Genomic DNA, 72,089 nt, shown 5'->3' with positions numbered 1-72,089 from the left:
CCCGGTTTGTTCTGGCAGACTTCCAGGCACTGCCCACCTCCAGCCACCCTGCCCCGGAGCTCCCCGCCTTTCCTCTCCAGCTGGGCCTCCCTTCCTCACGAAGTGCAACCACCTTACTGAGGTGCTTGGGGGGAGGCCTGTGCCACAAATGTGACCCTGGAGCCCCTGGCTAGAGGTCAGGGTGACTCCAAGGACTGCTGTCACGGAGAGGAGAAGCTTCTGGGGCCAGCTCACATGACTGGGGCTGCTGACAGGCCCACCCTGGGGCACCGGGGACAAGAAAGAGCCTGCTGCCGGGATGGAGGAGAGAATACTGGAGCAGAAAAGCCCCTCTCGTTCAACCTGCCTGCACAGGGGTGAGATACAGCATCTGGTTTGCTGCTGGGGAGACACCATCACTGAAGGTCCACAATTACAATTGCAACTGTTCGTGTTCCTTTAAAAAATTAAATTAAAAAAAGCCCACTAGAAATCTCATGCTTGTCAGAGCCTTCCTCCCCCGCCGTCGGCTCCCATTATGAATCCATGGCATCTTCTGCTGAGAGTTAATTACATGTTGTGTGAAAGATACAGGGCTTCCTTTTACATTTTTTTTTTCCTCCTTGATGGGTCCTAACCCTTTCGGCTGTCTGCCTCTGCTTCTTCCCTGTGCTGCAGGAAAGAGGGGCACGCGGTGAGGAGGAGCAAGCCTGACTGTGCTCCTCAGAGCCTGGCTCTCAGATGCTGACAGCTCAGGGCCTCCCTGCACCAGTGAGCTGGCGACAGCCCTACCCATCCAGGTCCCCCTGCGCCACTGCAGGGAGATCCCAAGTGCCAGGGATTATGACAAAGCGCAAATGGAAGGTGTTGTTTAGGTGCCCGGCACTTCGCCCCTCTGGAACCTACCTCCTTTTGCCCTCCTCCCCCACAAGCAGGGGCGTCAGGTGGAGGGCAGCGTGAGGATGGCATCCTGAAGCCATCTGCGTGAAGGCACAGAAAGGGAATAGGACCCCTTCCAGGAGGCTTGATTCAGAGTTTCACAGTTGCTGTTCTTCTTGGTTCTTTTCTCTGATTGCTCCCACACATAGCCAGATATTTCATTCTTGAGATGGCTCACCTTTTCTCTTAAGAGGCTATGACCAACTCCGGAAGCAACAAGTGAGGACTGATACCTTGAATTATTGCCTCTTTGAGGTGTTGAATTTCACCTACAGATGACATGGCTAATTGCACAGCTGTTGGGCCCTCTCCGAGCATGCTACAACTCCCCTTGGCCTTGACAAGTCGAAGCACTGCAGGGCTGAAGGGCGCTCTTGGCCAAACCCCGCCCCAAGGCAAGACACACCTTAAAGTGGAGAACTTTCTACCATCCTCCAATATCATTCCAGTAAAACAGGCAATAAAGGAAACCTCAAGGTTGTGAGTTAAAAGCAATCAGGTCTATAATTATGATTCTCAACTAACTGCGCACAGATTAACCACTTTTTAATGGGGCAAACCTTTCATTGCGGGCTGATGTCCTCCTGCAACTACTTTTCCTAATTCCAAATTAGGGCCCAGTCTGGGAATGTTAATTCATTTTAATTATTAGCCTTGCCTAGTTTAAGAAGCGCAATCTGCTGCTACTGGATTCCAAAATAAAATACAAACGTGAATTTTCTATTCTTCTGAATATGGTGTTTTGCAGCTTCCCGACTTAGGTACAACCAAGAGTAGACTTCGTAAAAAAAACAAAAAAAAAAAAAAACAAAACCTCCTCTGTTTGGCTTGATTCTTCAAAGCCCAGTGTAGGCTGAGAGGGCATACATGGCTGGTGTGACAAACCACACTGGATTACTGATGAGTGGGGTGTCCCCAGCCTCTAAGGCAGGGGGAACTCAGCCCAAATGTGCAGAGCCTGTGAGAATGCCAATTCCCGGGCCCTGCGCCCAGAGATCCTGATTTGGTGGGTCTGGGGTGCGGCCTAGAATTCTGTATTTTAAAATAAAAATAAAATAAAATAAAATAAAATAAAATAAAATAAAATAAAATAAAATAAAATAAAATAAAATAAAATAAAATAAAATAAAAATAAAAAAGCACCGTGGGTAATTCTGATGCAAGTAGCCACAGGTTAAAAAACTCCAGAGGGCTATGGCTGTGGCTTATAAGCGTAGAAATCAGCTGGGCACCCAGCATGCTCCTCTACTCCCAGCCAGAACCTTCCTGGAGTGTATATTCCAGGAAACTATTTATATATCTATTTTTTCAATGACATAATTTTTTCCCCTTGGTTATAAAGCGATTGCAGAGAACTTATATAATGCCATAATAAAAAAAAAAATAACAGCCACTCATAATCTCTCCAAAAGGGGTGGGACTATCAGCATCACGTTGTGGTTTTTTCTTCTTTGTGTATTTTTTATAAAGTTGACAACATACTGAACAGATCGTGTTATTTCATCTTCCCTCGTGTCACTATTTTTTCCTGAATATACCATCTCTGAGGCTACATAATATCCCCCTCGTGTGGATGTGACTTATTTTAATAACCACCCTTACCTGTTAGATGTTGAACAGTAATTAATGATTGTGATATTGAGTCGGATATCTCTACGCATAAAGTTTTATCAACATTTTTGCTGACTTCCGATAGCTAGGTTCCTAGAATTGGATCACTGGATTAAAGGATGTGAATGTTTTTGAGGCTTCTGATAAAGAGATTGCCAACATGCTGTTCCAATTGGCCCCCTCGCTGGCATATAGTGGAATGCCCCCGTGTTGACTAGCCCTCAGCCTGTACCACAGCCTGTTACCAAAGATATTACTCTTACTGTATGTTATGAGTTGAATTATTTTCCCTAAAAAAAAAAAAAAAAAAAAAATTGTGGAGTCCTAACCTTATTTGGAAACAGGGTCTTTGCAGAGGCAATCAAGTTAAGAAGAGGTAATTAGGGTGGGCCTCTGTCCAATATGACAGGTGTCCTTACTAAGAGGAGAATGCCACGTGAAGTCACAGATACACAGGGAGGGCATCGCGTGCTAAAGGAGGCAGAGACTGGAGTGATGTTTCTGTGTGCCACGGAATGTGGCCTGAAGCTAGGAAGCGACAAGGAAGGCTTCCACCCAGAGTCTCAGTGGGAGCATAGCCCTGGTGACACCTTGATTTCAGACTTCTAACCTCCAGAATTCTGAGCAAATCAATTTCTGTTGTTTAAAGCAAGTAAATTTCTGTAGCACTTGGTTATGCATTCCTGGGAAATGAATATACGTGTATTTCCTGGATTGGTGTCACCTCGACCAGAAACGGCTGAGGTGCAAAGGACAGAAGAGTGTCCAGTGCAGCCAGTTAATCCGTCCTTCCTGGGAGCATTTCCTGCTCCTGTGCACAGGAGTAAGAGTCCAGGGCCCAGCATGGGACTCTGGGGCCCATAATCCATTAGAGCATCTATTTCCCTCAGTCACATCTCATGGTAGACGGGCACACAAAACATGAACTTTGCATTTTTCTTTCAAACTCTTGGATTTGACTCAATGGAATAAGGATTTATTGGGCTCTTTCAACACCTCCTGGATTAAAGCCTTGTTCAGCGGTTCAGACATGCCTAAGTGTCTGCGCAAAGGTCATCTTTGTCACTGATAAGGCCTCAGACTGATTCAGGATCAGGTTTCTCCCAGGCCCCAAACCCACGATTGGTCAGTAGATTATGCTGCAATTAAATTCCTTACTTCTAGAAATGTTGGTCTTTACTCCACTGGCTTCTGAAAAAGAGCCTGTTTCTCTCTCAAGTTGACCTTCTTGACCCTGGACATAACCTGGACCTAAAGAACCCCAAGTGGAAAAAAATTATACACGCTAAGGAAGTTTTTACACCCACAGTTTGAAAATCTAAAACACATTAAACTACTCTTTACTGAGCATCCCTGACTTCTGGTCCTCACAAGAGCCCTGTGGGTGGGTATAATGATCTCTATTTTACAGGAAAAGAACACAAGGCCCCAGCAGATCAGCCGGCAGATGGCCCAAGGTAGCAAAGCTCAGACATGGCAGAGCCAGACGTGGAGCCAAGATTTTCTAAAACAATGTCCTGGGCCCTCTCGTCTATTATGTGGCCAAGGATGGTTTAGGGAAGGTTAGCTCCTCAGTGGAGCGATAAATGCTACCAGAGGAAGCCAGATGTTTTGAGGAGTTATGCCCAACTTTCGGAGGCAGATATTCCTAATTTAGCTCAGTCTCATGCCCAAATTTTCTGGTATCTGCAGTAATACAGAATTTTGTTTCATGACCCCTGAAAAGAGTCTAATCTCTGCTAGTTCATCTTTTGATCTTATATCTCACTTTCAATATATCTGCTCCACAAGAGTTGCAAAAAAAAAAAAAAAAAAAAAAAAGTAAGCCCTCTAAATGCAGATGAGGACTCATACATTTAATGGAATGCTTTGGAAAAAAGTTTTGTGATGAGACAGAGCCCCTCAGGGGGGAAAAGAGAGAGAGACAGCCCCTAAAATTTTTTTGTATTAACGAACGTATTTACACATGACATGTTAGCTTTAACGGAGTCCATCGGTATTCTTGAGTATGGACTTACACACGATGGGCTAGCTCTAGTGAGGTGCCCTTATATTCCACTGGCCCTCTGCCCTAGTTCCAACTGCTAAGGGAAGGAGCAAAGGCTCTTCCTGCTGAATGGCCGCTAGGAATCAATGAGGATGATGAGCCAGGGGGCGCAGAGGCTGAGCTCAAGCCAAGAGCAGACTGGGTCAAAACCCAAGCTGAGGCTCTCATGGAAGCAGACACGGCAAGCAGGAAGCCCCGTCAGACACAAAGGAAGAGTATCAGGCCAAGCGTGGGGCAGAGGAGGGCAGAGATGACAGCTAATTCGTTTCCTCAGGGGTTCCACCAAGGGGGAGCTGCAAAGATGAAACCCTGGGCCTCCCCATGGGCCTCCGGGTAGAGAAAGAAGTTGAATTCAGCAAAACTGCTCAGGCCAAGCAAAGCAAAGTAAGAGTTACGTGGATGCGTTTAGAGCCAAGTGCACTCAGGCAGGCAGGAGAGAAGAGTTTTGCAGAGAAAGTGGCAACTGAACTGGGCCCAAACCAGAAACATGAAAAATCGGAATGTGAAACAGTGGAGGAGGCAAATCCTACCCAAGGGAGTTCTCAGCCTGAAAAAAAAGATGTGGAAGTTGGGGGTGGCAGTGTCTGTGGCTTAGGTATCCGGCCACAGCTCCCCTCCTGCACCTGGCCTTAGCTCCCAGGATAACCCCCACTGGTCCAGCCCACCAGCTTCCCCGAAGGGCCACCACACAGGGCCCAGGACCTTCCACCACTAACACTTTCCATACCAATCCCTGGCCACTATTTCTGCCCTCTGATGTCACAGGGCTCCGCATCCTGACCCATCTCGGCAAATTAGACCTCTCGACTTCCCAAGAGCTGTCATTCTTAACTCTTTTCTGCAGAGGCCTATAGCGCAGAGCTTCCCAGAAGTCTGGTTCAGTGCTATTTTGAGCGGGACTGGATTGGCAGAAATGAGCCACCCACCCGCACACTTGGGAAAAGGCTGCCCAAGGAGAAGGGGGCCAGGAGCTCCCACTCTGCACGAGTTTGAGTGAGGGTCATATGGGGCAAGCAGCAGCTCACGTGGCCCCTGTCAAGGCTGTACCCACAAACAGCTCTGGACAGATCCGGGCGGGTTCTGTTCACCCAGCTGTTGCGCTACTTCTCCTGCAAGATGAGACACGGACACCCCCCTCCCCGGGGTTGGCATCACTTGTTGAGCCGTGGCTTTGGAAAGAACAGCAAGTTAAATCCCGGAAAGAGACTGAGAATGAAATCCAGCTGGAGGCCCACCAACGACAGTTGTGTCTTGCTCATCCTGGCGGCCACAGCCCCCCTCCTGCACCTGGCCTTAGCTCCCAGGATAACTCCCACTGGTCCAGCCCACCAGCTTCCCCGGAAGGGCCACCACCCAGGGCCCAGGGTGGTGGGGGCGGGGTGGGATGGACAGGGAGTGGAGGAAGCCCAAGCACCTGTGGGGCTCCTCTGCCTTCCTTCCTGTCTGACACGGGCAGGGAAACCTATCAGGGTTAAAGCAGCTTCCGGGTGCCTCTTAGGCCACTGCAAGTGGGTGCTTTTTAAAGGGTCTTTTGCCCTCCGTGAGCACCCTAGAACCGCAGGATGCAGCCTCCCCGAGTGGTTACTGAACACCGACTCGGGCAGACCATAGCGCCCAGAGCCGCTACAGCCTTGTTATCCAGACCAAGGCCAGACTCCTTCGCCTGTCTCATTCCTGCCTACAGCTAACCCGTCTTCTGTCCTCAAGGGGCTTTGACCTAACATCTCAGGTAGGAAGCAGCTCACTTTCCCAGGAGCCCAGTCATGTTCTTCACACGTTCTTAATATTCTTCCTTCCTCTTTTCATACAGCGGCTTCCTTCCATCTTCCTATCACCACCCCCTTCACTAAACCACCACCCACCTTCTATTTCCTGAGGTTCTGGAAAGCCTTTCGGCTAGGATACACGTCCTCTTTGAAGGGTGTGAGGTGGGGGGAGTCACCAGCCTCAACCCCATCCCACCACGGGGCAGGGGAGGGAGGGAGGCTAGGCCAGTGCACCTCTTCAGGCTCGCCTAGAGCCGCTCCCACCGAAGGGAGCTGGACCACCTCCTCCAGACTCAGGAGCTCCCCGGTGCCCCGGGGCCAGGGTGTTCACCCGGGCTCCCCTTCCTCCCCCGGAAACTCGGCCTGCGGCCTTTCCCAGCATGGCCCCCTTCCCCAAGCCACTGTGGAGCGGGTCCAGCCACCCACCCAGAGCCGGCTTCAGCACGTGGCTGTGGGGCGGCAGGTTTCCTCTCCGCCCGGCTGCACCGCGGGGCGGTTCTCACCCTCTTTCGCCCCTACCCCCCGTGACTTCTTGTAAAATGCTGCGCCCGTCCCCACCCACCTCCGCCCTCCCGCGGCTGCCAGACCGGGGCCAGCCCCCCACCGCCTCCCCCGGAGGCAGCGCTTTCTCCGCCCCTGGCAGCGGGATCCGCTTCGGAAACTGTTGACTCAGAGGGTGGCCGGGCGGCCAGCGTCTGATGTCAGCTTGGAGTGGGGCCAGGGGAGAGGGGGCGGGAACGCTGGGGGCTGGAGGCGCGGGGCGCGGGGCAGGGCCCACGGGCGCCGGGCCGCGGCGGGGGGCTGTGCGGCTCGCTCGGCGGCTGCGGCGGCCCGGGCGCCCGTGAGTCACTGTGCGTCACCGGAGCAGATGCCCGGGGCGGCCGGAGGCTCCCGGGCTCCCGCTGACTCATCAGAAAGCCCTGCTGCACAGCCCGGGGGGCGGGACGGCGCGGCGGGGGACGGGGGGGGGGGAGTGAGACGAAAGGGGGGACGGAGGGAGTGAGGCAGGGGACAGAGGGAAGCAGGGGGAGGCAGGAGGAGGGGGAGGCGGGGGTGTGTGTGTGGCGGAGAGGCTCGGGCGGGCGGCGGCCGAGGTCGTCTGAGGCGCGCGGGGCCGGAAAACCCCAAGAAGGCGGCCGCGGCGAGGGCGCTGGGGCCGGCTGGCAGCTGCAGGGGTCACCTGCAGCGCGGGTGGGCGGCGGGCGACCGGAGAGGGAACAAGTCCCCGCCTCCCCGCAGCCGGCGCGCCGCGTCAGGGGCCTACCCAGCCCCCCGTGCGCAGGCTGTCCCGGCGAGCGGGCCCCCGCAGGGTGCGGTGGGGGCGAGGGCTGCGGGAGGCCCCTCGCCCCATGTCGCACACGCCCAGCTATCGGGAGAAGGCGGTCCCGAGACACCAGAGCTGGCCTCTGTGGCGCCCGAGGTCGCGGGGTTCTTCCCTCCGCCCCCTAAGAAAGCCTTTCTGTGTGTCTGGGAAGAGACAGCACCAGCATGCAGGTCCTCGACCGTGCATTCCTGGCCTCACTCTTTATACCCCTTCCCTCTCCTGGGGCGTCTACCCTGGTGCTGTAGCCACCACGTGCTGGGTCAAGGCCCGGTTCCAGGGCTTTCCTGTCACTGTTGGCTACCTACAAGACCCCGTGGCTCTCAGAAAATTGAACAGAGGCACCAGAGAACGTCAGGAAGGCTCATGAGCCAGGAGAATTTCTCTGGGTGACTGTCCACCCTATCCTGCAACAGGGATAAATTCTGTAGCATTCAAGAAATAGGAGACTCTTCTATGCAAGGCGCTCCCCATCCCCTGTGACAAGTGGGGGAAGAAGAGGCACAGAAGAGTCTAATGGTTCTCACTCTGCACATACAACCTAACCAGGGAGGCACCCAGGGCACACGTTGAGCAGAATGGGGGTCAGGGGTAACAAGAGCACACAGAAACCCTGGTGGAGGCTCCCTGGTGGGGCTGGCATTAGGGTAGGGACCTTGAAGAGGAATGATTTGAACAGATGGGGAAAGGACATTCCAGACAGAAACAAATGCCTGGAACCAAAACCTAGAGGCGGGAAGGAGCAGGGTGAGTTCTGGGAATGGCAAGCAATCTAGTTGGACCGGAAGAACGGAGGCTCACAGGAGCATCAGCGGCTTGGCCCAGCAGACAGATGTGGATCTCAGAAGCAGGCACAGTGGCCCAGAGGGACCTGGAGCCACAGGGTTCCGCCCTCTGCCCCAGGGCACCGAGTCATGCCAGTTCCCAGACAGATGGATTCCTTCCAAGAATTCCATAGTCCTGCTCAGTCACAGCTGCTGGAACCTCCCTGCTTTGGATGGCTTTTATTACTTGGTGTCTAATGCAAATCCTCTTTTGTTCAGATTTCAAACTTTCCTATTCTGTCCCTTGATCGCTATCTATATGTATTGATCTCCCTCAGGGTTTCTCGATCCCAGCACATTAGAATCACCTGGGGGTGCTTCCGAAAACAAAAATTTAGATGCATGGGCCCCCCTCCCTGAAATTCTACTTCCTTTTTCTGGGGTGGAGCCCAGGCATCAGCTTTCTTTCAATGGGCAGCCAGGGATAAAAAGTACGGATGCAGATGTCACCACTGAGTGCGTCCAGGTCAGGCCCACCCTCAGAGTGGGGCCTCCTGGCCTTCAGACTTCCCAACTCCGACAAACCCGGAGAACGGCCTTGGCAGGTCTCCAGGAGCAGTCGGACTCCCTGAAGCTGGAGTTGAAATGTGTTTCCCAGGCATCCACTCTGTAGCTGAGCCCAAAGTTTCCAACAGGAAGGGAGGGTGAGGCTTCTGTTTGCTTCCCAAGAGCAAACTGGCCTTTTAAGAGCCAGTGATAGCTAGCCACCATGAGCCCCACCAGCAGAACTGGGCGTCAGTGGGACCTGCCTGCAGGTCCCATTGACTCCACATGCCTGGTAGGGGGCTTAGATGTGGCACCATCTCCTGCCACACCGGCCCTCGGAAGTAGAAGAGGACCACTGGGGATAGACTGGGGATCCAGCCTATAGGTCCTCTCTTTCTTACAGGCAAAATGGTAGGGATGGTTCCTGCCCCTGTGAGGATCTTGAGCTAAGTCACCTCAGCATAGGGAAGGTTTTCAGTAAACATTCTCTTCTTACTGTTTTGCTAGTAACTCTTTTCACAAATGTAGGAAAACTCTCCAAATCTGGGCCTCACAACTCCCTCGGTATTTGTCCACCCCCACCTCCCCAGTCCACAGCTTTGGGGAGGAACCTGAAGTCATATCTAAGGCCCTGTGGTAGGAAGGTCAGGCTTAGGAACTTGGCAGTGGCCTCCCTGCTGCAAGGGAAATGGCATCGACTAACAAGAGGGTAACCAGCCAACCTCTCCCAGGACTAAGAAGCAGAATTATGGCCTTGAGTCCAGGGAGGATTTAGACCTAAAGGGAGAATTTCCTGACAAATGACAATGTTGCCTATAGGACTCATGGAGTCCCTAACAGTTTGAGATCCATCCCGAGCACCTGACCCTGTCCCCACCAAGCAGTGTTGTTCCCATTTGACAGCTGAGAAAACTGAGGGTGAGAGACATTCAGTAATTTGGTGAAGCAGCCACGTCCAGCGGCAAGTGGCAGGAAGGAGTCTGGAATCTGGAAGAGCTGCAGTTGAAAGTAGTGTGGCCATCTCTCCCCGCCTTTTGACTCTTCTAATATCCAAGGATTTTGCGTTTTTCATCTCAAGCCTTGCACCCAGAGTCCTAGAGAGGCCATACTTAATCCTACGGTGGGGGCATTAAACCCAAGGGGAGTCATTGACATGCTGGACACTCTTCTCCCTTTGAATCCCCATCACGCTAGAGGAAATGCTATAAAGGTAACCAGTGGTTATTGGAAGGTCTTTCCCGGCCAAACTGAAGGCAAGCTAGAGACTGTCCAAGGTCTCGAGAAATGCAGCAGTGGCGCCACGAGACGGCCTTTTGTCGGATTTCCGCATGGACAATTCTGTTCTCCCTCTGGATTCTACTGGGCACCTCTATTTACAGCGTCGCAAGCTTCCCGGTGTGGAAGCTCCAATTTTACAGATTAGAAACTTGAGGCTGGGCAGAGGTACCACTGGGAAACAACTGTGTCTGGAGGGGACGCCACCGGTTCCCTCCCCCGTCGCGTCCCGAAGCCAGGCCCGACCACCTACTGCGGACGGGACCGGTAATCCGGGCGCCCTCCCAGGTCTGGCCCTCCGGGCTGCACGGCGGCCCAGGGCGCGGCGGGGCAAACAGGACGCACCTTCTCGCCGCGCGCGCACAAGCCCAAGCCTAGGGCCGGGGCCCCGAGCGCCGGGGAGGAGCCCATTTCCCTTCCCCTTCCCCTGGGAACCGGCCGCTGGCGGTGGGGGTGGCCGCTGCCCTCCCCACCCGGCCCGGCCGCCAGGTGCCCAGAAACTCGGCCTCCCTCTCCCGCCCCCGCGGCTGCTCTCCGCGCCGCCCGCGTCTCGGCGGTCACGTCTCCCCATTCGGCTCCAAAGTACTAGTCAGCCGCTGCCCCGCCGACCCGGCCGAGAGGCGGGGGCCGGGGGAGGGGAAGGGCGGGGCGGGGGCGGAGGGGGCAGGGGAAGGAGAGGCGGCCCGGACGGGCGGGTCAGTGCGCTCGGCCCCTTTCCCTCCCGCTCGGCGCGGGCGCGGCCGGGCCCCGCCCACTGTGCCCCAGTCGGCCCGAGCCCCCGGGGCGAGGCGTGGGCAGGGCCGCAGCAGCGTGGCCACCGCCCCTGCCGGGCGCTCCGCGGGCGGGGGGCGGGGCGAGGGGAGGCCCCGCCGGGGAAGCCGCGAGGCCGCGCTTCTGGAGCGGCGCGCGGGCCGGTGTTGCTGGGGAGAAAAGCGCCGCCGCGGCCCCGCCCCGAGCCCAGGGGGCGCTGCGCCCTCTGCTGGTACAGCCTCAGAACTGCACGCGGGCCCCACCTGCACCTACAGCGACGACCGGCCTTTGGACACTGAGGGGGCTGCTCGGGTCTGGTCAGTAGAAACTACTGGTTAATTAAAGATCATAATCCCCCCCCCCCAAAAAAAATCCGATTTCAAAAGCGAGTCCTCGGCATTTCAGGAAAATTTGGAAATTTGGAGAAGAATAAAATCACTCATAGTTCCTGTATCTAGAAAGGAACACTGTTAGTTGTTTTCATGTCTACCCTTACGGTGCTTCACATCGGCAAATCTGTGTGTGTGCACTCTTTATAGAATAAAAAATACAATATTGCCAGCTCTGTGAACGCAGAGGCCTTATTTTATTCATTGCTCCGTCCTCAGTGTTTAGAACACTGGCAGCATTCTAGATGCTGAGAAACCATTTGTCTCTATCTACAGGGGATCGGGCTTCATACGCTATCAGGATCGTCGTTGTTATCATGCTTAAATTTTCTTTTATGATCTCCTGACCCCACAGATGTGAGTATGAAAGGGATTGATGGTAAAACGGTCCACTAGCCCTCGTAGCAGATGTGCTTGGGGTTCACAGGTATTCACAGTACACATATAAGGTACCCCTCTCCCCCCCCCAACACACACCTGGAATCTGGACAACACCCTGTAATCAAACACACGATTCCTGCAGCAAAATGCATGGCTATTCACACCAAGTAGGATACACAAACACCATAAACAGCTGCATGTCAGTTCAGTCAAGTTTTGAGGCCAAATGGGTTTTCGCCAAACCAAACTAAAAACTTTGGGTTTCCCGAGCAATTTGAATTTTGAATTTGTAGACACTGTGGACCCTGCACTAACCTCTGGCCACACCCGAGGGTAGACGACACAAGTCTCTGCTATGAGCTCATGCTTTCCCGTGCGCCTGTCTCTTGCACCCTGGGTGTGCCTCGTAACTCCAGACAATTGAGGTGCCAACTGATGAGATGTGATTGAATCTGGGATGTGGGATGTGAAGGAGTGGGATTTAGTGGGGTTGGGCTTTTGGACGTGGTCACACCTCCTTCCCTACTCGCAGCTGCCTTCGAACCAATGGACCTCAGCACGTGTGCGGTCACGTCTTCTTCCTGGACTCGCTTCCAGGGCAAAGCTGGCCCCAGTGGACCTTCCCTGGGGATTTTGAAAGAGAGGAGCCCAGCTTCCCCCGAACACCCCCACCCTCCCAGAGCACTACCGGGACAAAAAGGACACTGCTGTAACTTCTCAAGAAAGGTATGGGAACCAAGGCATTCATCTCTGTGGCCTTTGTGTCTGGCATCTCTCCAAGCTCCAGACTGAAGATCCAACCTCCTACCGACATTGCCACTTGATTCCCACCCCCAAATTTACCTTAAATGTGATATGCCCAAGACCACACTCACAAACCTCCCCTCAAACCCTGGTCCTCTTCTGTTGGGACCCGTGTCAGTGATGAAGCCTGTCATCCATGCAGTTACACCAGCTAGAAACTCGGGCATCTTCTGCTTCCTTTTCCTCCAGCCTCTTTTGGGACTCATCTCACGTCTTTGCCCATTTACCTCTGAAACAGCCCTCCCACCCTTCCCTGCTCTCCACCTCCACCTCCGCCAATGCAAGGGCCTAACCAGTCTCCACTTCCAACTCTCGATTTACTCAGGTCCTTTCTCCACAATGCAACGTGACGAATGCCTTTGAAATACAAACTCAGTTATGTCACACATAGACACATTCCAGGGCCACCAGGAGCAGCTGCCCAGGAATACGAGCTCACCTCGGATTCTGCGGCACGTGACCTGCAAAACGCACATCGTTTGACAGCTCTGAGGCGCACCCCACCCATAGCTATAAAAACGGTAACGTCTTTCCCATTTCTCCTGGAATAAAAATGCATGGTGACTGCATTATGAGCCTCTATAAGGCTTCTATAATTGGCCGCCTTCCTCAGTCCCTCGAGTTTCCACCCCAGGACCTTTGCACAAGCTGTGCCCCTTACATGGACCATTCTCCCTCCATCTCTTCACCTGTTTAACTCCCACTCTTCCTTCACATCTCAGTGCAACTATTCTCTAACCAGGAAATCTTTCTGATCAAGCCAAATGCCCCATCGAATGCTCTTCAACACCAGGTGCTACTCCTCCATAACCGTGACTCTCGTAGTCTTCCATGTATTGGCTCGACACTCATCTCCCTCAGGATACTGTCACTTCTGGTTTGCCCATAATGGTGTTGCCAGCACCTGGCCCAGAGCCATAAATATGTGTTCGATAAACATGTGAATGAACAGATGATGGCTACCCACCCTGTTTGCTCACCTCTGGGGTAGCGTGTGGCGTTTTGCTCACCCATCTCAGGACAAGCCCAGGAAGAGAAGCAGAAGCAGAGAAAGGAGGGGGAGTTTGTGAGTTCCGACAAAGAGCATCTGTTATGTGCCGGGCTCTGGGGATACGTAAAAGATGTAGCCGTGTCCTCAGGAGATGGCACACTGAGAAACCAATTCACTGAATGCCTTCAAGATCTTAACTCCTAAATCACAAAAAACAAACCCATGGATCTCGCAAAGCCACAACCACACAGGGAACTTTCCCCCACAGATAAAAGGTCCTTTCTTCGAGCCCGAACCAATCAACAAAAAATCTCCTTTCTCCCAACCAACCAACCAGTCCTAAGGGTTCCCTGCTTTATGAGTGCCTCAACCACCTCCGAAAAGCCCATCCTAACCCTATCAGGTTGAGAGGCTCTGAAGGCTTGCCTGGTGTAGGAGTTCCTTGCATGTGTCAAGCTAAGTAAACTTGGCTTGTGGGGCCACACGCCTGTCCTTGGCGGGCCTGGCATTCTAGCTTGAAGGAGTTCAAAACCCACCTGGAAAAAGCCACGCAAAAGTTTACCAACCACATCCCTTGAGCATCCAGGTCTTCTAGCCTTTCATTACATTTTCTCACACCCAGGAACACCAGCTCACATTGGGCTCAGGGGTCCAGAAGTTGTCACAGTACCTGGAAACCTGCACTTAGTTTGGGATTTACAGTGGCAAAGGCTGTTGCTTCTAGTAGTGGGGATATGGCGGAGGGTGGGGAAAGTGAGGCAGGAATGCCCCCTTCCTCCTAGCTCCTCCCCACTACAAACCCCACTGTAGCAATGCAAAGGGTGGAAAGGCGGGAGCACTCTTGAAGTTCAGAAACATGAAAGAACATTAGAACTTAATATTAAGTGAAATCAGCTTAAGCACATTGGGGGGAAAAATGGGGTAACGTCATAGGCACTAAGCAAAAGGTAATCCACGAGCGCCATCTAGTGGGAATATCTGTCACTGCCGTCCTCCCCGTAAACTTTAAGCTGTGGTGCACCGCGTGAGATACCAGAATTTTTCCCATCATAGACCCGTCTGGGTCCTCATCGGAGAAAACTTGTTGAGCTTCATTACCCTTATCGCTGCGCTCTGCGTTGTAAAAAGGAAGCCAAGAAAGCCTCACTCATCACCTATAGGTGCTTTAAATTTTGTTAAACTTCTTTAAAAATTTGACTTAGATGTGATTTTCCTCTATGGCTGCTAGGAATCCCTGAGCCAAAACGGGGCCAATCTTTATCAGGACCTTATAATGATCACTTTTGTATTAACCCCACCTTCGTTTTATCTCATTTTTAAGGTCCCCCCCCCAACGCCCCACTTCATTGCCGTTTTCCTTATCTAGTTTCTAGCTTACATGAAAAATATTTTTTTCAAATCTTTGGGAAAAGTTGGAGTCATCCGTATTTCACACAGACTCCCCGTCACCTTCCTAAACTTCTTATCCAGGAGTCATCAGGAATGAGAGGGTTCAGAACCCCAGGATACATCAAGCTAAAATTCAGTGAGCAGAAACAAGGGAGACGTAATGGCTACCACATATCGAAACTTTACTATACACTGGGCACTTTTTTAAGCACTAAATGCAAAATTCATTGAATTCTTACAATTTTTGTAGGTGGGGAAATGAAGCTCAGAGAGTTTGGGGGCAATTTTCTATGCAGCATTAAATAATATGCCCTTTTTATGGAAGAGGTAACTGAGGCTCAGAGAGGTTACATAACTCATCCAAGGGCACACAGCTAGTAAGTGTTAGAAATAAAGTTGGAATGCAATGCCCCAAATCCACATTCTCAAGCTCCACTGCTTTATGAGCTCTGTGTCAGACATCAGCCAAAGCCAGAGTGGGGGGAAGCGGGGCTCTGTTTTAGGGTCACAGGCTGGAAGAGGAACTTGCCAGCAGAGAGGGGTGGGGGCTGTGATACAGAGTCACCTGCAGTTTGCTTGGTACGTGATTGGGGTTGTGTGGATATTAGTGTCGTTTCCTCCTGCCCAGCCTGGCATCCTGGACGAGAGATATGGGGCACCTACAGGGTCAGACCATTTGCTCCGCCAGGTCCAAAGATCCAGCAGAAGCTGGTTTGTCTGTCAGACATTATCTAGAAGTCAGTTGAAAGAAATCAGTTGGCTCCCTGGAAGGGAAGTGCCACGTGGGCAGGGATTTAGGGGCTATTTTGTTTATTGTCGTCCGAGTGTTAAGAATGTCTGGCCTCTAAATATCAAAAATAAATGGAGAATAAAAGATCACCCGAGTGAATGAATCAGTGATGAAGTTGGACCCTCCCTCAAGCTTTGCCCTGCAGGAATCAAGCTATTTGACAGGTGATGAGGGATCTCATGGGATGGGTAACAAGAGGGTTCCTAAGGCCGACTGAGGCCTGCCTGGAGAGCACAGATCCCAAACAGAATCTTCCCAAACAGAAGATTGTAAAGTGGCCCAGTCATCCCATCAGACCCGTGACAGAAGCCCACTTTGCAGCCCTAAGGATGGTGGGCTGAGGGGGAGTTCTAGGGGCAAGGAGACCAGGTAGGAACTATTGCAATAGTCCAGTGAAGAGACAGGAGGGAGTCAAACTGGCAAGTCTCTAGAACCAGGCGTGGTTTCTGGTGTGCCTGTTGCCCTCACCTGGGTGTCTGGGTAAGTCTGGTGCTGCGTATCCTCTGGGTCACGCAGTACGTGGAGGTGGTCAGCACGCTGGAGCTGGGAATGGTGAGTGAGGTACAAGGAAATGGGTGAGGGCCTTCTGAGCTGCTGGTCTGGGGGCTGGGTTACGGCGGGGGTGGGGGGGGGAGACGTTAAAATGCTGGGAGTGAAAAGTGGCCACTCAGACTGAAGAAACTAGTTCTTGGACAGAGTCTCATGCCCTCAGCTACAGGTGCCCTCTGGGCTAGGCCATGGAGGTCTGCACCCTGGGCTTCCCATTCCCCTGGAGAACCATCTGGAGAGTTGCAAAGTAGCCACACCCCTTTGGTACAATTCGAAACCACCATTTCCAGGTGTACCCGAGGGCTTACCTGAGGGGTGGTCTCACCTCAGAGCGTCTCTCTGGATTTTCTTCTCTGGAGTCACAGACCCCTGTAACACTCAAAGCCAGTTCACTGCACTATTGGAGGAAAAAAACGATTGGAAATGGCAGAAGTAAAATGCTGGGCCCTCAAGTGTTAATGAAGCCATACTTTTCCCAGGAGGAAACAGAGGGCTGGAATGTTGAGGTGGAAACGGAGGTGTCTGGAAGCCAGCACCACACGGCATTAAAAGCATTTGTCAGGAGTTTTCAGGTGATTTTTAAAAACGGTCTTCTTTATACCTTTCTGTATTATTGGAATTTTTATAACAAAATCACTTCATAATGGGAAAAAAACAAAGATCTCTGTAGGAAAAAAGGAAGACAGACAAGAGAAAGAAGGAAAGCTGGAGAACGTAACAGGCAACGGAAAGGGAGGGGACAGAAGAAAGGAGCAGCCGCTGAGAGGAAAGGAGTGGACAGGCAGGCACACTGAGGCAGTGAGGCCAGGGTCCCAGGGTCAAGGTGTTGCCCCATTCGGATTGGCAGCATACCTGTTGTTAGTTTTGTACCCCTAAAATTCATGTTGAAGTCTTAATGCTCAGTACCTCAGAATACGACCTTACTTGGAAATAGGGTAATTGCAGATGTAATTGAAGTTAACATGAGGTCACTAGGGTGGACCCTAATCCAATGTAACTGGTGTCCTTACAAAAGGGGACATTTGGGCACAGACGCACATACAGGGAGAATGCTAGGTGTACGTGAAAATGGCCATCTACAAGGCAAGGAAAGAGGGAACAGATCCTTCCCTCACAGCCCTCAAAGCAACCAACACTTACCCTGACCTTGGAATGCTAGCCTCTAGGACCGAGACAATGAATGAATCTCTGTTGTTGAAGGCCCCCAATTTGTGGTACTTTGTTACGGCAGCCCTAGCAGCTGCTAGCCTTCTTAGCAGAAACTGCTTTTGACCTTAAACAGACATTAAATACGATCTAGCCTTTTTCTTTTAAGGACCGGATACTGTGGTGCTCCTCCAAGGTTTCTACCAGGAGTATCAGGTGCGTCTTAAGACTCACAACTAACGGCTTAAGACTCGCAGCTAATGGCTTCGTTCTCCACTTGGAATTGGCTCACAACATTGTCCAGAGAATTGTCCTTTGCCACAGGGAACTGCTCACCCAAACTTACGTCTTGCAAAGTGCAGCCCGTAGCCAGCCAGTGACTGGCTGATACTGTGATACAAAGTCCCAGCCCCCGCTTTTCAATTTGCTTTAACTCTGAAGAGCCATCCTAGCTCCAGGACTGCCTGTAGCATCAGCTGAGGCCTCCTCTGGAACTGCATTGTGACAACTTCCTCCTCTGTCCATTCCTGCCTCCCATCTCCCAAGAGCACTTCTGACCAACATTCTGCATGTGGCTGTGCATCCGGGAAGCCCAATTGAAGACAATGACACAGGTTTATCAAGTATTAGGCTCAAATCTCTGCTCTGACATGTTTTAGCCTAAAAATCTCAGGCTAATTCCTTAACCTATTTGGGTATCCCAGATTTCTTCAAATGCGAAATCAAGGAAGTTAGAGAGAAACCCTTAGGACACTTGGAGCTTCTCATTTGTGTCATACAATAGTGTCCCGAGGCTGTTGAGATGTTGGTCCTTACACAGCTTAAGCCTAGGCTTTTAGCTCCAATGTCTGTCTTTTTAATCTTCTCGATTGCCGCAAACCTGCCGTCACTCAAGAGTAGGGTTGCTGATAGCTAAGGCTTGAGCCTAATCCTTTATTATTGGTACTTTTCAACCCTACTCCCTCCTGGGAGGTATTTTTTTTTTTTTTTTTAAATTTTTTTTTTTCAACGTTTATTTATTTTTGGGACAGAGAGAGAGACAGAGCATGAACGGGGGAGGGCCAGAGAGAGAGGGAGACACAGAATGGGAAACAGGCTCCAGGCTCTGAGCCATCAGCCCAGAGCCCGACGCGGGGCTCAAACTCACGGACCGCGAGATCGTGACCTGGCTGAAGTCGGACGCTTAACCGACTGCGCCACCCAGGCGCCCCTCCTGGGAGGTATTTTGAAACCGCTTTGTCCCAAGGTGATCGGTTTTATTAGGGATCAATGTTAAGATAATATTGCATGGACAAAGTGTTGTGCTCTGAACCCCACATTTTTCCCAAGGGCCCATGGTACAATTTCAGTGCAATCATTTTTTTTTTTTTTTTTTTTTTTTGAGAGAAAGAGAGCACAAGCAGGGGAGGGGCTGACAGAGACGGAGACACAGAATCCAAAGCAGGCTCCAGACTGAGCGGTCAGCACAAAGCCCAACGCAGGGCACCAACTTTGGACTGGTGAGATCAAGATCTGAGCCAAAGGGGGACGCTTAACCGACTTCACCCAGGTGCCCCTCAGTGTAAACATGTTTAAGTAAGAATGTCAAGTTAGAGCAAAAATGTACCTAAAAGGGAGGGGGCAATCGTGTCATGCTATTTGGGAATATTTTCCTCCTCAATATGAATTTATGTCCAGCTCTACACCCTAATGCCCCCCCCCTTCAGTCTAATTCTCAACCCAGTTCTTACTGGGGCAACATGAGATATAACACATTCATAAACATTTTTAAATGCTTTTCTTTTGGGAACCACTAAAGTTCTCCCTCTCCCAGCAAACTCTTGAAGTGTATTACATCTTTTTTTGAGAGAGAAAATCCAAGCAGGGTCCACAGACAGCACAGACCACAGCACGGGGCTCAATGTCACCATCCGGAGATCATGACCTGAGCCAAAATCAAGAGTCGGAAGCTCAACTGACTGAGCCACCCAGTCGCCCCAAGTGTGCTGCATCCTTGTAGAATTAGAGGAAACTGAACTTGGAAAATGCTCTTGCTTCATTGCTGTTGATTACTTAAAAGGAAAAATATGAGTAGGTTTAAGTCATGAAGAATTCAGGGACAGTCTCCTGGATAAAAGATACTGCACCCTTAGCTTGGAAATTAAAAAGTTGCCAAAGTGAAAAATAGACTTGGAATATGGAGCGGAGAAGACCTCCTAGAAAGCAATTTGAGACACCAAGTGGATGGGAGGAAATCAATAAAATCCAGAGAATTAAAATTCCTAACCTTTAGTCATTCTTCTGCATACTACTGCTAAAAATCGAGGTGGTGTCAAAGTTGTAGATATAGGCATATACCAGTCTGGCACCATTATTTAGGAAAAGCTTTTAAGTTGTCTGGCCCTAAATTGAATCTGAATAATATCCTACTAGTTTACTACAAGATTTTCTTTTGCACTCCTACAAAATCTTTCGGGGGGAGGGGACGCCAATGCACAATCAGGTCATCGGTCAACTGCAGATTCTTTTTAACTTCCCATAGTTAATACAGTAGTAATCTTCTCACTAGGCCATCAACTGCCCAGGTTTTAACAGGCATAAGCAGTGTTATGGTACAATCAGGATTAGAAAGGCCATTTACCAATGAATATGCATTTGAAATTAAAGTCAAGATAGGTCAAGGGATTCAGAAGTTAAGAGATGGTTCTTACCTGCTCCAAGACAACACACAAAATGAGCGTGTTGGGTAGATTAAACCTTCTACTCATTGCCATTAAAAAAAAGAGTTTGCCATTTTCAACAGATAAAACATAAATCCTTCCACTGTGCAACACTGGACAGAGTGCCTGTAGCAGTTCTGTCTTCCCCTATCTACACTGCATTCTGGGTGAAGATAAAAAACTGTGATTAAGATACATGTAACACCCACAATCTGTAGTAAGCAAAGGAAAAACAAAGTCCTTCAGTAAAGAGTAGGCACTGCTACTTTTCAAGTTAATTTGCCCAAATTGATGATCATACGTTACCAGAATTTCTTCAAACTTAAAATGCTTTCCTATTTCTATACTTTTGAAACCCCATCCTGAATTAGCAACAGACCTAGGGGAAAAAAATCTACTCCAAACCATCCTTAACAAATTTGATCTCAATCCCAGAGTAAAAAGGCTTCAGAAATTCGTACTTTTGCTACCAAAAGACCAGAACAAGGTTTTGGTTTTTTTTTTTTTTTTATTATTCCTAGGCTAGGTTTATTCTCATTATGAAAGCCTCAATCTGCGAATAGACCATTCTTTTATTGTGCCTTCAGCATGGACAAGACAGGAATTATAAAGTATTTGTAGGATTTATTCACAACTTGAATGGGCAAGACTATGGATTTTTCTCCTCTTCTACTGTTTTAGTCAATTAAGCAAGTATTCTTGCTATATAACTGGTCAAGTGGCCAATATCAACAGTGAGAAAACACAAAGTCCCCAAAAAGGGACAAAAAGATTGAACAGTGGCTTTTTAAACACAGTATTTTCAGTGAATGTTATCAGTGCCCACATTTATTTGGAATATCTATTTTAATTCATATAAATCAATTTCATTTAGTTTTCAGTTTAAAATTATTAAAAGGCTGGTGAATTAATGGATCAATCTAGAAAATGTGGCCCTGGAAACATACTCGTGCTCACGTATGTATTGAACTTTACCAAAATCTTCCATGTGTAATGCCCAGCATGTTACCGGATTTGCTACTTTATAATTAAGATTCTGAAAGAATAATTGGAAGTTCGTAATATTCAGAGTTGAAATGCAGAATTAACTCTTTCACAATAGAAGCCAAAGTAAAACATAAGGAGGAATAAAAACATTTTATCTGTGTATTCAGAATCACACACAAATTACCTTTACAGTTCAATTTACTATATAGAAATCATTTGGGTTTTATATTTTCAGTTAAATTCTGAACTGAGATTACAATATTGTTTAAAAAAAAAGATTGTTACATTAATTCAGTACTTTTTAGCATACCAAATTGAAATACATTAGTTCAAACCTCAGATTTTATGGCAAACAGTCTTCAAATACAATACAGACATTTCTTAAGGTTACCATTTCATTCACATGTGATATTTGCTACTCTGAGCTGTATACATCGAACAGCTCTCCTATGAATATGGCAAAGTTGACAAGCCATGAAAACTCAAAGCTGTATACTCAAGCCAAGAACTCAAAGTTGTACCATCTTCTAAAAGGTCTGTCATTTCTGGACCACAAAGCACGACATGTAAAGAAGGTTGGGAAGAATTCCTCCTCTTTATTACGGTTAAAAAAAGTTGCATGTAGCTTGGAACTTTGCATAAAACCCCATATTATGCCTTGGTAAAGTCCAAGGGTAATTAGATGACAATGGACTGGGGTCTTAAATTTAATTAATAGAACCCATGAAATTCAAATGGGCATCAATCAAATCAAAAAATATTAAGCACCTACTGGTTTAGATTGAAATTTATTAGAGATTCATGATCAATTTCTTTCCACCTTGAAATCAAGGTGTAAAAACCAGCTATTAAGTGCATTCCAAACTTCTCCTATGTAGCACAGGTAGAATTTTCTGTCCATTGGCACCAAAGTGAAGTCACATTTCCTCTTGGGAGACAGAAATTCCACATCTGAACATAGAGTAAGTTAGGAAAAAATGACCCCTGTTGTTTATATTTTATTACTATTGTGATTCTGAGATCTAGGATTACTAATATACTAGCAGTGAACAACGTAAACGCCTGGCAACAACTGTCAGGTTAGTAACGCTAACTCCCTTCCCCCAGTCACAAGATTTTAGTATGAAAAGAATTAAAATTACTAAGCTGAATGGGAAATAACAAGGAATGGAAAGTAACTAAAACAAAGCAAACTCCTAAAGTTTGAAATCATTGCAATTGAGAAACTGAGAACAGGTGTGCTTCACCCCACCCCCTTACAACTCTGAATTTAAATAATGTTCCGTGCAAAAGAGCATCAGGTTTCTGGATATAGATGTAGCCCTTCTTTAAGTTTTAGTGCGCTGCAGACTCTTCTGCAATTTTATTTCCCTCCCCCCAAGTTTATTCAAAGTATTTAATAGAATCTTCCATTTCAGCCGAAAGATTTGTAATTCAAAGATTTACTAAGGTATTCTATGCATTCTATCTATACAGAAACACCTATTAATTATTACAATCGGTTTATGCAGAATTAACATTTTTGGTGTTAAAATTGTTAAAACATCATGCTTACTGCACATCGACTCTCCATAATGAATCTGAACTTCACAATGATTTACCAAACATTTTACTTAAATTACTAATTAAATAACTGAAAAAATGTACTGAGCCAAACTAAACTTAAATGGGCTATAAAGGAAAAACAAAAAATAAAAAAACCTTCAAAACAGTCCATATACACATCTATTTCAAAACTACCTTTGCTAGCTAGCCCCTTTCCCAAAGTTTTAGCCTGAAAAAACAGTAAAATCTACACAAAATTTTATTGCAATCATACAAGGGTTACATTAGGTCAAATACAACAAATACTATGATGCAATTTTACATTTATTAAACTACAGTTCAAAGCACAAATTTACACATTCTAAATACACTAAACGTATCTAATGAAGTCACACTGGTCTTCCACTGACATTTGATATATCTGGGTGAAAGACATTAACTTTACAAGACTTTTTAACATGAATCCTTAGTATAAAAACTGTGTACTTGTATGTAAACGATTTAATGGGGAACCCAATTAATGGGCTTCCATCTCCACTAAGTCATCCATTTTGTTGCATATTTTATTTTAAATGCTTAAGGGGTAGGACAAACTGGTTAAGTTTAAATCTGGATACATTATCTAAATCTCCCAATTACCCCCCAATGAATTATAGATGAAAGCTGATTTTGTCTGGTCCCAAACAGCTATTACTAATAGATTTTGTTTCCAAGAGAATTAACAGAATAAGATTGTTTGAATTTGTTTCACACTGGAATGTAGACCAGACAAGCTTAACCTGCAACTTCACATCTAAAGAAGCATTGATGCCTGTTTAAGCTTCAGAGGAAAAGCCATCTTCTTGGCTCAGCTGAATGCAAGAAGGCACAAAGAAGAAGTTCTTCATCATTGTGTCTGAAGTAATTCCAGCATCCTGCATCTCATACCTAACATTAAAAAAAAAAAAAAAAAAAAGTGTAATTCTAAATTTAAGCACAAAGACCACACTACCACATAACAAATAGACAAGACTATAAATATAACTAGTCTTCCAATAATCCTTAACAGAGGGAGGGGCACTTTGCTATTTATTGCTTGTTAGGCATTTGTTACAGAATTAAAATTATTAGCAAACATCTTATGTCATCTCAAATATCCAATCAGCTTTAAAATGAAAACAATACCTTACCAATCATTGAATGACATCATGTAGTAAATCGCTGGCCTCTGAAAATCATTAAAAGCAGATGGTTCATGGAGAGAATCTGCTCCCATGTTATCAAAGATAAGCCAATCTCCCACATTCAGCTCAGGAAGAAGACAGTTTTCCACAATTTGATCAAGCTCATCACAGGATGGACCCCAAAGGCTGCTTGTAAACAGAGGCTCATCTTCCTTGTATTTCTGTAGGAAAAGGTTTTATTTCTTCATTAATTTTTACTCGTGTTCATGCAGGTAATGAATCCGAGGGAGGATGAGAGCATTTTTCACTGAGTCAGACCCAATGCACCTATGAAAGGCAGGCCTGGAGCCAGGGGCACTGGTGCTCCTTCTTAACTCCATCTAAGGAGGGCAACTCCTCAAAAAAGGGCAACATTTCCCATCCTAAAGTATATCTCCAAAACTTGGGATGCATCTTAAAAAAAAAAAAAAAAAAAAAAGGGCTCAGTTTATAAACTGCCAAATAAGCAGCTCTGGTATTTGTAATAAAACTTGCCTTGTGAACCTCTGGAATGGTATTTAAGTCCTCAGACAGTTTACTTGCAAAAGAACCATAAACACCATCATTCATATAATACATGAAGGCTGGTTCATCACTTCCGGTTTTTTCTACTGAAATAAAGCAGAAAAAACAAAGATGAATTTACATGGAAATTTCAAATAGAGTTACTATGCAAGGCATAGCAAACAGATTTATAGAGCAGACTTACAGCTTTCACATTTCCCAAATATTTAATTTAAAAAAAATATACTGACATACTTTAAAACTGTTAGCCTAAAAAACTGAAAAGACATTTCATACAGGAAGATAACCAATAGACATGAAAAAAGTTCCCTACAGAAGTTACCAGGTAAATGCAAATTAAAACTACAATGAGCCATCACCACCACCTACCTATTGAATGGAGAAAACTAAAAAGTGACAATACTGAAAACATGCATGAAAGCGGGGAAACAATCAGAACTTGCACATATATACCACCAGGAGGATAAAATACCACTGAAATCTTCGGAAACATCTACTCTGTGACCTGGCAATTCTATTCTTAGTCATTTCCCCCAATGAAATGAAAAATGTCCGTAAGACTTACACAAGATTGTTAAGTTTTACTCTTAACAACCCACAACTGGAAACGACCAGTTGTTATTGTTATTCACTGCCAAGGAGAATGAATCAATTGCATATTCACAGTGGAATATTAGTACTGAATGTGAAAAAAAATTGTTCAGACACTATACTGAGCGGTCCTAAAGTATATGCTAGAGGATTCCATTTATATGAAGTTTGAGTATAGCCCAAACTAATATATGGTGGAAAAACCATCAGAATGGTGGCTATCTGGCAAAGGAACAAAATTGGAGGGAAATTCTAGGATATGAAATTTATGTTTTTATAGGGATGTCAATATATGCCTTCATTATTTGTCAGATCGTGTATTTAAAACTGTACTCACTGAATAAAAAGGACATGTCAGAAGTAGTGAACACGGTCAATACTCTTCTTGGTTTTTAAAATACCACTCTCCATTAAAATGAATTGGAGCTCTTTGGAGAAATGGCCAACTCCAGGTCTAAGGCAGGGTAAGAAGAGCTTGGAACATCTTGATGTACCAGAAAGTAAAGAAGCACTCAGGAAATGATGGGGGCACATCAAAAGGACCCAAATTTTGGGCAGTAAATAATGAAAAGTAGTAGATTACATAACCTACTGAATAAGTACCTAGGAGTCTAAACTAATACAAATAGGTAGGAAGGTAGAAAGAGAAAGCTATTCTTAAACTGAATAATGAAGTAAAAATATGGAGAGAAAAAGGTTATTTACAATGATCTTTCCAATTCATTATGAAGAAAACTCACTTGATACCATCTTAACCAAGTGATCAAAATGTAAAGTTCCTTGTATCCTTGCAGCTCTTCAAGTTTGAAATTTTTAAAAGACTATTTATAGAAAAAAAACTTATTCCCGTTAACTTAAGGAAAAAAACTATAGGAATAAGTCTTCTTAATGTTCAACAGTCCTTTCTACATTTTTTAAAGTAGTATTTGTCAGGAAGGCAGACTGACTAGTGCCTTTCTGTTGGTTTGACAAGAGAGATTAAGACTGTTGGCCCTTGTTATGAAAGAAAGCATAAAGTACATTGTCCCCCATGAGTAAAAGTTCCATGACAAGAGACATTACAATAAAACACCGGTTCTTAACAAGATAGGAGAATCAATCAGCTGGGGAAGCTTACCTAAAATATGCTTATCAAAACACCAGAACCAAGAGTTAGATTCAGGAGGTCCTTCACAACATATAAACGTCCATGTCCTACAGTATTTTACACTTGACAAGTATCTGATCATTTCAATTCATTTGTAGATGAATTGATCTAACAGAAACCAAACTATAAGGGGGCACCTGGGTGGCTCAGTTGGTTAAACGTCCAACTTGGGCTCAGGTCATGATCTCACTGTTCGTGATTTCGAGCCCTGCATCCAGCTGTCAACATAGAACCCGCTTTGGATCTTCTGACCCCCACCTCCGCCCCTCCCCTGCTCACACTCTCTCAAAAATGGGGAGGGGAAAAAGAAAAACTTACCTCCAGAGGAAAATTTATCATTTTCAACAACTTTCTTTGCAATGATATTAACTGCAAGTGTAAATGCAGAAGACACATAGTAGCTTCCGGGTTCTGAAATTATCTTAATGCCAGATCCTTCAGGAAAGTAGACATCCAACAAAGGGCTGATAACATGATTAACCTATAAATTTTAAACCCCACATTATGATTTCAATATTGAATTAGATAATTCATCACAGTCATGTTCTATAATCTAACCCAAGCAAATCAGTTTCTAAATATTATAGAATGAGGGATCGAGGGGAGAGCAAGAAGGTGAATAGTAACGTACATCTAGATAAAACAGCTTAAACTATCCAAATGATAAATTCATTTGTGCCATCAAGTACCCCTAAGGGCAGAAACGCAACTGTATACAAATTTTTTGTAAATAAGTTATGTTAGAGTTCACAGAATTTTATTAAGCTTTTCAAAGTTAGCTAGGTCTTCTCATTGTCTCTTTATCTTAGAATCAAATTAAAAATTTTTAAAAAATATTTGTTAGAGCATGCGAGCGAGAGCAGGGGAGGGGCAGAGAGAGGGAGACCCAGAATCTGAAGCAGCTCTAGGCTCTGAAACTGACATGGGGCTCCAACTTACAGACCATGAGATCATGACCTGAGCCAAAGTCGGATGCTTAACCAACTGAGCCAGCCAGGTACCCCAGAATCACTTTTAAACAGATATTACAGGGTTTATTTCCTGCCATTGTTAAACTCTAGTCTATATCTACCATTTTAGTAAAGAATGAGATTATTCCAGCACGTCCATCCACTGAACACAGTTTACCTCTTCCAACTGAAATTCAGATCCTGTGAAGCCTCCACCAATGTCTAACATGTTCATTGTGAAGCCAAATTCTCCCTAGAGATAGGAAAAAATACTTATCCAAATTGTTATGGCTACAAGGACATTTCAAACACCCCTTCCCAAGGAGGTAAATAAGATCTGTTATAATCTTTAGTATAGCAAGTGCTTTGGTCTCTATTAACCGAAGAAGGTTTACTCAATGGTATATGTATACAGTACAGTCTTCCTGAGGTCTGTCCTGGCTTGTAGTCATATGCAAATAAATTACTATTTCATCCCTTTACCTAGTTAAAAAATGTGACTGTATGGAACTGATTATAAAAAATGATGCAAATGTTTTAAGTATATGAGGGTACTTCAGAGGTAGTAAAAACACTGGATATTAGTCTTAAATAACACCCTGGCTTAAAACATCGAAATAACGTAAGGAAACAACTTACAGCCATGTCAAACACACATCGAGCATCAGACAGAGCATGTACATATACTTGAGATTCTTTGCAAGTACTTGAAACATGAAATCTGGAAGAAAGAGAGTAGTAAATTTAAAGCAACAGCACATCTTAGAGGTCCTTCCTGTCATTCTTTTTCAGTTCTCATTTACCAGACGTAACATTACCAAATATTTAAAGGACTGGAAGCACATGCCTCTAATTATCCAAGTTACAATAGCAGTGTTTTTTTGTTTGGTTGATTTTTTTTGTTTGTTTTTTAAGAAAAGGCAATGTATGGGTAACACTGTAATTTTACAAAGAATTTAATTTTTTTTTTTCAACGTTTATTTATTTTTTTTGGGACAGAGAGAGACAGAGCATGAACGGGGGAGGGGCAGAGAGAGAGGGAGACACAGAATCGGAAACAGGCTCCAGGCTCCAAGCCATCAGCCCAGAGCCCGACGCAGGGCTCGAACTCACGGACCGCGAGATCGTGACCTGGCTGAAGTCGGACGCTTAACCGACTGCGCCACCCAGGCGCGCCCCTGTAATTTTACAAAGAATTTAACAATGAGCTGTCAGGCTTCATAACTATCAGAAAGGGACAGGCTTTTATGTATATGAAGCATCAAGCACCACTAATAAAACTGGGTCACAAAATCTTTAATTTGAATGTACAATTTTATCTGACAAAATATAAAAACGTGTCTATTGTAAAATACAAAGGTACTGGGTGGCTCAGTCGGTTGAGCGACCGACTTCAGGTCATGATCTTGCGGTTTGTGGGCTTGAGCCCCGCGTCGGGCTCTGTGCTGACAGCTCAGAGCCTGGAGCCTGCTTCGGATTCTGTGTCTCCTTCTCTCTTTCTGCCCCTCCCCCACTCATGCTCTGTCTCTGTCTCAGAAATAAACATAAAAAAAAATTTTAAATACAAATGTACATTAATTCAGCTGAGTAGCACTAACACTTGTTAATGCTACTTATTAAGAGAAACTTAGAGACTCGTAACAGAATACTTAAGACTATGGCAGTGGTTACACGAATCTGTTAAAATTCATAAAAAGTCAAATCCAAAAAGTCAATTTTACTGAATGTTACCTTAAAAAACAGAAATACGAAAACCCTCAAATTGGTCAATATTGTTACCTAAGGCAGAATTAAACTTAACAGTGGTGACTTTTTATCCATCTTTATGAACAACTTAAAAAGCAAGACTTTGCATTGCAGTGAGACTAACAATGGACTGGCAACTCAAAAAACGTGGAGCTCTGTGCTCCAAATTTGACCCAGACCATAGTTCTGACATCATGATCAAATCATTAAATCTCTTTGGGCCTCAGTTTCTACACACATAAAAATCAAGAAAAGTGAGGGGCGCCTGGGTGGCTCAGTCGGTTGAGCGGCCGACTTTGGCTCAGGTCATGATCTCGCGGTCCGTGAGTTCGAGCCCCGCGTCGGGCTCTGTGCTGACAGCACAGAGCCTGGAGCCTGCTTCAGATTCTGTGTCTCCCTCTCTCTCTGACCCTCCCCCGTTCATGCTCTGTCTCTCTCTGTCTCAAAAATAAATAAACGTTAAAAAAAAAAAAAATTAAAAAAAAAATCAAGAAAAGTGGAACAATGTCTGATTTATTGGAGTGGCCAAGAGATTAAGATGAAAAGGAAAAAAATTTAAAGATGGGAAAAAAAATAAAAGCACACAACTCAAATGAATGCCATCTTGGTATTCATTAGAATTCTAGTACATCCTCTCCCTTCAATTTAAAGAAGGGGGGGTTTTAAATTACTAACTGAATTTTTATTTACTATTTTATCTCTTAGGGAAGGGGAAGGTATAGGCACAAAATTACATGAAGGATAAAGCATATTTAGTTGTTTTTCCTAGACTAAGGAAAAAAAATACATTAAACTGAAAGTTGAATCTATTAGAGTTCGTGCAAAAAGTCTTAAAATAAATCAGAAAGACAAAGATTTATCACCATAAAATGAAATTTAAAACAAATACTCACTTAACCCCAATAATTTGGACATCAAGTTCCTTAGCACATTCCAAGAGATGCCTACAGTTCTTCAGGGTAGTGCCAAACTTCATGTTACCCTCTTCGCCTCCAATATTATCTTCTGTTGCAATATGTAGTAAGACCCTAAGAGAAGGGGAAGATGATTGGGGCAGAGTTGGTTTACATCATCATCAGCACATGTGAAGCCTGAAGATTGTAGAAGTATGTTGATTATGTTGCCAGTGCTCCCAAATCCAGCGACGGTTGAATCAGTGAACCTAATGAAAAACAATCCTGTACAGAGAAAAAACTAGCCATTAGGGCCTAAAGCATGAAGCTCACAAGGACGGGAATTTGGAAAATGCAGGAAGTTAAGACTCTGTTGTAGCAGCAAGAGTCAGTTGGGCTCTGTAATGAAAGACGACATTACTTTCAAATGAAGTCCATCAGTCCATAAAACCACCTAGAAAGACTAAATTGAACAGCAATGCCATCATTGTCTTTCGGATGAAAATATCAGGGCTTTAAATGTTTCAAATTTCCTAAATTGTTCTAGCTACCTAAATTTCCACCACTTATTCTGAGAACTCCTATTAATCTCATACATCTTACCAGAAAATTGGCAAACTTGGGAGTTATTTAAGCATCTAAAACAGTAGCCTTTTAAATACTGATTCAACTCTATTTGGTATTTCCTTCCAAATCATGACAACCAAGACAAAATGATCAAGACTGTCTCAGGAGACACACAGTAATTACAAACTACTAAAACCCAAAATATACAAATGCTGTTTGTAAAACTGTTTTCCCAAAGAAGTCCTGATGAGTGACTGATGATCAGAGGGGCCAAGTCTGATAAAAGCAAAATTATTCTTCCTATAGGTATAAATAATCAGCTCTATCAAGAATATAACATCCACTTTACAATTAACAAGGTAAACATCCCTAATCACTGCTGTCTTTAAAAGATCACAGAACAGAAAGATTTTTTGAGAGAGACAAGTGGTTCACTAGAATTTTCCCCAAAAGGCCTTTATTCAAAGTTTTTTAGAGTAATCAATCCTGTCAGGACACCTAAGAGTATCATTGAAGTCAATAAGAAAATTATAAATATACAACAAAAATATGGATATGATACACATTTTCAGGAACACAATGCATTAAAAACAAGCAATTTTGTATTAATACACTATACTTTTAGTATATCCTAAGGTCTTCTTGACGTACCAGTTCATGACAAGATTAAATCTGCTTTTTGCTTTTAAAAAGTACACATTTTAATTTAAAAAATCTTGAGATGCATGCAGGAACAAGTACAAAAAAAAAAAAAGTAAACTTCCTATGCAAAGAGAAGAGTGGGCCTTAGAAAAGAAACCCCTTGAATCTACAGAGTAGGCTCCTAAGACACTGTCACTAAGGACAACCATTTAAGAACTACAGCTAAAGGCAGATTAAACCCTGAGCTAACCAGGAAAAAAAGCTGACCAACACATATCCTGTTCCCAGCATGATAACTAGTAGGGTTGATATGATTATGAAAATAGGCTGTGGCCCTCATTTTATTATCCCAAGAACCCCATTTTCTTCCTCGAGTTCAAGATTATAAATTCATATTCCAAACTGCCCTTATCTCCTCCCAACTCTACAAGAAGGATCAGAAATAGGTAGCCAATAAGATGCTATCAGCATTTTCGATATAGGAACTTATTAAATAAGTTAAAAAAATAATTACAATACAAATCACTACTCTACTAAGCATTGCCTTTTCCCAGGCCAAAGACAAACCCAAACCCTAATGAGTAAGATAAATATTCCCACGTACTTAGTTTTACACTTACTTGGCATTTGGGTGATTACGTGCAATTTTCTTCAATTCAACTTCATTGTCACATGTCATGATGTTCACTCCAATTTTTGCTGCATACTTTATTTGAGACACTTGTTTGCAAGGACTTATGTAAATGATGTTTTCTGGAGATACACCCAATTCTTGCACTAAAGCCATTTCAGTCTATAAAAATATATTTTAAATAGTGTCATCTAAAAAGCAAAATTTCTATTACCCCTTTTCATTCAACTACCACTTTATAACTTTTATTTTTTGGCTAAATTTAAATCATATTAAGTTAAATTGGGATTGCATAAAGTCACAGTTCTTATTCTGGTAACACTACTCTGTGTTAAAAATCCTTTTAAAAGCTATAATTACCACCAGAGAAATCTGGTTTAGAAGTATTTTGCTGTTATCAGAAGTAATGGTCTAGCTCTAGCCTAAGAATGAAGAATAAATAAAAAGTTGTTGACAAAAGATAAAGCTTTTCAAAATCTCATCTCACTGAAACTTTCCTTTCATTGGTACACTTGAAAAGTTTGTAAATTTCCATCAGGCTGCGAATTTACACAAGAGTTTAAAAACATCCAAAAGAGAAACTTCCTTGCAATTTTTCTAACTGCTGTAACCAAAAGTTAAAGTGAGTTCTAAAATGTTGCAGTTCAGTGACAAAATAATGAAAAATACTCACTTTACTGGAACAAGCAAATCCAGTTCCAAGAGCTGCCAAAATCTCAAGTACAGCTGGAGTGGAGTTGCACTTTACTGTGTAGAATGGCTTTATCTGAGCCACTACATTCTGCCACTGACTGTGTTTCTTCACAATCTTTCCAAGATCTCCCACAAAAAATGCATTTTTCCCTGTCTATTATGATCACACACAAAAAAGAGAAATAATAAAGGAACCATTGAAAACAGAGTACCAAAAGTAGTAAAGAACTCCCTTTTCCTCCATAAAGGAGCGAAAATACACATTTACACACACTACTATACTTAAGGCTTAAGAGTAATTAAAGCTAGATAGAGCAAATACAGGAGAATCCAAATACCTTTTTCTTTTTAAAACTTGACTTTTTGCTGTGCTATGCTGCCATATAACATATTCTCTTCTTTGCTTTTTCTAAAAAACTGTATCAATTGTAGTGACTTTCTACTTTACAACTGCCTCAGTTTGGGGGAGTAAAGGAGAAGAAAACCACCTGTTTCCTTCCATGCTTTTTTCCTACACTGTTTAAAACTACTCTGGTAGTTCAGGACCTGATTTCCTAATACAGTGAGTAGAATCAGGAATGCTAACCAAAATAAGCTATGTATCTCCATTATAAACTGCACGTAAAGACAGGATGGTAAAACAAGAAAGCAAGGACACTAGGAACCGATCTTTAAGGTGACAAAGCTGGTAGTCTGTATACAGAGATGGCAAAATTATATTAAAAAAAAAATACAGAAGTACACTAAATACCAGCTGAACTGGAATAAGGATATTCTTCCTTCAAAACTAAGAAAACAGATTTTAATTAGGGATCTGGGGAAATCTGTAATAATTTTAACATGGCTACTCTAGGGTAAGAGAAGTGACTGTAACATGTCAGGCAGAGAGAGCATAAATTATTCAATGTTACATGGCAGACCAAATAATCTTATTTAGAATACACAACTATTGTTTGAAAAGCCAAGACAATATTACTGTTTTCTATTCCTTAATACACATTTGAAAATGTACATTATTGGAAAATACTGATCAGGATATAGACATGATTGGAAATTAAGGTTTTTGCATAGCAGATATGGGACAGTTGTACTCAAATTACTCCATTCTTTCAAGATATACCATCCCTAACGTTCTAGAGACAGAAAATTTATTTTTACTTTAATATGGAAAAAACAAATAAGGCAATTATTATGGCGACCAGCAAACTGGGATTAAAAAACAAGATTTTCAGCTGTAACCACCCTTGAACCATACAATTAGATGACACTGCTAGGAAAGAAGAGCGCTGTAGACTAACCCTCACTAAATGTGGGATAATTCAACATTGTGGGACAAGAATGAATGAAAGGAATATTTCGAAGATCATTATCTGACCCACAAAGAATGTTGCAAAAGTTAAGAGGACTAAGAGAAAGGTCAGCATACTTCCACAAGGAGATTCCTAGTGACCTAAGAGAAGGAACTGCAGAATGGCATGGCTATACAACTGACTGAACAGTATGACAAGTGTCACTTTTTTCCCCAAAATTTTGATGCCAGGGGAAAGAGATTTGCTGAGGTGTGGGGAGACTGGAGCACACGTGTAAAGGTCAACAAAAGTACTTTGGTATCCTATTACTGAACACCAATAACGTGAAAATCTTTCAATAAATTTGGGGAAATGGGAAATTAGCTCCAACAAATTTTATTAGCAAGGTAATAAACAAAGATAGTTCTATTAGTAAGTACATAACAAAAATAATCTTAAGTAGCAATGAATATGAGTCAATAGAAGCTGACATCTGGCGCCAGAGAGTAAACATATCAGTGTAAGTTACCAAATTCTTAGCCAACATACACGACCAAAATTATATTAAATATAAATTAAAATCTACTCAAGCATATAGTTGAGAAAAACGGAGTAAAAAGCCATAGTGATTAGGAGGAACATAATCAAGAAAATAGACCATACAAGAGCTGGGCACAGCAGAGAAAGATTAAATTAGAAAGGCACTTGTTTAAAAAAAAATTTTTTTTAATGTTTTATTTTGAGACAATGTGAGAGACAGAGTGCAAGCAGCGGAGGGGCAGACAGAGGGAGGCACAGAATCTGAAGCGGGCTCCAGGGTCTGAGCTATCAGCCCAGAGCCCGACGCCGGGCTCAAACGATCATGACCTGAGCGGAAGTCGGACGCTTAACCGACTAAGCCACTCAGGCGCCCCAGAAAGCCACTTGTTTTAATCTGGGCTACGAAGAAAACCTCATCACTACGCAAGGGAAGTGGGAGTGTCAGACAACCTGGAAAAGCGAACATCTGGAAAAAGTACTTTTATCAGATTAACATCTTAGAAATAGAGCAAGGTTTTAGAATTCAAAAATTTGTAAACACTGAATTTGAGAAATGTGAAACGGCACACTTACCAGGGTGTGCTCATAAACATAATTATCAATCACATTCCCAAGGTTTGTTCCTTCATCCAACAGGCCAACGGAGTAGTTTGCATCGTCAATAAATCCTTTCATCTCAGCCGTATTCCACAAAGCCGAAAGTCATAAACCAGGAAAAACAAGAGACGGGCCACCAAGCCTTATGTCTGGGTCCTTAGAATATGCAACAAACTGTCAAAATAGAAGTTATTTCAAAGTCTGTATTATTTCACTATTAACCTTATAATGTAGGGGATGTCAATGAAAGCATGCTAAGTGCCTAAATTAGTGAGGAATCTGTATCACTTAACACTTGCAGAAACACTGGATCATTCACTATCTTTTAATGCCCATTTTATAGTGAATGTGTATTTTATACATTTAAAAACCAAGCTCAGTATGACATAGTTTAAGATAATCCATATATGTGCAATTTATCACCAGTATGGTCACCTTATTGACGTGGAGTTGCAGACCCAGCCTGTATTATTTCTTGTTTTATCGTTCTTCCATAACACAATTTTCAGTGAAAGCACATCCTCATTTTAAGTAAAGAAAGCTAGAGAAATATTATCTGCAGCCAAGAAATTAAAATACTAGCCTAAGCTTCAATATACTGCCAATCACCTCCCAGTGTGTTAGCAGGTAACTGTAGATAAAGGTCTAAATTCTACAGGAGGGGAAAAATGAAGTAACAGAAATGGATAGAAGTGGTAGAGAGTCACTTTAGTGGACAATCTGTAGCTTTGATACAGACTGTCTAGGTCTCACCTCAAGCTCAAATGGTACTGGCTACATCAGGTTAGCAATGTAATTCTCTTATGAGTTAAGCTGACTTAGAGAAATAGAAGTCAGAAAGATCTGGTCGTGGCTATGTCATTTAATAGCTATTTGATCCTAGGTCAACTTCTCTGAACTTCAGTTAATTATCTTAACTACTTCCTCAAAAGGTTGCTGTAAAAAAAAAAAAAAAAAAAAGAAAGAAAGAAAAGAAAAAGTATAGCATATGAATACAAAAAAACCCCAAACACTTGTTTAAACGTGTTGATTCAGAATAGAGCTAAAATTAAGTTGCCAATTGCCAGTAACACAAAAATGCCATCACAATTTAAAACTAGGCACAAGCTAGGCACCTGGTATATCCTAGACCATTTACTAAGAGCTCTAAAGGCTGACTAAATCCAACATTTCTCTTAGCAAAGAAATCTTTCCCCTCAGGGCAGCATATACTGACATAAAAGTTTATCTTTGCTGAATTCACTGGTCCTTAAAGGTTACTTTAGGCAAGCATTTAACATAAACAAAAAGTCCGTTAGCAAAACAAGTCTTCCAGACAGGATACTACTCATTGTCTGGTACTGACTTCTGGTTACATTAGGAATGGACACAGACCAGCTATTGGCAACCTATTTCAAAACTTGCACAGCCTTTCCCATGTCCTTAATTCTCCCAATGCTATTCTATGTGCCAGTGTTCACTTTCTGTGATGGCCCTCATCCTAAGGTATACTCCATTTCAATGGTTCCCAAAGTGCATTTTTGAATGCACCAGAACAAACTCATCAGTAAACCATAACATTAGATTCCATGAAATAAGTTTTTTAAACTTTTAAAACATCTTCATCTCCAAGAAGTCAACTACATTCAGTTTAGCTCATCAAATCTCCTTCATGCAACAGCAGAAACAGAAAAGTTAAGAATATTTTTATTTTAACGAAGTAATTAACTTAGGCATATCTACATTAGACTTAATACTTATGCAGTAAAGTCACATTGTAGCCTGGACACTCTCTAAAGGTTGTTATACCAGCAATGATGTAAACCTGTGCCCAGGAAGCAGACATTTTAGGCCTGAGGATACATATTTATTTTAAACAACCTAACTCCAGTTACAGTAACAATTTAGGGGGCTATTCATCTATGCACTAAGGGAAATAGAAACAATAAAAGCTACTTTTTAAAAAAGATCAAAGGTAAGTATAAGAAAGAGTACAGCAGAAACCTTCAGTTCAGTTTAGCATCAAAAATCTTTTTGGTCCAACAGCTTTCACTTAATTCTATTAATAATGAAAAAAAAAGATCTTCAGTCTAATTTTTCAGTTCATGAAACTCCTAAGTCTGTATGTACTATTTACCTGGGAACTTTAAGTTAGGAATTATGGACCTCTACAGGCAACTGCTGCCACATGCAAAAGTCGTTTACAGTCACAATGATATGTACCTCAATTTCCTATAGCTGCAGTCCTTACAGAAAGGGTGATTTTCCTCTAGTAGTAGGATCCTCAGTACTTACAAAAACATCCATCTTACCTGCTGAATGCCTACATTCTTAACAGCAAAGATGTTATGGCAGTGTGCCAAGCACTGTTGTAAGTACTTTATCTATACAATTAGATCTCTAACCCTTAAAAAAAAAAAAAAAAAACCGTAATAATGGTACTGCCCACATTTTAGAGGTTAAGACACTGAGGCACAAAACAATTAGCTCCAGAGATGCTGACGATCAAATTATGTTTAAAAGGAAAAAAGTCTCTCCAGCACCCCTAGAAAATACAGGATTGCTTTTTTGGATCTCCAACTTACATACAGCATAAAAACATCCTATTACACTTATTCATAGCCTTTTAGCCTCTATGACTAGTCTCTAGATTTTAACCTTGCTGTTCTTCTGTATCTTTGGTCTAATTCTCAGGCAAACCCCAAATTTGAAATTATTTTTCCTTTTTTATCCATCATATCAACAGTTTACATGAAACGACGTGCACCCATTTTGACAAACATATATTATCTGTGTAACCACTAACCATAAAGGTAAGTTCCCTCGTGTCCCTTTTGCAGTAAATCCCCAAATCTGCTTCAGGTAACCATTGAGCTCTTTCTGCCACTATAGATCAGACTTTTGTAGAAGTGAAATAATTTTAAAACTAAAACAGTTGACAAGTAATGAATAACATGAACCAAAATACTGGACTGCTCTAAAGGATACAATGCTTGTGGAATGGCTGTATTATTATCATTGAAATCGAACTCTCACTTCAAAAGTAACCCTAGTGTTCATTCACCAATCCCTAGTTGATTCACAAAAGGACTCAGAAGGAAAAATAAAATTCATTTGCTATACTGGCTGTACTTAATGAAAGAATTAAGGGACTAACACACCTAAACCACTAAAACAGATGTAGTACATGTAATATTTGATTTCCTTATTTACACTGAGCACTGCAATAAAATTGTTAGGCCGACACTAATAAAACCTATATATAAAAGATAGTGAGCATAAGTGAGCTCTATCTCTTCTTATATGGTCCCTGAAGGTTTTGATACCTCTCTATTTCCTAGCTCAGAACAGGTGCTCACAAACAGATGGGACAAAGGACTTCACAACTCTTAAGAATGGGGAGTTCTTAAACTTAGGGTTGGCTTGTGACAGCAAAGAACTCCTTCAACTTCCAAGTGTGTTGAAAAAGATGGTCCAGTCCATCTTTCACCTTCTCAAAAGGAGCCCAAAACTTGATACAATAGTGACCCACATGTAAATGCAAAGCTCAAATGTCAGTTACCGTTAAAAGCTGAAAGTTAACATGCAGGAAAAACTAATTCTGCTATAGAATCTGCAAAAGATAAAGGCCTTCAGAAGAGAGGTTTTCTAACACATCTTAAGCCGACAAACCCTTTGTTCACATGAAATGTCACCTGGAAACCCAGTATTTCCAACAACTGAAAAGGCTGAAGTAGGGGATTATGGGTAGGCTGATCTTTCCTACCTCTAATAATTGTGCCCCTCTCTCACTGAAAGAGTCCTAAAAGTAGTTCATAATCCTACCTCCAGAAGCCTTTGACTAATTTTCTTAACATGTTAGCAAAAAATATTTAAAGCTCCACTACCTCAAAAAGGTTTATGTTCTACATTTCTGCCTTAGAGCACTAAAGAAATACTTTGCTAGTTTCCCAAAAAGCATTTGAAGTTACTTGGTAACAATACATTAAACCAAAAATCTATGACACATACAGTATGTTCTATGGACCCAGAATGAAAATAAGTGTGTATGTGTTGTGGGTGAGCAGAGTTTGTATTGTATGCCAGATCACCAAGTTAATCCACCTTAATTTTAAACACCACAGGGAATTTCCAGACACCTCTCCATTAAGAATGGACTCAAACCCAGGTAATGCCAAATTCCCCCCAATGCTCCAATCCTAGGTATAATTTCCAACAGACATTGCACCATTTTTTATGGCTTATAAATCAAAAACGGGACTGAGTTACTGGCTCCAACACATTATGACCCACTATATACTATGGTCTGGTGCTGCTAGACATTGAAGTATTTACATTAAACTTCAAAAAATCTACCCTATATAGATCTTAGATTTTCTTCAACTGGAGCAAATCCATTTTCCATAAAAGCTCTCAAGTTTATTTTCATCAACAGATACTAGGAAGTATTCTCTACTTCAAGCCTTTAAGCCATGTTCACAACCAAACACCTTATCAATATATGGTGAAAGCAAACTGTTTATTACAGTAGCACAACGGCTGTAATCACAACACTACTTTTGTAAGGAATTTCCTCTTGGATAGCATAGCTGGGAAGAAAAAAAATGTTTAACATTCCTTATTTACACCTTGGTGTTTTCTGGTAATACATCTTTTAATGAAGAGCTGCCAAAGAAACAAAAGGCTCCAAAGAACTGCACACAGCTCCCTGGAGCCTTCCATGAGGCCGCTGAGTCCTCATGTCCATTGAGAGGGTAGCGCCAAGAGAAGTGGCTGCAGCAGCTGGGCACTTGCCTTGTTACACACCTGCTACAAAGGCTTCTATAGTTGATTGTACTTCAGAAGAAACTGATACATCTCTCAAATAATCACAAGATAATTCTGGCAGCAACAGCCCACTTGACACCAAGCTGGATGAATATGAGTCTTGGATTTCTGAAGTGAAGACCTCCCTGGAAGTAGAACAGGGAGAGCTGAAAGGCTGAGAGTACGGTTTCAGAGACATGTAAGCAGGAAACCCAACCTTAATATATCAACCACTTTTCTAAAAGGACTTTTTACTCATTAAAAAAATGAGAACTTGAGACATTTTGAAACTACTACTGTAAAGAAGCCAAAGAGCACTTTTTTTTTTTTTTTTACATAGTCAATTGATGACTTAAAACTCAGCTAACAGCTTAAAAAGACACAATGCTGTCAAGGTCACCTCTGTATCCTACCGCTGGTAGAAATGTTACTTACCACACAGAATACGTTTAGAAATAACTGGGCAGGAGAGTATTAGAAGAGGATTCTAACCGATGACTTTGGCACTATAGATGGGAGGCCTGGAGTAGGTTCAAACCACCAAAAACAGTGCCAGGAAGCTATATACTGGAAATGGTAGGAAGTTCCAATAAACTGTGCAAAGGCAATATGGATTTTTGCCATACTGGACCAAAAATAAGTGATGGAGAATAACAATAACCTACACAGAGTACTTAGGATAATCAGGACAGAGTATGCTTTTATCAACAGTAAGTGGAAAGCCAGTAATGACAACAGGCACCCTTAAACTTATTTTTCAGGTGATAAGGTAGGGGAAAAAAAAGAAAAAAGAAAACCCTAAATAACCCTAGAAAAAGAATATTAAAGGTGACTGCTGAAGAATTATTTTAAAAGACAAGAGCAAAAATGAACAGGAAATATTTAAGGGTGGGGGAGAAAAACCCTAAAGGAAATGAGCTCAACGGGCTAAGTTTGAAATGCCTAGGTAAAGGCTACCGTGTGAAAGGTCTCACAATTCTAAAATATGTCTTAATGAGAAAACAAAATACAGGATTTTCATACCATATACTTTTACATGTGGAATTGACAAGATTAGCCTTTTAAAAAATCTGTCTTGACTATCTAATGTAAAGATTAATTTTTTTCTGGAAGAAGTGTATGTACCCTCACTCAAGTAAAATACTTAAAGGCCTTTTGGTAATTAAGATGTAGTGACATTAAAGATAACTACTGTAATCCACATGAACAGGAAATTTACAACCATAGTAACTTCATGCTTTCTAAGCTTTTCAGGTGCAGTACAGGTACAGAATAACTCTATAAATAAATGCACTTAATTACTATTTTGATTACCTTAGAGCAGATCTCAGTCATCTTTCCAAGAAGAAACCTTAATTATCATATATAAAACACATGTGTAATACAATTATTCCAACAAATACAAGGTTAAGAAAGAGAATACCCTAGAAGCCCTATACAGCTTTCCCAGGTGGCAGTGGTTGCATCTCCCATAGAATAAACATGTTCATGCTTTTCTGATCATCATTCCCTTGTTATTTAATATTTATTGTTCTATGTGCCCCTAAACCATTGGCTTTACTGGTTTTGAACTATAAATAGCATCCCTATTATTCTTCTACCATGACTGCCTTCTTTTGCTCAACTTTAGTCTCAATTCACCCATGCAGATAGACATAACCAAAGTGCATTTATTTTCATTTCTGGGTAGTATTCTGTGTAGGTATGCCATTTATTTATCTGAACTGATCTATGGGTTACTTCCCATTTTTTGCTGTATTCTTTATGTTATTTATGACCTAACCTCTATTACTTATGTATCTAAGGGCAGTGCTATGCAAACTGTACTGTAGTGCAAGAGTCTAGCTTGCCGGCTGGCAGTTTAAGTAGCACTGGTCTAGGGCTACATACTAGAAGTGGAACTGCTAAGTTTTTGGTGAAAAAAGGTCTTCAAGTCTTTTGTTCATTTTCCCATTGTTTTTTGCTTTTTCTTGTGGGAGCTCTTCATGAATTTAGGATAGCAAATACCTCACTGATGATTATTTGGGGATGGTTTTTGTTAGATCGTCCATGTTGAACGTACTAAAGCATTTCATCCTACTTTTGGTCATGCCTAAAATAACATGTTTGGTCATGTTGAACGTAGGTGAACTGAAGTTCATCTAGAACCTAGAACTATACTTATTTAGGAGCACTTTAGGATATCAGAGGGTCCTTGCAGTAAAAAGCCAAGAAACAGATGAAAAATCACATATTCAACATAAACCTAATATTAATTTGTCTACATAAGCACATAAAATCATAGTAGGGAATTACATCCTAACAGCATGATAAAGAATTCAAAATATAAAACTGAAAAGCCTCTACAGTTAAAGGAAATTTTTTATTAAATGAAAGGAGAAAGAAGAGAATGCGTAATTTTTATGCTTATTAATCAATGTTTTAAGATTATTACAGCTAATACTACTCACGTTAATACCCCATTTGCGACTATGTGGATGGAACCAGAGGATATTATGCTAAGCGAAATTAGTCAGAGAAAGACAAATATCATATGACTTTACTCATGTGAGGAATTTAAGATATAAAACAGACAAACATAAAGGAAGGAAGCAAAGTAATATAAAAACAAGGAGGGGGACAAAACATAAGAGACTCTTAAATACAGAGAACTGAGGGTTGCTGGAGGGGTTGTGGGTGGGGGGATGGGCTTAAATGGGTAAGGGGCATAAGGGAGGACACTTGGGATGAGCACTGGGTGTTATACACAGAGGATGAATCACCGGAACTACTCCTGAAATCATTACAGCACTATATGCTAACTTGGATGTAAATTTAAAATAATGGATATACTAAATACAAATAGTTTAAGAAGAGGTTTAAAATTAGTCTGACTTATAATCCCTAACAGTTCACATCAATGAGAAAAGAAGAAAACCTAAAATATGCACCTATAATGTTGGTTAATATATACAAATAAATAATCTAGTATAGGTGGTAAACTGCAGAACCTTAAATTCAGGAATGTCAGTTTTCCCATGCTACATACAGACTGCTGAATAAAATTCAATAGTTCCTATGGGGAACAAAACCAAAAACCAAAAATAACAATACCCTAGAACAATGCTGTCCAATAGAACTTTCTGTGCTACATGCAATTTTCTTTATCATTGCCCAAAATAATAGCCAGTAGCCAGCACTCACAATGTGGCACCTGCAACTGAGAATGGAATCTTAAAGTTAGTTTTAACTTTTAAAGCTCACCACCCCCAAATAACTTTGATCAAGGTAACAAAGATCAATTCACAAGCTTACAAAGCTAGACTGTAAGGGCACAAAAAGTAACAAAGTAACAAACTCCACAGCAAATTCTGAAGAGAGATTTAAAATGCATGCTTACATAAGATAATGAAGAAAAGGCAAAAAAAAAAAAAAAGTTTGGAGAGGAACATTCAATAAGAATTTGTTATCTTGGGTCCTTCTCCAAGTCAGTTAGTTCTAGGCATTTAAGCTCTGATCTCATAGTGGCTGAATATGGCTGAGGTAGGCTGAACATCATCAGTGTAATCCTTGTAACGCAGTACAAATATTTTCTAATTCTTTCATAATGTTCTTCACATTATTCATTAGATTAAAGGATGGGTAAATCTTTGCTTCAGTTAGCTTGTGATAAATCATTTAAGTGTACATGGATGACCCTGGAATGAAAGGGAAGGACAAAAAATACCGTCTTCCTACGCCTTACCAATGTGAGAGCACTTCACTTGCAACAGCCTCTTTAGGCTTATCTGCACGACAGTCAGCCTAAAACAGCCTACTATTTACCTAGATTTTATAGCATGCAAGGTACAAATAACTTATTTACTCCTATTTGAAATTAAGAGTATCAAAATTTCAGGGGGCTAGATTAAGAGTCTCAAAAACTCTGAAATAACACCAGGTGAAAAGAGTATATATAATGGAACACACAGACTTGTAGCCACTGTTGATTCTCTTGGCTCAACTGTCTTTTGTGATAAATGCAAGAACCATTTTATGCCCTTTAAAAATTGGTCTATATTGCTTTCCAATCTTTTTGGCCCTCCCAGAGAAGATTCTAAATTTGCTCAAAGGAAAAAAATCCATGTTCCCCAAATGCTGTTTAATCCATTAGCATATTTCCACATTGTTCTTGTACAGAATACTTTTCCACTAATTTACACAAGCAGTGCAGAACCATCAAACACTATTTTATGTATGCCAGGGGATACATATGCCTTAAAAACTGGTATTTCAAGGATAGTTTTATTTGACTTTTTTGTCAAAGACACTAACAACCATTAATGAGTGTTCTGCTGAATTTGCTTTCATCACAAAATCTGTAAATTACCAAAACCAAATTTTTTTCCAAAGTCAAAAACCTGACTTTACTACTGACAATTAACAGCAAAACACGAGGAAACAATACTAGTACATACATACAGAACATTTTTCCCTTAGTTACAATAATTCTAATTTAGGTGGGATGGGTACTATTAAGGCATATGTAAATATTACCAATCAGGAGACAGAACATGAATATTTAAAATGCTGATGATTCAGGGTGCCTGGGTGGCTCAGTCGGTTAAGCCTCCAGCTTCAGCTCAGGTCATTAATCTTGTGGTTCTTGAGTTCGAGTCCTGCATCAGGCTCTGTGCCGATAGCTAGGAGCCTGGAGCCAGTTTCAAATTCTGGGTCCCCTCTCTCTCTACCCCTCCCCCACTCATACGTTCTCAAAAATAAACATGAAAAAATTTTTTTCCATAAAAAACAAAATAAAATGCTAATGATTCTTATCAAGTTCCTACATGAACATAGTCAACTGACAACCACACAAAATATTTCAGACAAATTTTAAGAGCCCATTTAAACAAATCAATTGTAACCTTTTTCTAGATTTAGATACAACTTACTAAAAAGTGTAAGGGAATGATTAATTCAATCTGACTTCATCACCAGATCTGCTAATAAAAAGCAGTTGGTTAGAAGAGAATTTAGTTTTCTGGAAAGGCCTACTTCAGATTTTTCCATCAGGCTTATTAATTATAAAATGGAGCTCTGGCTAAAATAACTTGAGAATCTAGCCCACTGAAAATCCACTCCAGCATAAAGCCCTAAGGATTTTTTTTTAACGGCATGCAAAAGCTTTTCCACAATTAGAGGCCCTTCATTAATTTTAGATACTATTAGTGTTAAAACACCTGTCAAATATCTTTACAGTGCTCACATATTACATCATACATATATTCTAAAGAAAAGTTTTCAAAGAAAAAGCTTTTATATAAGCAACTACCTAAGTTCCTAAATACTTAATACACTATCTCAAAATTCACATGGTTACCTGATTTAGAAACCTAACTCTGGAGGGAAATCCTAGAGCTCAGACCACCTGCACAGAACTATTGAAGTATTACAATGTTCAAATAGAGTTCACATAGCTATATGCTTTGCAATGCTATGCAAATGCAAGGATTTTCTACAAAAGCCAGCGTGTTAAGCCCTTTTAATGACTTCTCGTTTTCCAAACAGTATTGTTGCTCCATAGGATTTTAAATATCCAGTATAACAAACTCCTGTTGATATCTAAGGACCTTTCTGGAATGTAAAATTTTCTCTTGCCATTTTCATTAATTCTACTCAAGAACCTTTGGAGCCAGTGATCCTTCCGGAATTTAAAATTTCTCAGATTTTAGAATGGCCAGGAGGCGAAGTCAACACCCTGTAATCACAATATTCTTGCAACAAAATTTAGGAATATTGGCACTACCTGGGATAAGATAAAAAGAGCCTCAAGTCAGCTCAGATTCAGGTCAAGTTTTTGTTCCCAAATCAGTTTAGGTTACTATAAGGTCATAAAAAAATTTTTTTAAGTAACTTTTGAGTTTCAGAATTATACACATAAGGGATTATGGACCTGCAGCTTCGCAGCAAAGCACCAAGTACTAAAGTTTCCTTCAACATAATACACATTGTACCTGGGCATAGTAAGTAAAAGTCAGTTACTTTGGCTGCCAGAACCTGCAGAATAAGTATCTTTAATATATTCTACCTGTACTCATCTACCCGCAAAGGAGGTGTTAACTATGGATTTCCCAAGTTCACTATAAATATTAAATATAATACAAAGTTAAGTTTTCATTACAGAGTTCAACTAAATGCCTGTTTTAATATGACATTCCTTAAATCATGAAGCTTGTTCTCAAATTTCCATCTTAGAATCTATTCATGACTATGACATCAACTAGTCCCCACCCCAGAAAAGTTAAATCTCCAGGCCAATGAGGGAGAAACATCAGACATATTGGAAACAGACAGATGACTAACAAAAATTAAGAGATAACTGACTTGGTCCTGAGATGGCAGCAATAGTGCTTCTCTTTAATATGCACACAAGACACCTGGTTAAAATGCATTGAGTCAGGTTTGGGTGGGGCTGAGATTCTGCATTTCTGTTGTAGTTGATGTTAATCCCAAAGACCACACTACATTCATTAACAAGGGGTGGTTAATACACTCAAAAAAAAAAAAAATCATTGTATCAGTTTAGGGCTAAAGGAACTGTTCTAGTTACAGCTGAAATCTAGTTACAGCTAGATTTTAAAAATAAGTAATTTAGGGGTGCCTGGATGGCTCAGTCGGTTAAGCATCCAACTTCAGCTCAGGTCATGATCTCACAGTCCGTGGGTTCGAGCCCCATATTGGGCTCTGTGCTGACAGCTCAGAGCCTGAGCCTGCTTCGGATTCTGTGTTTCCCTCTCTCTCTGCCTCTCCCCTGCTCATGCTCTGTCTCTCTGTCTCAAAAATAAATAAAAACATTAAAAAAAAAATAAGTAATTTGCTCAAACTCACACAGCTAAAAGAAAGCCAGTAGGAGTGGGGCGCCTGGGTGGCTCAGTAGGTTAAGCGTCCGACTTTAGCCAGGTCACGATCTCGCGGTCCGTGAGTTCGAGCCCCGCGTCGGGCTCTGGGCTGATGGCTCAGAGCCTGGAGCCTGCTTCGGATTCTGTGTCTCCCTCTCTCTCTGCCCCTCCCCCGTTCATGCTCTGTCTCTCTCTGTCTCAAAAATAAATAAACGTTAAAAAAATTTTTTAAAAAAAAGAAAGCCAGTAGGAGAAACCCTCTAGTCAGGTTTCTAAGTCAACAGAACTTTCAAGAAATTTTATTAAACTTATTCCCCCCACTCTTTAGCCTTACAAATGTGTTGAAAACACATTTTAATTAGAGAAAACATTTTTATTCGATACGATCTTTTTAACAAAATCAGACTACAGGAACACTAAACTGATAACCTATGCTTTCCTGAAAATGTCAATTGTTATGCCAAGTGTCTGCACAACTCAGAAACATGCAAACTTTGGGGCACCTGAGTGGCTCAGTCAGTTAAGTGTCGGACTCTTGATTTCAGCTCTGGGTCACATTCGGGAGTTTGAGCCCCACATGGAGACTGCTTCAGGTCCTCGGTCTTCCTCTCTCTGCCCCTCCCCTACTTGCACGAGTGCTCTTTCAAAAATAAATAAATGTTAAAAAAAAAAAAAAAAACCAAAACCTCAAAACCCAAATTTCAATTGCAAGAAACCTAAAATAAACTATACAAATCCAGTAGCAAATTCAAATTTAAACATCAGTTTACTGTGGAACTGTATTTTGCACATTCAATTCAAAAGTCAAATCCATACATAGAAAATCAAGTACTGGCAAAAATTATCCAAGAAAATCTGTTCAGAAAATAGCAAGCTAGGAGACGTACATATATCATCCCTCAGTAAGTCCTCTGAAAACAACCAATTTTTCCTCACCAGCTGAGTATTACATAAAGTCATCTTATAAAGCAATTATAAACTCTAGTAGTCACTTTATACCTGGCAAAATGCTCATAACTATACAAGAACTAATATTTACCTCTCCTACACCATGCTGTGAGGTATAGCTTCAGTGAGTAGAATGAACAGAATCTTTTACTCTATTTAAAAATGTCTTTTTTTCTGATTAAGCCCAAATACTTGAAAATTTACCAAATGGTTGAATGATGGAATAAGCCACTGCCTACACATTAAATTACAAAAAAAAAAAAAACCCCACCCAAAACTCTCCAACAACTTATATTAAAACCTGGATTAGTAAGATTTCCTAAAACTTGGTCTACAGTATGTACTTAAGTAGAGTAATACTTGTTATATATTCAAAATAAATTTTTTTTTCAACGTTTATTTATTTTTGGGACAGAGAGAGACAGAGCATGAACGGGGGAGGGGCAGAGAGAGAGGGAGACACAGAATCGGAAACAGGCTCCAGGCTCTGAGCCGTCAGCCCAGAGCCTGACGCGGGGCTCGAACTCACAGACCGTGAGATCGTGACCTGGCTGAAGTCGGACGCTTAACCGACTGCGCCACCCAGGCGCCCCGATTCAAAATAAATTTTAAGTGATTCAGTGATTGGTAAACAATGCATATAAAACTGAACCAGTAAACCCTTAACTGTCAAGCCTTTATTTTTTTATTTTTAGAGAGAGCGCGCGTGTGTACAAGAAGAGAGCGAGCACACATAGGGGAGAGAGAGAGATGGAGGAAGAAAGAGTATTTCAAGCAGGCTCCATGCTCAGCTCAGACAGAGCCTGACACAGGGCTTGATCTCACAACCCTGGAATCATGATCTGAATTGAAATCAAGAGTTGAACTCAACCAACAGACTGAGCCACCCAGGTGCCCCTATTTTAGAACTTTTAAAAAGCACATTAAAGATCACTGCATTTTAAGAGGTAAATACAATTTCAAATTCAGAAAAAAAGTGAGCAACAAGAACTCTCCTTTACTTCAATTTTACAAGACCCCCAGTACAGATGTGAAAATACTTACATGGACAAGTTAGGAGATGGAACCCCCCTATCATCAGCTAGGTTCCCAAGGTGGCTCAGCGTTGAAGTCGAACTGCTCTCTATACAGCACTTCTCCTAGGCCCTCTGGGTAGTTGTATACTCGGTCAGAAAGTTCGCCCTAAAGAAGAAAATAAAAGTAGTAGTAAATAGTCATAAATTAAAAAATACGTTACACTGCACTTTTCAAGCAAGTTAAATTGATTTATAGATTAACTGTGGGAGTATGTTTTAGTTTTAAAAGTGTTTCATTAATCACATTACACAAATAATGTTTTCAAAGGATTTACCATATTACCAAGTACTTTTTTATGTAGTAAAAATTTCCAAGCTCTTATAGTGCAAAGTTCACAGAACTGGTATCATCTTACCAAGTTGCTTTATCCACCTACTCAGTTTCCAGCCTTCATCTAATTTCATTTTTTGCTTTTATTTATCCTTCAAAACCCAAATTTCTCAGTGGACTAAAACTGCAAAATTCCCCAAGTACTCTGGTCTACCTGATGTGTATGATGTTCTAGTATGATTTGTAATCTGCAACTACCCAGAACATTTCTTTTACTCTCCAAATTGCAAGTTCTTCTTTGCTTAAAGTATAAAATCTTACTACATACCAAAAAGAAGATCGAGGACTTAATACATTATGAACGTGAAATAACATTTGAGAATTGCCTTATACATTAAGGCAAGTCACTTGGAAGTTTATACTTCTCTTCCTCATACCTAACCTACCTCGCGTCTTTTTACTATCGCTAGAACAACATACAAATGTTAAAGTGCTTAGCATGTTACAAAACGCTAAGTTTTAGAAATGGTTATTACCTATTATGGTTTGATTGGATGGACTTCTCACCTCTTAACTAAACCGCTACACCTATACTTAGAAATCATAATTCAGTGGTTGCTACTTTAAAGTAATGTAACCGGACAGCATTTGTTAGAAAGGGTGATAAGGAAACCAGAAAAATGATCTAACTAGAGATTATAAGGTTAAGAATCAGAGAAATTTCACAAGTACTCTAGGTATATCTAAAGCATCTCAAAAAATTTTTAAATTAAAAATAAAGCATCTCTCATCTCCACCAGAACAGAAGCATCCTTGTGGTTCTTTTAATTTACTAAAAAAATATGCTCACATATTCTTGATGAGTCAAGAACCCTTACCAACATGCAACGGTGATTATAACCTTACATTAGATTCCAAATAATGTACTCAAAAACAAAGATTTTGAGGCTTCCCACACCAAGATAATTTTAAAAATAAATTAAAAGTTGACTCATGCTGCAAAGACAGAGTTTATAAGGAATAGGATAATTATCCTGGGTGAGACACTCTCATCTGCCCGCCCCCCCCCCCATGTATCCACATCCACACAACTGTTTTGCTTAATGCAACCTCAAGAGCAGTGATGTAAAATATTAAGGATAGTAAACTTCAGACATTCAAAAATTTTCATCATCTCTACAACATTTCCATCTAGCAACAACAAAAGAAACTAGTAGGAAATGAAAACCCTAAAATATGAAAAGCACATTTTGGTAAAATAAAAGGGGCATATAGGGTAAAAGAGCTATTTACATACAGGATAAATATTCGTACAGTTAAGATAAACCATAAAGGAGTTACATGAAAATGTGGAGAAAAGGAGGTACAGGAAAAGATAAGTTATTCTCATTTAGAATGGTATGTGTAAATCCTTTGGTTCATGAACACTGCAATCAAGTTCCTTAACTGAAGACAATGTCTCTCATTACATCTAGGTGAACAGCACAGAGAGAACTAGTCCTGACTGAAGTCAGCAATAGGTCACTACCACAAAAAAAACCAAGCCTCCCATCACTTTTACAGTACTATCCCAAAGCCTAGTACCCCCAAATTATCAGTATTTGAACAAAATACATTGCATTTACCGATGACTTTTAAAGTCGCTACGTAGTATCCTCTCCAAAAACCCCAAACTCCAGTCTAATGATGAGAAAAGTAGCAGACAAAGCCAAACTGGGCGACATTCTACTGGGTATCTGGCCACTACTTCTCTATGCTATCAATGACATGAAAAACAAGGTTAAGAAACTGTCACACATCAGAGAGAACTGGGGAAGATATGACAACTAATGTAACATGGTACCCTGAATTATCCCGTAACAGAAAAAGGACATTAAAAACTGATGAAATTCAAATAAAGCCTAGAGTTTAGTTAATAGTAATGAATCAAAGTCAGTTTCTTAGTTTTGACAAACGTACCACAGTAAGATGCTAATAATGTGAACTGGGTGAGAAGTATGCAGCTCTATACTATCTTTGCAACTTTTCTGTAAATCTAAAATTATTCCAAAATAGTCTATTTTACAAAATCAAAGTATTCACATAATCGGCTACCACTAAGAAATAAAAGTAACAATCTATTGATATATGCACTTCCGATGACTATCAAAAACATGAATTAAAGAAGTTTTTCAAAGAAAAGAAAGCAAACAGTATAATTCCATTTTAGACAAAGCTAATCTGTGGTTTAAAAAAAAAATCAGAATCCTGGTTGCCTCTGAAGAGTGGGGGATTGTCATTTGAAAGGGCAAAAGAGAACTTCTGAGGTAAGGCAAATGCTCTACATCTTGATAGGTCTGGATTGCACAACTCTATTTTTCGTCAAAACTCATCAAATGATATACTTAAAGATCTGTGCATTTTAAGGTTATGTGGATTTTATCCAAAGATTTTTTTTTTAAGAAATAACCAGTATTAGGCTATGATATATGCTCATGAACTGAAGTTGGAGGCGTTAAGTGTTCTGATGTCTCCGACTTTGAAACACGTGAGAAAAAACCGACATGAATTGATGAATGGATAGTAGGATAGCAAAGAAAGCAAAACGTTAAATCTAGAGAAGATGTAATTCTTTCGCCTTCTATGTTTGAAAATTTACTAAGTTAAACGTGAGTGGCAGGAGAAGGCACTGATATTCCATCACCTGTAATCATTAGAAGCCTACCTTTCTACTAAATGTAAACCCCCTCAGGGCTTCTTTGTCTTCTTGACCAGCATCTGCACTCTCACATTTGCAAAAAATTAAAGATTAGGGCCTTGCCCGACAATCCTTAGCCCTATTTCTGCCAGATCACACAGCACTTCTCTCTTCCTTAAGGGTCCTCAGGTTTGCACCCAAGCTGTGGGGCTTAAAGGTGGAAACACGAAGACAGTCAACACCTTAACGGGTCCAAGGCACCACCACAAAATCCAGTTAAGTCTGAACATCAATGGGGCTGTAAATTGTGTACCCGACCTCAGGTTTCCGAACCGGCAGGGTAGCCCAAAAAACAAACGCTCAGAATGTATTTTGGGCAAGAGTTAAAACACGTCACCATCATTCCCGTTGGCAGTCAAAATAGTACTTGATAAGCCACCCAAGCCTACCGTTCTCCCTCTCACTGCCCAGGAATCGTGGCGCGGACGGGAAAACGAAGCCATGGTGACTAATCCTCAGGCTCCAGGAGGTGACTGGGGTGAGTGAAGGCAACTTGGCCCAATCAGGAGAGCCGCAGGGGGCGGAGCAGCAGCCCCGAGGCTTCCAGAAGGGGCCAAGGGCCTCTCGCTTAGCTACCTGACACCGGGGCTTCCCTGCCTCCGGGCCCCGAGTGGCGTCAACTTTCCTCCACCAGAGGGGGACCGCACTCCCCGCACCCCCAAGAACCCGTCCTCCTCCGGCAGCTGTCACAGGAGGCCGCCGCCGGGCCCGCCCCGCTCCATTCATAACCTAAGGCCCCGGCCGTTGCAGCCCTTCGCGCCGCCCGCGGGGATCCCGGAGGCGAAGTCGCAACGCGCCTCCGGGCCGGGGCTGCCAGACCAAGGCCCCTCAGGGCTGCGGCCCGGCCCCCTCCCCGGAAACAGCAATGCACCACGGGAGAGGGGTGGGGGCCGCACGCCGCCGGGAAACGACGCCGAACCCCGGCGGAGACCCCCACGAGCGCCCCCACACGCACACGCCCCCTCACCTTAACCGCGGTGGCCCCCTGCTCCGCCGAGCGGCAGGCGGCCGCCTGAGGGCCCCGAGGCGCGCCCGCCACCCCAGCCCGCCGCGCCGCCGCCGCGGAGACACCGACCGCCGCCACACACACCGCCGTCCGCCATATTCGAGGCAGCCGGCCGCGGGGCACTGCGGGGCCGCCGGCCGAGTGGCGGGGCCCAGTCTGGAGGCACCCGGCAGCTCCCCGAGGCCAGCCCCGCGCCCCCACACCCCTCGGGTCAGTACTCACGTGAGATAACGGCCCAAAGAGTCGGGTAAAGCGTCTTCTCTTTTTCGGCGGAATTTTTAAAGAGGGATGTGGTTACCTTGAGCAGAAATACCCAAGGCGGCCTGGGCCATAGGCTGCGGGGACGACGTGGGGGGAAAAGCGCGGCACCGACACCAGCTGTGCAGCAGTGGCGGCGGCGGCCGAAGGGGAGAAATAGAACAACAGCGCAGGTAAAAGAAGAATGGCGAGGACTGGGTGGGGAGAGGATTCGGCCTCGTCACACTGCAGAGCGGAGGAACGAGAAAGGATGAGAAGAAGCAAAGAAGGCGGAAAAAAAAGAAACACTGCAGCCAAGCGAAGAGCCAGACAGTGTGGGAAGGCGGTGCCGGAGACGCCAGTATTTATAGTAAGTGGGCGTGGTCTTGTGACGTCACAGCCATCCGGGCTGCCGCGCGAGTGGGGCGGAGTCGGGCTGCGGCCCGCGGCGGAGGGAGGCAGCGGAAGAGACAGGCGTGAGACGCGGAGGGGGCGAAAGGGGGCGGGGCGGGCGACCCCGAGTGCAGGTGCCGACCGCCTGGTGCCTTCCTGCCCTCGCGCCGGGTGCAGCTCCCCCGCCGCGAAGCTTCTGACGCGCGGACGTGGGCGGGTGAAGGAGAAGAAACGCGGCTCGTCCGCAGCGCGGCGTGGCCCCGCTTCTCCACCCCCTCAGGTGTCCGTGCTCACGCCCGTCGCTGGCCCCCGCTCATTGGGAGCTGGACCCGGGTCTCTGGTGGCCGCGACGCTGAGTTGTGCTGGGTCAGGGGCGGCGGCATGCTTGCGCTGCCTGGAGAGGCTGTAGGGGAGGCCTGTGAGGGCCTTCGCCGGAGCTCCCACTTCGAGTGCGCTCCGCGTTTTGAGGGTTCCATAGGCTACGCCTGGGGACTGTCCTCCCAAGGTGAAGCTCCGGCACTCGAGGGATACCCCGGTCCTTTATGGAAAAGAGTTCCTAATGACCAGGATGGGTTCCTTACTCCAGCGCTGGTGAGGTTACAGAGCCTCGTGACCCCGCGAAAATGTCCCTCGTGTATGTTACAATATGGTGCAGTAGGATTTTTTCTTTAAGCAGTGTAGACTCTCTGTCCTCATTTGAAGGCAGTCACACCCAGTCCTTATTAATCAAGGACCGGTGTTGGAGAGGGGATTACTGATGTTACACATGCATATTACTTTAATCCCACACGTCTCATTTTCTCAGTCATTTAAATTTTACTACTCCATAACAAACTTTTTTCTTTTTTAAACTGGGGAACCTAGTACGACCCACATAGCTTTTAATTTATTCTCATCTTTTAAAAATGTCTTCATACTAGTGATCAGAAATCGTGAGTCTTGTGCTAACTCCAACTCACAGTGTCACAAATGAAATAGGTTTTTACACATCGCTTTCAAGTTAACATCTATGAAATTAAGACCTTGACTTTTTTTTTCTTTCATTCTTCCCACCCTCTGTTTTGTGAGCAGCATTGTGGTTGATTAATAAATCACAAATTAGGAAAGAAGAGAAAGAGCTTTCCTGGATGGAAAGGTAACAAACGTAGCAACGCTGAACTGTGGGGTTTGGGAGGAAAGTATTTGGTAAAAATCGGGAGTCTGGACTCTTCCTAATTTCATTTTTCCTTATTTCATTCTAATATATCTTGGCTTCCTCGTTCATTCCTTAAAAATTCTTTTTGATTCAGAACATTTATAAACACAGCATTTTTACTAGACCCCCCTGGTGGAAGGAGGAGGCTAGAGATGAATACACTACTTGAAATCTTGCTAACAATCTGGCAGGGGAAATAAAACAACTACACAAAATAACTAAATTGTTGATAGATAAATAGGTAACATGCTGCATGGAACCTAGTGGAGGGAGGAAATGATTACAGCTAAATGAAAGAAGGCTGCTGGGGAAAGGTAGTGATAAATTTTGAGAGCAGATCTTCTAGGCAAGGGAAACAAGTGAGAGGAGGCACGGAAATGGGCCAGTCTAGAAAACTGTGAGTGGGCTTTCTGGCTCCAACATAGAGACATGGTTGCATGTGAGATTGAGAAGGTAGGGTCCGATCAAGAAGTGATCAGAGCTTGGACTTTATTCTGGAACCATTTAAGCAGAGACATGATATATTCAAAGATGTTTTTAAAAGATTATTCTGGCATCATGGGATTGGAAAAAGGTAGACAGTTTGGAAGAAACAGTAAAGGAGACCCCGAACAATTAAGAAGAATACTAAGGGATTCAGAATGAATGGGAGGGAGGGGTCCCAGGGTGGCTCAGTAGGTTAAGTGTCCGACTCTTGATTTCCGCTCAGGTCGTGTTCTCGTGGTTCATGAGATTGAGCCCCACATGGGGCTCCTCACTGATAGCCGACCAGCGGAGCCAGCTCTGGATTCCCTCTCTCTGCCCCTACCCCCTGCTCATGTGCACACGCTCTCTCAAAATAAATAAACATAAATAAAAGAATGGATGGGAAGGAAAAGGCATAGCAAAAGCAGATGGTAATCTTGAATGTCAAGGGAGGTAAGGTGTCAAATGATTTGGGGATATTAAGCTAATCAACAGGGAGAATTCTAGAATCAGGAACACAGGTAGAAATAGAAGGTCCCAGTTGGGAGGGAAGAATATGAGCCAGCTTTGAGCATAGTTTAAGCTGTTGATGTGATAATGTCCATGTAAAGATGGTCCAAAGGCTCCCATAAATACAGAGATCTAGAGCCCTTTTGGCTATGAATTTGAGAGCAGACGTGATTATTAAGGAAATGTTGAGGTCTACAGGAAAAGGGATATAAGCACAGGACTTCAAGAAATGCCAGAGCGAAGAGAGACTGGCAGAGAAAACCAAGAGGACCAGCCAGAGAAGTAGAAGGAGAATCACAATAGTACAATGCCAAGCCATGTGAGGAGGAGGGTGATCCAAGATGGAACAAATGATCCAGATGTCCCATCACTCGAACAGGATGGGAAGGGTTCTGATTCTGGCAAATGGCAAATCATTGGTAAACTCTGGTCTCATGTTAAGTTTGGATTTTTGTCTCCCAAATTTTTCAATCACAGGAGTGGTTTGGATTTCAGAAAAAGAATGTGGGGATGGAAAGAAGATGGGCTATGAGTGTATGGCAGAGAGAACACTGGGAAAGGTATTGTAGTGATCCATTGAGAAGAATGATAAAGGCCTGAAAAGAAGTTATCTGTGACCTTTAACTGAGTAATTTCAGTGGAGTGGGAGGTACAGAAGTGAAATTTGAGTGAGGAGCAGCTGAAGTGAAGTCACTGAATGTTAACCACTCTTTCACATGGAAAGTACTGGACCTGAGCCTAATTCGACATCATTTATACCATAAAGCGATTCAACAACCTATTATTCAAACTACGTGCCCTCATGATTAGTGTTTGTGTATTCAGAATTAAAGAATAGTGCAGCTAGCTAGCATCATTGTATTTTTTTGTCTTTGATGAATACAATAGAACCTTAAAAACTGTACTGCAATGGACTAGCCAACATAGTGTGTAACCTTAACAGAATGATAGCTTCCTAATGAGAACAGCATATTTAATTGTGTTTGGGGCTTGAGGTTTTGGGTTTTTTGGCCAAGTCAGGTTACTCATATACAAAAATACAGGTAATGCCAGGGAAAGTATTATTATTAAACGGAGAGCCCTAAGACGAAATGATACAGTACCATTCACACTTAGATCATCCTGGTCTATTGATTCAACCTCATCTGCTTTTGTGCCAATAGATATAAAAGATGGAATGAATTAGATTTCTGATAAAGACAATCACTCAAAAACAATAGGTATACCTAAAACCGCCAGCCTATAATAAAAATATCTTGTCATCACATAGATCAATGTGACAAATGTAAAGAGTACCATTGTAATCGAAGGTAAAAATACCAGTTTAATGGGAATGTTTAAAGGGAGCTTCATAAGTATTTTTTTTTAATGCTTATTTATTTTTGAGAGAGACAGAGACAGACTCTGAGTGGGTTAGGGGCAGAGAGAGAGGGAGACACAGAATCCAAAGCAGGCTCCAGGCTCCGAGCCGTCAGCACAGAGCCCAATGCGGGGCTCGAACTCATGAGCTGTGAGATCATGACCTGAGCTGAAGTTGGAGGCTCAATCAACTGAGCCACCCAGGCGCCCCAAACTACTTCATAAGTATTTTTATTGCTAAGGTACATTCTTAGAGTACTCCTTATTATATAGAAAACCAAAATATATAGGTTTTGTTTTGAGTTTTTTTTTTTTGAGACTTTTAAAGTTTTAATGTGAAGTTTTGCAGGAAACGGTAATACTCTCTGAAATTCAAGCATGTTAAAGAGTACTTTGTAAAAATAACATTTTCAAACTGATAAACAGGAAAAGAAACATGGCAGATTAATAATTTTTCGCCATACTTCCACAGTTCAAGTTTTCACATAGACAAAATATATAGGTTTTGAATAGTTAAAACATTTCCCTTTTTCACAAAAGTAGGGGCATCTGGGTGGCTCAGTTGGTTAAGCATCCACTTGATTTCAGCTCAAGTCATGATCTTGTGGCCGTGAGATGGAGCCCACATCAGGCTCCATACTGAATGTGGAGCCTGCTTAAGATTCTTTCTCTTCTTTCTCTTACTCCCTCTGCCCTTCTTCCCCACTCAAGCTCTTCTCTCTCTCTCTCTCTCTCTCCCTCTCTCTCCCTCTCTCTCTCTCTCTCTCTCAAAAAAAAAAAGTTTATTTACATATGTGTGTAATCTCTACCCCCAAACATGGGGCTTGAATTCATGACCCCAAGATCAAGAGTCATGCACTCTTCTGACTGAACCAGCCAGGCGCCCCTAAAACATTCACATTTTAAGACATGATGATATTTCAGTTGTCTGCCACATCTTTTGGTGCACTGATAATCTTCTAAAAAGCTAACTTGCTTTTCAAGGACCTGGTGCTCTGGCTTTTATGTACTGGTAAAAATGGCTAAAAGTGTTTCCAAATTACTTTGCAGAGTACAGAGTTCAGATTATATACCATTCTCTCCTTGGATGGAATAAATATAAGGTGCTGTCCTTTATTTGCTAAGTATCTGTTGTTAAAAATCCTATAGAGCTGTAATTCCTTTACCCAGGTTGATTTTCTCCTGAGAAATCACTTAATTTGAAAAGGCATTTTGTATTGTCATGTTTAATTTTTTTTCTCACAGAATTTAGGTACCAGGTTGGTAGGTTTCTGGGGCATTCCAATCCAAGTGCCCTGCATCCCAGCACTGACTTGAAGTTGCTCGTGTCCGTCACCCATCTTTGTCCACAGAATAATTTAACCTATAGAATGGTGTGCCTGGCAAGCAAAGAGTGATAGAGCCCAGATTCAAACCCTGGTGTAAGGGAGACTTTTTTTTTCTTTTTTCATTGGCCATGTATGTCATTAGATATAGGTCAGCATTTTACCTCTCCCAAGTGACTTAGTGTCTGTGATAAGCAGGTCATAAGCAATACAGTGACGTCTTTTACTACAAATGAAAGTAGTAACAGATTACTCACTTAATTTAAGAGAACTGCTTCACAAACCTATGTAATCAGCCAAAGCAATAATCCAGTTTTACCAATTAAGTGTAACATACATGACTAGAATAATTGATGGACATAAACCATGAGTTTGCTCTCTTATATCTTCATCTAATCCTTGGAAGTGAAGAAATCCTTGGAAAGTTAATTTCATTGTCACTTTGCTGCCAGGCATTATCTGATAACAAGTGTTTTATTTGTTAGGTAATGTATAGCAATATAGGCTTGTATCTCTCTGTCTCAAAACAGCTGGCTGGCAGATATTCCTAAACTTTTTGGTTATGGGCATAGAAAGTAGGAGCTCTGAAATCTATTCTTGTCCAGTTTGATTATGGTTTATTTTATTTTCTTTAATAAATAACCTAGCCAAGGTGCTGTCACGTGAGCACTTACGTGATTGTTAGTAACTGCAAGCTACGTTGTATTTAACAAGAATTTTTAAATTACTTTTGTCATTTGAAGTTTTGCAAGTTCCCTTATAAACATTTATATCATTCTGAATTTGCCTTATCTAATTTTAACTAGAAGGAGAAAAGTCCATACAAGAAATAAAACTTGAGTTCTTTACCAAAATAGGGAGAGTAGAAATGACTTGCTTTCACAAAAATAATTAGTCTTTTTGTGCCAATCATCTATTGTATAACAATAGTTTTAAAACCTTCATTTAGTCTTGGCTCTGCTTGACTAAGTCACTTAATTCTAAGCCACCTCTATTTCTTTTACAAAATGTGTTCCGGGGCGCCTGGGTAGCTCAGTCAGTTAAGCGTCTGACTCTTGATTTCAGCTCACGTCTTGATTTCACAGTTTGTGAGTTCAAGCCCAGCATCTGGCTCTGTGCTGATAACTTGGAGCCTTCTTGGGATCCTCTCTCTCCTTCTCTCTCTCTACCTCTCCCCCCTCAAAATAAATAAATAGACATTTTTAAAAAGGTATTCCTTATTCCTTTGGAAGAACTTCTTGCCTGCCATACCCTGAGTTCTTCTGGTAACTGCCATCTTCTTAACCCTGGCCTCCCAAGCCACAGGAACTGGTCTAAGAGTTAACAGCTTCTCATCATTGGGGGGCAGGGACAGCTTAATAATCATTGGTACCTATTGATTTTCAGACCATTCTTTCCTTGGTTGGAGGAGTGAGGACTGGACAAGGAAATAATTTAAAAAAAAAATTTTTTTTTATGGCTCAAGTTATCCATATGAGCTGGTAGTTGCCAGTAACCATGGTCCCAGAAGAAATCTATGTGAGAAAAGGAAGCGAACTCGTATCATGAAGAAGGGAGAGTCAGCATTCCAGTTGTCCCATTTTTCTTGCTCTTCAGTTATACCAAATTCGTCTTTCTTGTCTAAGTTAATAGCTTTCTGCCACTTACAACCAAAAAATCCAGGCCTACACAAGAGAAAAAAAGATCTTAGTTTCATTCAAAAAGTCAGTTGCACAAGTAGAAGACAGGAGAGGCCTGATTGTTCTCTATCTAAACAGCACCTAGAGAAGTAGTCGGCCACAAGCCTGCCATGAACCAACAAAAGCATGGAATTGCTAAAAGCAAAAACAAAAACTCTGAATGCAATAATTTGGGGCTGCATTAATAAACATACAAGTCAGAAGGGAGGTAGCAGTTTGGTTTACTGTTTTGGTTAGACCCCAAATGTAGCTTTTCTGTCTTGGGGTTTGTAAACAACAACCAGTTGTAAATAAAGTTTTGTTGTAAAGTTCTAGGTAGTACAGGAGAGTGAAAACTACACCACTTGGAGGAAGATAGCCATAAAGGAGAGGGGTCTAGAAAACAACATTATCTTTCAATAAGCCTGCCAGGTGGGTCTTACTGTGCCCAGTGTACAAACAAGAAAACAGGAGTACAGTGAGGTGAAGCAGCTTGCTCAAGGTAACCCACCTAAAAAGGGAAGGCCCAGATTCATATCCAAAGATGTCTAAAGCCCAAGGTCCAGCTTCAAGCCCCTCAGCCATATTGTCTCTTTGAACACATCTAGAAAATACGTCAAGCTCTGTAGAGAGAAAGAAACTATGGTGACAGTACAGATGGCAGAGCCAGGACCAGTGGGTTCCCTCGCCTAGCTGTGCTATCTCATCCCTCCCCCTGGGCTTCCACAAGGTTTGGTTTGTGCCTTTCTATGGCCCTTTTAATTACTTGTCTTATGTTGTTATTGTCTGAACTTAGTGAATAAGGTATTAAGCTTCTTTAGGGCAAGGACTTTGATTTTTTTTTTTTTTAATCTCACAGAACACTCAGCACGGTGCCTTACACAGAGACCTCTAATTACTTCCTAACAATGTAGTAACTGACAATGTCATGGGATGTCTCATGGAGCAGAAATCTGTCTTGCCACTGGGTTTTGCTCAGAGATGCAGAGGAGATTTCTGCCCTGGGAGAATGTTGGACCAGAGGGACCTCTTAGACACTTTCCTTCTTTAATCACAGTGTAGAGGTGAACCATATTCATTGCTATTCATTATATACTATTTTTTTAAAGCAGAATTTAACATTATTTTAACTTTAAACATTATTTTAACTTCATGATGATTGCATATTGACATATAAAGTTCTGTTTCTTTGTGATTTGTTACTTGCTTATACTAAAATTAGGACGTGTTTTATCTGTGATTGGCCATTTTATTTTATTTTTTTCAACGTTTATTTATTTTTGGGACAGAGAGAGACAGAGCATGAACGGGGGAGGGGCAGAGAGAGAGAGAGACACAGAATCAGAAACAGGCTCCAGGCTCTGAGCCATCAGCCCAGAGCCTGACGCGGGGCTCGAACTCACGGACCGTGAGATCGTAACCTGGCTGAAGTCGGACGCTTAACCGACTGCGCCACCCAGGCGCCCCTGTGATTGGCCATTTTATTGATTCCTTCTCTTCCCCCTGGGAAATCCATAGCCTACAATAGAAGGAAGGAAGGAAGGAAGGAAGGAAGGAAGGAAGGAAGGAAGGAAGGAAGGAAGGGAGGAAGGGAGGGAGGAAGGAGATGCCTGTGTCTAATTTGAGAGGAAGAATGGTATTTTTAAAATAAATTTTAAATTGTAGTCATGAAAGTGGGAATGAACTGTCAAACAAAAACTGAGATGTTTCATGTTATTTGTGTACCAAATTACCAAGAAAAGAGTGTTTGCTATTCAAAGAAAGTGAATGAATAGAAAATGAGGGACAGTATAATAGTACAACATCAAGAATGCTTAAAAAAAAAAAAAAGCCCCATTGTTCTTTGTACACAAAAACAATAGCTCTTAACAGCATATTGACCTCCTAAATCAAATTTCCAGCTGCCAGCAGCAGCCCTCGAGTGGGAGATGATTTAATGCAGAGGGTGTGTGTTGTGGCATGCCTCCTGTTTCCCAGGCACCTTACCCACTGACGCAGAGTTACATGACTTTGGAGCACTGGGATCCAACATTTAGTTGCTAATACCAAGTGAAATGATGAACTAAACCTTTTAGTTGTTAGAGAACAATGGTCAGAAAAGCAAAATCAGTATTCTTCCAAAACGATGAGCTGGCATTGCTTAGGGCCTCCCAACAGTGCTTCATCTGCCCTCTGGTTGCTCGGATCTGGGGGAGACAGATCAGATTGGGCCAAAGCCCGGGTGATCAGACAGCCCCAGAGATTAATGCAGACTTGCAGGGAACAATATAGGACAACCTGTTCTATAGTGATGGCCCTAGTTCTAAGAGAAGCCCTTGGAAAACCCATTTAATGTTCTGTCAGTTTTGCTACTTTGGGAAAACTGCCAAACTAGCTTATTTAAAGTTCGACCATACTCTTAAACCTAAGCGTCCAGAATACTGAGTCTGGAGGTGAAGAAAGCAAGAAGGTGCTAGAATGTGGGTCAAGTATGGAGGCATACAAAGCTCACAGAATTAGTAAAATTAACCATGAAAAACAAAAGTCGAATATCAGCTTTATTGTAATAGAGTAAGAGCCTTGAAATGGGAGAATAGCCTTTTTATTTTCCCTGGGTACATCTTAATTGTAATCTTAATTTCTAAACAATTTCATGCAAGTTTTTACTAGTGTGTTCATAAAAATATTTTTGGAAAACAGGTGAAACTTAGGAGTGCTAATTTAGTAAACTGGCCTGTCAAGATCTCATAGACTGAATTAAACTATTAGGATTTCTAAAGATATACATTAAAACCTTGGTTTGTGACTCATTCCAGAAACATGCTTGTAATCCAAAGCACTTGTATATCAAAGCGAATTTCCCCATAAGAAATAATGGAAACTCAGATGATTCGTTCCACAACCTAAAAATATGCATATAAAAGTGATTACAATTTTGTAATATAATATAAAATAATAAAGCAAATACAAAATATAACGAAAATAAACAAATTAACCTTCCTGTCTCTTTTCTACCTCTTGATTCAGTTTTCTGCTATCTCCTCCTATGTCCTCTGTCTTTTCTCCTCACTCTATTCCCTCTCTCTTGAATAAATTATCCATTCTTACAGAATTGTTTGACGTGACTATTCATGTGACTCGAAAATGGGTATCACCAGTTTTGTTCTGTCACTGAAGTGCAGCTATGAATGGCCAAGTGCCTCTGACAGGATGCCCTGTGTCCTTTCAAACTCAAGATTTCTTTATCTATAAAATGTGACAGTTGTTCCATTTGGTCAGATGGAGAGTCTCATTTACCTGTATGATTCAAACAAATCTAGGTCCCAAATCAAAGTCATCACTGCCCTCTCCTTCCCCACAAACCGATCCTGTTCCTTCTTTCTCTCAATCAGCCAGGTCCAAAATTTTGAAGGCTTTTAATTCTTTTCATCACCTCATCCATATATAAAACGAGCGCTACTCGTTTTCATTTTGAAACAATGTTTTCATTTTGTTTTTTTTTTTTTAATTTTTTTTTTAATGTTTTATTTATTTTTGAGACAGAGAGAGACAGAGCATGAGCAGGGGAGGGGCAGAGAGAGAGGGAGACACAGAATCCGAAGCAGGCTCCAGGCTCCGAGCTGTCAGCACAGAGCCTGACGCGCGGCTTGAACTCACGAACCGCGAGATCATGACCTGAGCCGAAGTCGGCCGCTTAACCGACTGAGCCACCCAGGTGCCCCAATGTTTTCATTTTGAAACTTGTTTTTATTTCTTGTCCTTCCTAGTCCAATCCTACACCGCATCATGTTTAGGTAGAAAAATCGATAGCAAGTCCAATATTTCCGGCCCCTATCCATTTTTTGCATGGGTTTTTCTCACACGAATCTTCCTTAAATGCTGTTTTCATCTGTCCCTCCACTGGCAAAACCCTGTAATGAACCTGTTTCTTACAAATCATGTCTTTTTTTTTTTTTTTTTTGAATTTACATCCAAGTTAGTTAGCATATAGTGCCATAATGATTTCAGGAGTAGAATCCAGTGATTCATCCCCTACGTACAACACCCAGTGCTCATACCAACAAGTGTCCTCCTTAATGCCCCTTACCCATTCAGCCCATCTCCCCACCCACAGCCCCTCCAGCAACCCTGTTTGTTCTCTGTATTTAAGGGTGTCTTATGTTTTGTCCCCCTCCCTGTTTTTATATTATTTTTGCTTCCCTTCCCTTATGTTCACCTGTTTTGTATCTTAAATCCACATATAAGTGAAGTCATGTGATATTTGTCTTTCTCTGACTAATTTCGCTTAGCATAATACACTGTAATTTCATCCATGTTGTTGCAAATGGCAAGATTTCACTCTTTTTGCTTGCCGAATAATACTCTGTTGTATATATATACACCACATCTTGTTAATCCTTTCATCTGTCCACGGACACTTCCTACAAATCATATCTTTTTTTTTTTTTTTTTTTTTTTTTTTTTTTAAATTTTTTTCAACGTTTATTTATTTTTGGGACAGAGAGAGACAGAGCATGAACGGGGGAGGGGCAGAGAGAGAGGGAGACACAGAATCGGAAACAGGCTCCAGGCTCTGAGCCATCAGCCCAGAGCCTGACGCGGGGCTCGAACTCACGGACCGCGAGATCGTGACCTGGCTGAAGTCGGACGCTTAACCGACTGCGCCACCCAGGCGCCCCTACAAATCATATCTTAACTCCTCTGCTGGCTTTTAAATCTCATCAGAACCCAGCCGCACCCTTAGGAGATAGCCTTGTAATCCCAGCCCAAACCTTCAGCTTTAGTCTGGTTTGCTCATGGGCCCTCAAGTAATCCATGCTACTGTCTACTTCTGTGACTTTGTACTGTTGTTTTATTGTCTATCCAGATCCTACCCTCCAGTGTCCCAGCTAAAGTCCAGCATCCTGTTCAGATCCCAGGAGGCCTATTCCACCGTTCCTAAACTTGACATCACGGGTGTCTCTGGGCCCTTAAGGCTGCTATTCCTCACTGAACCACGCTGTTTGCATACTATGTAAGTGCCTCAAATGTAAATGCCTCCAGTCACCCATCTTACCCTGTACACTGGACCCCATACCACCCTGGGCCTTCCTACGCCCATTCCCCTGCTACTCCTTTCTTTCTCATGCCCTTCTGCTGTTTCCTTTGGATCCCCATTTCATGTTGAACAAGCCCTTCACATCCCTAGACTGTCTCCCATTGCTTGCCTTAACTGAAATCTGGTTATCTTACAAAAACAGTTTCCCTTCCCTCAGTCTTGCGTTGAGGGATGTTTGTTCTACCAAGCCTCATATACCTGAGGGTCGGGAAGCAGAGTTAGCCATTTCCCAGCTCCTCAGTACTATTGCCAGACCATTACTCTGAAAATAAATAAGAGATTAATCCAGCTGGCACGCCTACTCCGTATCCATGCCTGTATCACCTAACACCTTCCTGACATTCCCATGATAATTTAAAAAAAGGGGGAGCACCTAGTTCATTATCTTTTTTTCCTATATTAAAGTTCCTATATTACAGCTTTAAGACAATTTTCATTATTCTTTCTCTTTAAAAAGATATTATAATAATAAAATTCTCCTATAATCCCATCTATCTCCAATGCACCCCAGTGATGAACACCATTCCCAGCCTCGCATGGATCCTTCTGAAACCATAGACTTGAATCTCCTTGTGAGGAACTTATCTTCATAGATACTTTTGGAACACCTTAGCCTCCCAGCGTTTTTACTGCTCAACTCCAGGGACCTTCACCTGCCCTAAAGTCTTCTGCATTAGAGTTCTTCAAACCCAACGTTCCTCCTTGCCCTTCCCGCTGCCTCATTACCACCTGCATACTGGCTCCTCAGACATAATTGCCCAATCTTTAAAAAAAAAAAAAAAATGGACCTGAAATGTACATAACCTACAATTAACCATTTTAAAGTGTACAATTTAGTGGCATTTCATGAGTTCAAAATGCTATGTAAATACTACCTGAAGTAATTTACAGATTCACATATAATTACTATCAAAATCTTGATGGCTTTTTGGGGGGCAGAAGTAGAAAATAGTACTCCTAAAATTCATGTGGAATCTCAAGGGACCCTAAATAGCCAAAACAACCTTGAAAAAGAACAAATTTGGAGGACTCACACTTCCTGATTTCAAAACTTACTACAAAGCTATAGTAATCAAAACAGTGCAATCCTGGTGTAGGACAGACATATAGATCAATGAAAGAAAACAGAGAGCCCAGAAATAAACTCTCAATTATATGATTTTCAAATGATTTTTATAAGGGTGCCAAGACCATTCAATGAGGAAAAGACAGTCTTTTCAACAAATGGTGGTGCTGGGAAAATGTACATCCACATGCAAAAGAATGAGGTTGGACCCTTACTTTACATCATCTACAAAAATTAAATAGATCAAAGAGCTTAAACTATAAAACTCTTACCAAAAAAATAGAGGGATATCTTCATGACATTGGATTTGGCAATGATTTCTTGGATATGACACCAAGGCACAGGAAAAAAAGGAAAAAAAAATAGACTACTTTGACTTTATGAAAATTAAATACTTTTGTGCATTAAGAGACACTATTAACAGAATAAGATGGCAACTCATGGAATAGGAGAAAACATTTGCAAACTATATCTGATAAGGGATTAATATCCAGAATATATAGAGAATTTTTATTTTTTTAAATTTTTTAATGTCTATTTTTGAGAGAGAGAGAGAGAGAGAGAGAGAGAGAGAGAGAGAGAAACAGATACAGATGAGCAGGGCAGGGGGAGAGAGAGAGAGGGAGACACAAAATCTGAAGCAGGCTCCAGGCTCTGAGCTGTCGACACAGAGCCCGACACGGGGCCCAGACCCAAGAGGAGCAAGATCATGACCTGAGCCAAAGTCAGCTGCTTAGCTGACTGAGCCACCCAGCCCCTTAAGAGAATTTTTAAAAGAAGAATGTTATCTTACTATTTTTGTGAGCTAAAAGACAATTAAAATGTAAAGGTTTACTCTTGTATACATATACATATATATATATGTATGTATACGTATGTATGTATATATGTATATGTAGGTATACATATACACATATATGCACATACGTGTGTATATAAAATAAAACGGAGAAAAGTATATATAAAACTGTATTATATACACACACACAAAGGAAGACTGTAAACTTCATGGGAATTGGGACTGTGTCTGAGATGCATAACATTTTTTCCTAAGGCCTAGTACAAGGTCTTGGCCCACAGTAAGTTTTCAATATATATTTTTAATGAAATGAATGAAGGAAAGAGAAAGAATACTCTAATCCTCACATTACCACCAGCATTGTTTTTTTATTATTCAGATCTGATCATGCCATTCTTTGCTCAGAATTCCTGCATGAGTTCCTGCCCAGCATGGACTTGTTTTGTTTTTTTAAAGATTTTTAAGTAATGTCTACACCCAACGAAGGGCTCAAACTTACAACCCCAAGATCAGGAGTCACGTGCTCTCCCTACTGAGCCAGCCAGGCACACCAAGTGTGGACTTGTTATGTAGCAGGAAGACCTCCCTCCATCTGCCCTGTCACCCACTCCACCTCATCCTCATCATGGCACAACGGAGAGAATGGCTTCAGCCTTTGTGCTCTTGGTGAAATAGTGATGGTAGATGCCATCTCAAGGATTGCTGAAAGGATGAAACAAGGGAACGTCTGAAAACATCAGGCGTATAGCTGAGGCCAGTGGGTTCATGCTGGCTTCTTTTTCTCTCCCCCGCACCCTGCTCTTTAGCCACACTTTAGTTTTTGCCCTCTCAGAGTCACACGTAATTTGTTCCCATTTTTTGTTCATTCTTTTCCCATTACTTCATGTGTGTCCTCCTGATCTCCCATCTCTCTCTATAAAAGTTAAATGAATACTTCAAGACATATCTCCATGGGAATGCAAGCTGGTGCAGCCACTCTGGAAAACAGTATGGAGGTTCCTCAAAAAACTAAAAATAGAACTACCCTAGGACCCAGCCATTGCACTACTAGGCATTTATCCAAGGGATACAGGTGTGCTGTTTCGAAGGGACACATGCACCCCCATGTTTATAGCAGCACTATTGGCAATAGCCAAAGTATGGAAAGAGCCCAAATGTCCATCGATGGATGAATGGATAAAGAAGATGAGGTGTATATATATAAATATACATATACATACACACACAATGGAGTATTACTCAGCAATCAAAAAGAATGAAATCTTGCCATTTGCAACTACGTAGGTGGAACTGGAGGGTATTATGCTAAGTGAAATTAGTCAGTCAGAGAAAGACAAAAATCATACGACTTCACTCATATGAGGACTTTAAGAGACAAAACAGATGAACATAAGGGAAGGGAAACAAAAATAATATAAAAACAGGGGCGGGGACAAAACAGAAGAGACTTATAAATATGGAGAACAAACTGAGGGTTACTGGAGGGGTTGTGGGAGGGGGGATGGGCTAAATGGGTAAGGGGCCCTGAGGAATATACTCCTGAAATTATTGTTGCACTATATGCTAACTAATTTGGATGTAAATTTTTAAAAATAAAAAATAAAGTTAAAGAAAGAAAGAAACACATTCAGAAAAAAAAAAAAAAAAAAACGTATCTTCAGTTGCACTTACTCAGTGAAACCATCCCACTCCCCCAGGAAATGTAATCCTTTTCTATGCTTCCATGTAATTTTGTAAGACAGTTTTTAAGAAACTTTCATAGACTGTTTTATATTACAGCTATTTGTGGACATATCTCGTAGACCTATGTGTCGATCTTCAGAGCCCGACACAGTATTTATTAAATTGAATTGATTTTTTTTGACCAGGAAATTTGGGTCTTAAATTTCATAATTGAAATTACATCATAAAATCATTCCAAATACACTCTACCTATAAATAGTTCCTCTCTTTCTGTGATAACATCCAGCCTGGCAATTTAGCACCCTTGCCACCCACAGCTCTCTGGAAGCTGCACAAGATAATGTGAGATAATGTGACTTCTAGAGATGGGTGGTGGTGATGGTGGGGGTGGGAAATCCCACAGCTGATTGGACCAGGAGTGAGCACACACCTGACCCAGGAAGAACCAATCACTTGCTCAGAAATGACTTGTCTGATCCAGGCTAATTCCTTCATCCTTGGAGAATTTCAGGGTGGCATGCCAATTGTGGGTGGGTGCTGGAACTTAGTGGTCACAGTATAGGTCCAGGATGAGCAGTCCTGTTGTGTGTGTCTCACAGGATGATTGAATGGAGGAAGGCAGGTAAAGTGGAGAAAAGGCTGAGCTGGCTCAGAATCAGAGACCAAGGGACCCAGGGAAGAGCCATCCTATTCCTGAGGGTTTCCCAGTTCTCTGGCCAACTTGAATGAAGCCCGACCAATACTTTGTTTTCTATCCTTGGATCCTGGGAGAGATCTCTGTATACTCAGTAAGTAACCCTTTGTACCTCAGTGGACTGATGTTTCGTACAGTCACATGCATCCTACTGAAAAAAAGAAATTGTTCTGATGAATCAGTTCCAGCCTCTAACCTGTCCAGTCACTAGAATTTATATCTTATCCTTGGCCCTCCCTTACTAGCTAATTATGACTTTGGGCACATTTTTTGTTCACTCTGTGTCTCAGTTTCTTCAATAGATAAAATGCAGTGATTTCCTAAAGTACCATTTCTGTACTTTCCATACATTATCTCAGGTGCCTTTTTAAAAAAGTTTCTTAGAATACAGGCAAAGAATTTTTCCCGACATTTTACCAACTTTCCCAAGATCTCACAATTAAGTACTAGCAAAAATGGGATACTCAGATACCAGTCTTCTGACTTTCTGCTCAGGTCACCATCGGGTGTAACTCAGAGAATATAAATAATTTCTTAAAAGGATGATAAATTGTAGATTGAATGAATGCATGAATGAATGAATAAACAAGCGAATGAATAAACTCTAAGATCTCTCTCCCGAGAATTTTTGTTGAAAGACCTTCAAGTCACTAAAGGTAACAGTGACTTCATATTTATAGGAGTCCCATGTCAAAATACATTGATACTGGGTTCAGTAGTAGGGACACTAGATGGAATGCTTATCTATGATGGTAATCAAGTGCTCTATTTAGAAAAATATGCATAATATTCCTACTTGTGGCATGTACTTCATGAGGATTCCAGTTACCATCTAGAAGTTCAATTTCAAGGTCACAGGCTCAAGACCTTACGTAGACCCATGGGCAATACCCTGTACTTCCCCACTTTAAAATGTGCGCGCTCAGGTCGCAAAGAACTTCCAGTTCAGTTCCCCGGACCTTCTTCACACTGTCCCCAAGCCCACTGACACAGCCTGACCAGGTCCTACCACGGACCGCTTCCTTCCTTTCCTTCCCACAGACCAGGGCTGCCTGTTGGGCTGATTTTGCTCAGAGCACACGCCTCCCTTGCGGCCAGGAAGAGGCTGATCTTTGCTGCTCCTCAGAGTTGCCCCTGCACTGTTCTGCTCACAGCCCTGCTGAGTCACCACCCTTTCCTCCCAGCTGCTGCCACCAGACCACATGGCTTCTTTCTCAATTCAAGCCGAAAGAGAAGAGCACGTTATGCAAACTAGATGCCAGCACAAGACTGCAACCCCTTTGGCCCCCTCCCACCCAAAAAGCACACAGAGGGCTTCTTATGTAATTTAGGAATTGGCCAACACCGCGCTTGCCTCAGCAACACATATACTGAAAACAAAAAGGGGATTGACCAACACAGCATGTTGTAATTGCACCTGTGTGAGAAAGAGGTGGAGGGAGAAAGCAGGTTGGGGGCTAGTTCACTGCTGAAAGGGCTGCCCCCCAATTGACCTGGTCAATACGGCTCAGAGAAAATCACCGAGTGTGTAAGTTGAAGAGATCATAACATTACAAGCTCTTTTGCTATAATGCTGCTATCTACCATTATAGTGATATATAATAACATTAGTAACACTGATGTCTTTACTATATGCCATACCTCGTGTTAATTCCATTATGTGCAGTGTGTATATAGTTTAATACAAGTAAAGCCTTTAACATAGTATCTGACACAGGGGCGCCTCGATGGCTCAGTTGGTTGAGCATATAACTTGGGCTGAGGTCATGATCTCACAGTTCGTGGGTTCGAGCCCAACGTTGGGTTCCTGCTGTCAGAGCAAAGCCTGCTTCGGATCCTCTGCCCCCATCTCTCTCTCTGCCCCTCCCCAGCGCACATGCATGCTCTCTCTCTCTCTGTCTCTCAAAAATAAATAAACATTAAACAATTTTTTAACACAGTATCTGACACAAAGTAAGTGCTCAATGAATGCCAAGTATAGCAATAATATTATCTTACTTATCCTTAAAACCAACCCCAAATCTTTGCTATACCTTTGATCTTCCATCAGTCATTTCTTCAGGAAATATGTACTGAGCAGTACTATGTATCAAGCACTACGGCCCTGGGGACACATAGAAGAAAAAGCCCATGTGCTTCCAGACATGGGTTCCAGTTTAGCTCAAACACTATCTTTCTGGGTGATGTTGGGTGTCCTCCTTAAGCTTTCTGAGCTTAAATTAGTTCAACTGTTCAATGAGTACAATAATTTCTATGTCATAGATTGTTGATAGGATTAGAAATCCCATCCAAAGAGTTGAACCCAACACATCACTCATACGAGGAGAAGCTCCTAATACAATCTTAGCATCATTTAATAGAGAATTTTTATACATTATTCTTGAAAGAGAATACTAAGAGAGAATCCCTTTTCAAGCTCATGAAGTAATTAGTAGAACCTGGGGGTTGAACCCTCGTCTACCCATAGGCCACGCTATCAGCCAACGCAATTCAAAGTTTGAAATCAGGATTTCTCTGAGACACACTGGTGTATCTAGATTCCACATCTCCCCTAGACAGATGAGGTACCAATATGCATGGAAAGGAGATTTTTTAAAAATTGAGGAATCCAGGAGCACCTGGATGGCTCAGTCGGTGGAGTGTCCGACTTCGGCTCAGGTCACGATCTCACGTTTGTGAGTTCTAGTCCCGCGTCAGGCTCTGTGCTGACAGCTCAGAGCCTGGAACCTGCTTCAGATTCTGTATCTCTCTCTCTCTCTCCCCCTCCCCTGCTCATGCTCTGCCTCTGTCTCTCAAAAATAAATAAATGTTAAAAAAAAATTTTTTTTTTAAATTGAGGAATCCAACTCAAGCATAAAATCGAATCCTGTAGAAATCTTCAGATACTTGGCATGACATGAAGTTAAATACAGCAGCAGCCCTGTCGATGGAAAAATCAATAGCTGTGTAGCCAAACAAACCTCAATAAATGCTCCTTAAAAGAAATTTTGTTGTTGTTGATTACTATTCAGAGATAACATTTTTGGAAATTTTGAACAGAATGAGTTTGTAAGGATAAAACCCTTGCTCCCACCCAACCCTCCAGCCCCTTCCCATATCTTGTACTCTAAGAACATTAAAGTCTTTGAATCCGAATGATTTGCAGTCCCAAAAAAGAGACTAAAATCAAAACTGACTTGGGGAAAAGCAGTAACTTTCTGACCTCTTTGTACTCACTCTTCAGGGAATTTTTAATGTCTCTTAGTTTTTTTATTTTTCTTCTTGTTT

General features: G+C 42.2%; 1 protein-coding gene and 1 long non-coding RNA gene across 4 annotated transcripts; one reads left to right on the top strand and one right to left on the bottom strand.

The window, feature by feature from the left end:
* Nucleotides 1-18,321: 18,321 nt before the first annotated feature.
* On the top strand, nucleotides 18,322-18,828 carry LOC124519018 (uncharacterized). The gene is made up of 2 exons (XR_006963969.1): nucleotides 18,322-18,409; nucleotides 18,658-18,828. It is a non-coding gene; the product is annotated as an uncharacterized LOC124519018 (long non-coding RNA).
* Nucleotides 18,829-21,254: 2,426 nt separating this feature from the next.
* Nucleotides 21,255-52,941, bottom strand: AZIN1 (antizyme inhibitor 1). Of its 3 annotated transcripts, XM_047088844.1 has the most exons (13): nucleotides 52,584-52,941; nucleotides 48,316-48,453; nucleotides 39,467-39,612; nucleotides 34,658-34,855; nucleotides 32,236-32,409; nucleotides 31,552-31,724; nucleotides 29,723-29,857; nucleotides 27,723-27,804; nucleotides 27,262-27,336; nucleotides 26,452-26,614; nucleotides 24,366-24,481; nucleotides 23,838-24,052; nucleotides 21,255-23,595 (listed from the first exon to the last, which is right to left on the bottom strand). In XM_047088844.1, exons 4-13 carry the CDS (start codon nucleotides 34,757-34,759, stop codon nucleotides 23,484-23,486), a joined length of 1,347 nt encoding a protein of 448 aa, XP_046944800.1. In that variant the 5' UTR covers nucleotides 34,760-34,855; nucleotides 39,467-39,612; nucleotides 48,316-48,453; nucleotides 52,584-52,941; the 3' UTR covers nucleotides 21,255-23,483. The 3 variants fall into 3 exon arrangements, with proteins under 3 accessions (XP_046944800.1, XP_046944799.1, XP_046944801.1); XM_047088843.1 differs by lacking the exon at nucleotides 39,467-39,612; XM_047088845.1 differs by lacking the exon at nucleotides 39,467-39,612 and having other exon boundaries at nucleotides 24,366-24,478; nucleotides 52,584-52,930.
* Between the last annotated feature and the right edge of the window lie 19,148 nt (nucleotides 52,942-72,089).

The sequence above is a fragment of the Lynx rufus genome, unplaced genomic scaffold, assembly GCF_022079265.1.
Source record: "Lynx rufus isolate CCGP_SWC_20201006 ecotype Redwood Valley unplaced genomic scaffold, mLynRuf1.p SCAF_26, whole genome shotgun sequence".
Classification (NCBI taxonomy): Eukaryota; Metazoa; Chordata; class Mammalia; order Carnivora; family Felidae; genus Lynx; species Lynx rufus.
Note: the sequence above shows the minus strand (reverse complement) of the source record. Positions and strands in the feature narration are given on the sequence as shown.

What these genes read in the sequence shown, in the direction of transcription:
- AZIN1 (XM_047088844.1), bottom strand. Translation starts at nt 34,759, where the DNA reads ATGAAAGGATTTATTGACGATGCAAACTACTCCGTTGGCCTGTTGGAT. An exon ending in ATGTTTATGAGCACACCCTG is followed by an intron (nt 32,410 to 34,657) that starts GTAAGTGTGCCG and finishes TGATCATAATAG; the next exon opens with ACAGGGAAAAATGCATTTTT. An exon ending in CGTAATCACCCAAATGCCAA is followed by an intron (nt 29,858 to 31,551) that starts GTAAGTGTAAAA and finishes CCCTTCTCTTAG; the next exon opens with GGTCTTACTACATATTGCAA.